This window comes from Solanum dulcamara, chromosome 5, assembly GCF_947179165.1.
Source record: "Solanum dulcamara chromosome 5, daSolDulc1.2, whole genome shotgun sequence".
NCBI classification, from domain to species: domain Eukaryota; kingdom Viridiplantae; phylum Streptophyta; class Magnoliopsida; order Solanales; family Solanaceae; genus Solanum; species Solanum dulcamara.
In genome coordinates, this window is record NC_077241.1 from 19590916 (window position 1) to 19663004 (window position 72089).

Here is a 72089-nt window from a genome sequence, read left to right on the forward strand (position 1 = left end):
AAGGATGTAAGGCTAGTGTGCAACCACAATACCGGTTAAACTCCATCATGAAAAAGGTAGTGAATAAAGAGATAAATAAGTGACTAGATTCAGGCATAATTTACCCAATATCTGACAATAAGGGGGTAAGCCCAGTTCAGTGTGTACTAAAGAAAAGGGGAATGACTGTAGTGACTAATAAAAAGAATGAGTTAATCCTGATAAGAACATTAACTAGTTGGCATATATGCATGGACTACAGAAAGTTAAATGATTCCACAAGGAAAGATCACTATCCTGTACCTTTTATTCACCAAATGCTTGACAGGTTAGCAGGCCAAGAGTACTATTGTTTCTTGGATGGGTACTCGGGTTACAATCATATTACCATTGCACCAGAGGACCAGCAAAAGACAATGTTCACATGCCCGTATGGGACATATGCATTTAAGTGTATCCCATTTTATCTTTGCAATGCTCCTGCCACTTTTTAGAGGTGCATGATTTCTATATTTCACGATATGGTAGAAGAGTTTATAGAGATTTTTATGGATGAATTTACAATTTTTGGAGAGTCTTTTGATCTTTATTTACAAAATCTAGAGAAAGTACTAATAAGGTGTGAAGAAACAAATCTCGTCTTAAACTGGAAAAATGTCATTTGTTAGTAAAGGAGGGTATTGTCTTGGGGCACAAAGTTTCAAAAGATGGCTTAGAGATAGAAAAAAGCTAAAATTAAAGTGATTGAGAAGCTTCCACCGCTGGTTTCAGTAAAAGAATATCCGCAGTTTTCTAGGTCATGCCAGATTCTATCGGCGATTCATCAAAGATTTGTTAAAGATCGTCAGACCCATGTGCAGCTTGTTAGAAAAGGAGGTAAAATTTATTTTTGATGATAAATGTTTACAGGTCTTTGATATCTTAAAGAAGAAGTCGATTGAAACCCCCATACTAATAGCTCCTGACTGGGAGCTACTGTTTGTGCTGATGTGCAATGCAAGTGACACAGTAGTGGGAGTAGTTCTAGGACAAAGGAAAAAGAAAATTTTTTACTCCATCTATTATGCCAAAAAGACTCTTGACTCTACTCAGGCCAACTACACAATCACAGAAAAGGAAATGCTGGCATTAGTTTATGCGTTTGATAAATTTTGCTCTTACTTGGTAGGTAAAAACGTGATTGTCTATACTGACCATGCAGCCCTCAGGGACTTGTTCAACAAAAAGGATGCGAAACTTAGATTAATCAGATGGATCTTATTGCTTCAAGAATTTGATATTGAAATCAAAGATAGGAGGGGATATGAAAATTAAATAGCAGACAACCTATCAAGATTAGAGGATTCATCCCATATAGGTGAGCAAAAGTCGATAAAGGACGAGTTTCTAGATGAGAAACTGTTGGCAATAGAGGTACAAGACCTCCCATGGTATGTAGATATTGTGAACTACATTGTGAGTGGAGTATTCCCCCCCGAAGCAGACTCCTAACAAAAGAAGAGGCTAATGTGTGAAGCAAAGTTTTATGTATGGAATGAACTATATTTTTTCAAAAAAGGTGTTGATTAGATGATAAGAAGATATGTGTCTGAGTCTGAAGTTTAACAAATTCTACATAATTGCCATCCGTCTGCTTACGGTGGACATCATGGAGGCGAACAAACAGCCCATAAGGTATTGTAGTTAGGTTTCTTTTGGCCTAATTTATTTAAAGATGCTGCAGGATTTCTGAAGAGTTATGATCAATGCCAAAGGTTGAGCACAATATCAAAAAGACACAAATGCCACTGAATAACATCCTAGAGGTACAGATCTTTGATGTGTAGGGAATTGACTTCATGGTTCCTTCCCATCGTCATATGGAAATTGGTATATACTTGTGGAAATTGATTATGTTTCCAAATGGGTCGAGGCCATTTCATTGCCAACCAATGACTCTAAAGTGGTAAGTTGCTTCCTCAAGAAGCATATTTTCACAAGGTTTGGCACTACAAGGGCTATCATCAGCGATGGAGGTAAGCATTTCATAAATCAAATGATAAAGAATTTGCTAGCTAAATTTGGTGTCAGGCACAAGGTCTCCACGGCATATCACTCCCAAACTAGTAGATAGGTTGACGTATCAAATTGCAAGGTGAAGCAAATCCTTTAAAAAACCATAAATGTTACAAGAAAAGACTGGGCTATCAAACTAGATGAAGCGCTCTAGGCCTACCAGATTGCATACAAAACACCAATTGGCACTTCACCGTACCATATGGTGTTTGGAAAAGCATGTCACCTGCTGGTAGAACTGGAGCACCAAGCATATTGGTCCATCAAAAAGTTGAACCTAGATCAAGAATTGGTAGGTCGAAAGTGTATGGATCAGCTCCATGAATTGGAGGAATTCAGACTCTACGCTTATGAAAATGCAAAGCTGTATAAAGAGAAGACGAAACAATGGCATAACAAGCATATAGTCGCTTGAACATTTGAGCCAGGTCAAAAAGTCTTGCTTTTTAACTCGCGTTTGCGTCTTTTTCCAAGTAAGCTTCGATCAAAATAGAGTGGACCATTTGAGGTAGTGTGAATGTAGGCACATGGATCCATGGAACTATGTAATCGCGCCAAATCGACCACATTTGTAGTGAATGGCCAGCGTGTTAAGCACTATTTTGGGAAAGATGTCAATCGTGAGAAAGAAAGAATTGAGCTCGAGAATGAATGAAGCTATAACTGAGTGGGCCGCGATTTTAAATTAGGCGCTACGCGGGAGGCAACCCGTGAGGCAGTGTAAAATGTTTTTAATTAGAAATTATAATGGATTTTTTTGGGGTTTGCTAAAATTTTATTTTGTTTCAGTGTATAAGTTAGTTTATAAAATAAAAAAAATAAAAAAGAGAATTTGGACAAGTCTTGCACAGTGAATATTTTTGGTGAAAATAAGTTCCAAGTAAGGTCCGCATCGTGGACCTAGCTTATTTCAGTACAAACTGTAGTTTGGAATTTTTGCATGCTAAATAGTAAGGTCTGTGACAAGTCCGCATCACGGACCTGGAATATTTTTTTAATCTTTCTTTTAAAAAGATGGGTTTAACCTAATTTTAATGGGTGTACCCGACTAAATTAGTTTTAAACACCGAAAATGACCCTTCCAACTTTATTTTTTCTTCAAATCAAACTATTTTTCTCTCTTCTACTCTCATCAACTCCTCTTTTCTAAGGCAAATCCGTGACGCACTCATCAAATTCAAGTAATTTTTTTTAAAACTACTTCACACCAATAAGGTATATGTTCTTGAACTACTTTTAGGATATAAATGGTCGAAATTTACATAAGTAAGTTCTTGAGCCTTAAGTTTTGACTCAATATAATTGATTTTCATTGCTCTTAGATTGAAATGCTTATGGGTGCGTAAAATTACTAAGAAATTGCTTGTTGTGATTAATTGATTATGGATTAAGTTCTTGAAATCTAACCCTACTTTTGATGATTAGAAGAAATTGGATGTTGTGATTGTTATGGATAATGTGTGTTGAATTCTTGAGTAAACATGCATAAAGTAATGTGTTGAAGTTGGTTTGATTTGTGAAAATAGTATGGGGTGAAGTTTCTATTGTTCCAAATCTAGGGTTGAAAACATGCTTGTAGTAGTGGTGATAATGTATGTAAATTTCTGCTTGAACTTGAATGCAATGTTGTGTTAATCTTGAGTTTACCTAGTGAGTTCAGTGTAGGGTGATGTAGTAGTGTTCTTAAATTTTGGGTTGAAATGGCTTGTGGTATTGAATCATGTATGTTTCTTTGTGAGGGATATGCTAAATTACTGGAGGCTACTTTGAATTCGTGTAGTATTGGATTCACCATATTGATTATTTGAAGTAAGGGTTGGTTTGTTAGCATGTATGTGCATAGTATTCAAATGAAGGGAATTCTAAGTAGCTTCATATCACTTGCGTGCTAATGAAATACTTAAGTATGGGTAACGGGCCTGAAGTGCGAATGCACATTTAGGTTCTTATATGTTGTTTTTGGGTGGCTTATTTACAGCAAAACTTTCAACTAGATGAAGGCCAGGAAAGCAACCAGCAGGCCTTAGAAGCAGGAAAAGAGAGAGAGGGAACCCTCTATACTACCTGCCCCACCCATGCTTTGAGTCTAATCTCGTCAATTTGGCTTAAAAGCGGTACATCCAATAGAAAAATATTGGTACAAGCGACACACTGAGTCTCGCTATCTCTCCGATATGCCAATTGATAAAGAAAAATTAGCCAGAGACTACCTCCAAATCATGTGGAGAATAGAGAAACTGAATATTCATTTCTTGTTCGTTATCTCAAAGTCGTATGATTTGCACATGGTATGGGAATTCTATGAAAATTATCAACCTGATCAGCACACTCATTACATCACAGTCCGAGGGGTTGATGTTCCTCTATCTCCAATGACCATAAATGAGATATTGGGAACTCTGGAGCTGCCTACCACCGCCTTGAAAGTTTTGAATATTCAACCACCATGCAGGGATGTCCGACATACATTATGTAGGCCCAGATCAATAGCAAAGTAGGTATGTCATGGGCTTCGAGACTACTACAGCAAATTCCCATACTCTTATCTTAACAAAGAAGCACGTGTGTGGGTGAAAATTATCATATAAAGCCTTATTCCAGGCCTCCAGTACACCAATTTAACGAGGGACAGAGTGTGCTTGGTCTATGCCCTTATGAAAGGGATAGAAGTGAATGTTGGTGCTGTTATCAAATCTACTATCTAGAAGTACAGAGTCCATCGAGGTAGGGGTTTTGCATTCGGAGGCCCCATCACGGCGATATGCCAAAGGGCTGAGGTCCCCAAGGAATAACATGATTATATGGCACCCCTTCCCTCGGATTCTTATGATGTCACAAACATTAAAGGTCTAGACTACACTCATAGACCAGTCCTCACTACCCAGGAGCGCATGAGGCACGATGATATGATCACAGCCCGCATGTTTGTCTTAGAGATACTTCGACATCGCACTGGAGGGCGAGCTTCAACTAAAAAAAAACTCCATGAGGTAGAGAGAAAATATCCACTGAACGATCATTTTATGGCTATCCTAGGACGGGGACCTGATTTTTATGAGCCTAATGAAGATCATATCCCAATGGATGAGGATAGGAGGAGGATCGACTCAGACGTAGAGTCAAATTTGGAGGCCACATAGTTTGACCCTTTGACAGTGAGAGATCTGGTTGCTGGTGGGGTGTTGGATGTGTAGACAAGGAAGTCTACTACCTTGTGCTCCTGAGGACAGTGCCCAATACTAAGTGTGGGGTGGAGTCTGTTTAATGAAACCATATCTGTTTATTTTTGTTAAGTTTGATGTTTTGTTTTATTTGTATTGCTAATTGTGGTTACTTTTGTTAGATTTATGTTGTGATTTATCTAGATTGGTACTTGTTTATTTTTTTCAGAATTGATATTTTGGTTTATCTTAAATGTTGATGTCGTTTAAAAAAAATTATCACTTGGCATTTGTTTTCGGTTCTTTGTCCATGGATAGTCCCTTTGAACCGTATATAAAAAAAATCTTTTTAGATATTTGTAATGTATATAAAGTGTTTTGCCAAACTATCAGATTGCATAGGTAGCAGATGAAATGATTGAAAAACATGAAAAAATGCACTAAACTAAACCAAGTCCACATCGCGAACTTCAGTGCGCCTACTTTAACTTCGCATTTTTGATGCTATAAATAGCACCTTTAAATGCTTTATTAAAAATAAGATCAGATTTTCGGATTTTGGGTTGAAGACAACGAAAGAAGATCTACTTTTGGTGATATTTTCTTCTTTCCTTTCATTTGAATTCAAATTTTTATGTTATTAATGATTCATCTAATTATGTTACAAACTATAAGTGGCTAAATCCCCTTGTTCTTGGGTTGTAGCCACAAGATGAAGGTTTAAATCTTGTTTGCTTTGGTTGAAAATGAGTTTTTGTATGTGGTTACTCTTATATTCTTGTTTTGATTGTTTTAATACTTGATCACTATTAGAACAAATTTATCATCCACTCGGCACTTGAAAGACGAAAATAGGATAGAACACTAGAATATAGGGAGCATGTTTTTTCTAAAATTGTCTAGAATAATTCGTGTATAGAATGACTGTGACGCATATCTATACACCATATTTGGTTACTAAATCAAATGATAAGATTAATGTATTTTTGTTGGTTCATGCTTATCCCCGCTCAACGATGTAGTTAAGTTGTCAACAAGAGTAGGCAATTAGAGGTCAGAAGATCATAATTATAAAATCAACCCTATAAATCAGTAATCAAAAACCCATTGAATACCAAAGTAAAGGAGGTTAGACTAGAAATCTGTGAGTGCTACAACCCTGGGACTCTTCTTTAAATTGATAAAAATTCCCTAATATCGTTAAATCAGTTTCTCATATCATTTTTGGTATAATTATTTTGTAGATATAAATAAACTCAAATCTTTGAAAACATACATGAATAATTTGATTCATTGAAAAGCTAACTAACGCCTAATTAAATTTTCCTGTGGGTTTGATATTCGGCTCTTAAAAAGGGTCACTATATTACTTTTAAGACCGCGTACACTTGCGTGTGCATTTGGACGCAATAAAGGGCCTCGGCGAAGTCATTAAAACTTTAATCTTTTGTCCATCAACCTTTATACCATCGCTAGTAATAACATGACTAAGAAAAGCTATAGAGGTTAGCTAAAATTCACATTTAGAGAATTTATCATATAACTTGTAGTCCTAAAGAATCTATAATATATCTCACAAGTGGTCCACATGCTCAATTTCCGACCATTCATATATCAGGATGTCATCAATAAATACAATCACAAATTCATCCAAAAATGGTTTGAAGACCCGATTCATAAGATCCATAAAGATTTCCAGGGCATTTGTAAGCCCGAGACATGATAAGGAATTCAAAAAGGCCATACCTCATCCTAAATGTTGTTTTTGGGATATCAACATCTCTGACTCACAGCTAATGGTAATTGGATCTCAAGTCGATCATAGAAAAGCATTTGGCACCCTGTAACTAGTCGAACAAGTCATCAATCCTTGGAAGAGGATATTTATTCTTGATAGGGACTTTATTTACCTGCATGTAGTCAATACATATTCGTAAGGAGCCATCTTTATTTCGAACAAAGAGCACTAGATAACCCCATGGGTATGTAATTGGCCTAATAAAGCCTTTATCAAGAAAGCCTTATAATTGTTCCTTCAATTCCATTAGGTCCGTAAGAACTATTCTATAAGGAGAAATAGATATTGGTTTCGTATTAGTAAGCAAATCTATAGAGAAATCAATTTCCCTTTCAGGGGGAATTCTTGGAAGCTCGTTAGGGAACACCACCAAGAATTCATTCACAATAGGACCGGATGAAAAGTCACTGGCTCCTTATCTATATCCCTGACATGAACCAAATGGTATATACAACCTTGAGCAATAAACTTTAATCCTAAGGTATGAAATAAACTTATCCTTGGGTGTGGTTATAGTCCCTTTCCATTCAAGGACTGGCTCACCTAGAAAATGAAATCAGACCAGCTTAGCACGACAATCAATATTAGCATAACAAGCTGCCAACCAACCCATACCCATAATGACATCAGAGTCTAGCATAATAAATTCAACTAAATTAGCAGAGGTTGAATGGTCATTAATTAACATCGTATAACCTCAATAGGCATGACTAACTACAACAAAGTCACCCATCAATGTAGACACCTCAACTGACTGTGGCAAAAACTAAAATCTCATGTCAAGCTTACCATCAATAAATGGAGTAATATATGAAAATGTAGAGTGGGGATCTATCAATGCATAAATAGCATGAGAATGCATCGTTAATATACTTATGACAATATTTGAGGATGCCTCTGAATCTTGTCAGCCTGTGAGTGCATAAAAGATGCCTTGTCCACCACTAGAACCTAAGGTGTCTCTCCACCTCTCTACCTACCATGACCTTGAGTATATTGTGGTCCTGGCTAGAGGCACCGACTAAGGGTGAAGAGTTTTCGTGGATCTTGAAGGCTAAGATGATGTGCCTCTACTCAACCCTGGGTACAAGATAATAAAATCTCATGTCTACCCACAATGATAACATGCACAAGAACCTTGTCTACAATGCCAAGTATGTGACTTACCACACTATGAGATGGAGGAGGGACCGGCTTTGCACAACAATCAATATTAGCATAACAACCTGCCAACTAATCCATACCCAAAATGATATCGAAGTCTAACATAATCAATTCAACTAGATTATTAGAGGTTGGATGTTATTAATTTACATCATACAACCTCAATAGGCATGACTAGCTACAACAGAGTCGTCCACTTGTGTAGATACCGCAACTGACTGTGGTAAAAACTCAAATCTCATATCAAGCTTACGAACAACGAATGGAGTAATATATAAAAATGTAGAGTCGGGTTTTATCAATGCATAAATAGCATGAGAATGCATCATCAATAAACATGTGATAACATCTGGGGATGCCTCTAAATCCTATCGAACTATGAGTGCATAAAAGTGGTTCTAGCCACCACTATAACCTGAGGTGTCTCCTCCACCTCTCCCTCTAACACGACCCTAAGTAGACTGTGGTCCTGGTTGGGGGCGCAGACTAAGGGTAAGTGGTTTTCATGTATCCTGAAGGCTGAGCTGACATAGATTTGCTCAACCCGAGCATCGGCTAATAAAATGATTTATCTGCCTATAATGATAACATGCACCTAAATCCTATCTACAATCCAGTGTGCGGCTTACCACACTGTGCATATGGAGGAGGGACCATCTTTGCACGACAATCAATATTAGCATAAAAATCTACCAACTAATATATACCCATAATGACATCGAGGTCTAGCATAATCAATTCAACTAAATCAGTGAAGGTTGAAACGTCATTAATTAACATCGTATAACCTCGATAGGCATGACTAGCTATAATAGAGTTGCCCATCGGCGTAGACACTTCAATTGACTATGGAAAAAACTCAAATGTCATGTCAAGCTTACCAGCAATAAATAGAGTAATATATGAAAATATAGAGCAGGGATCTATCAATGTATAAACAGCATGAGAAGGTATCGTCAATATACCTTTGACAATATTTTGGGATGCCTCTAAATCTTGTTGGTCTATGAATGCATAAAAGTGGTTTTCGTCACCGCTAGAAACTGAGGTATCTCCTCCACCTCTACCCCTACTACCTCCCTAAGTAGACTATAGTGTTTGTCGGAGGGTCTTGTCGGGGGGTCTTACTAAGGGTGAATAGGTTGTCGTAGATCCTGAAGGCTGAGCTACTCAACCTTAGGCACCATCTAATAAAATGTCTTGTCTTCCCACAATTATAACATACACCTGAACCCTGTCTACAGTGTCTGATGTGAGGCTTACCACACTGTGTACATCGAGGAGTCGGTTATCTCATCTATGCGGGATGCTTCTATTGACGGCTCTCAGGCTGGCTTAAGCTTTGTCCTATTCCTGAATAACTATAACTATTAAATCATTGACCTTGTATCTGTGATTGGACACTACCTACTGGCAAAGGTGAATATCGATGGAGTGGGGGCCTAAAATCTCCTCATGGCTCGATATATGACCTTATAGGGTAGCCTTTTTACTCTGCTCCCTGTACGTGTGGGTATCATGAATCTGGTAAGAAAGATCCTCTCTAGTTTGAGTGAAATCTTGTATGCGAGATTTATCTATATCATTCGGTAGGGATGCTACCCTACAATCTCTAATCAAATGATCCCTCAAGACATCCATATAATGATGAACTTTGTCCATCATGGTACATATGATATGTGATGTATACCTCTCCAATATTTAAACTTATGGCTATAATCCCTCACACCCATATCCCCCTACCTCAAGCTGATAAACTGTTCAGGATGGGCCTTCCGAACCTTCCATGGCAAATAATAGGCTAGAAAGGCCTCAGATAAATGATCGCACTCTGTTGGCAAAGAAGCAGGTCCTTTGGATCTCTCCCATCCTCATACTATAGGACGGATACATCATGTAGCAGAAAAGAAGCCAACTCCACAGCTTCAATGATTGAGGCATGCATCACCTCAATATTATATACATATGGTCTATAAAGTAGATAGGATCCTCAATGGAACTAGATCCCATAAATAATGGAGGGGTCAAGTGAAGAAACTCTCGTACCTTTGAGCTTTCTGTCCGATCTCTATGAGCATCTTCTCCCGACTCTAGCTATAACTCATGAATAGAAACCATCCTACTCAGCAACTAAACTGCCTCTCTCATCCCCTTCTCCCTAATCTCTGGTATGGGAACAATAGGTACTGGAGGTCATGTGTCCTTAGCTTCCTCAGTTACTAATAGAACTGGTGAGACTTGGGGTACTGTATATCCTGAGGCATCAACACGTGTTGTGGAAGTTGGTACTAGAGATACATGCCTCTAAGGGAAATCTATCCCTCTGACCCGGTGGGGGAATGACTGGTACCTTTCTTCCAATCTATACATATCTCTCAATGTTCCATCTCACGAGTGTATGTACCCTATTAGATAAGAAACACAAAGCATGATTTAGATTTCATATGTTCTTATAAGTTCACTCTTATAGCACAATCTATCGATTGGAAAAAACATAACCAATCCTAAATTCCTCAAAGCCTCCTAACTAAATGTGGTGCTCAAGACACCCATAAGCAAGACTCTACTAGACACGGCTTGTGGACTCCCTGAGATACGACCTGCTTTGATACTAAGTTTGTTATTCCTTAAAATAGAGGAGGTGCGACAGGCACTTGATACTGTATTCCATCAAGTCATCCATTGAATCATACTAGCAAACTAAACTGTGGGTCCAAAATATTGGCCAGCACAACATTTAAAATAATAAGCCTGGACCGTTAAGGTTATGACCTGAATAGCAATAAGTCATACAAATAAAGGAAGACAAGCCAAAATAATAAAGTACTAGCTAGCCGATGAGGCCTCAACTGATGGCATACATACATAGACACATATATACATGATAAGCCTATGGGATAGAGAATGAAAGTTATAGAAAGAAAACCAAAATAATGCGTCCACAATAGCCTCTAAGAGTTTTATAAGCATTGTCGGGACAAGGACCCGAATATACCCAAACTATAAAAGAAAAATAAATACCCTCTGATAGCCTAAGGAAAAGATGAAGCTTACCAAGTCACAACTGAACCCCGAATCCTAGCGGAGTTGTCGATCAACATCCCTGTCTAGACCTACTCATCGAAACAAAGAAAAGCAGGGTCCCTAGGCAACGGGATGCTAGTATGAATAAAAATATACTGCTATGTAAGGTAGAAAGTAGAATCATAAAAGAGTTGTTGAAACAAATACTCAAATAACCTCCATGGACGATATATGACATCCTAGTAATCAAATATGCATGGTATGCTTGTGTAATCATATGTCATGAATACATATATATAGATGTAAATACATGAAATATCCAACCAAGTGCTAGTGATGGCGGCGGTCTATTCTGGTAGCTAATCGACATCATATTTGCCAACATGTGTTCATCTGTACAATATCCATAGTCATCCATGAAATAGGCCTCCTTTCCTCCAATTATAGCTCGTAGTACATACATAACATGTCATGTATGATATAAAAATTAAATGCACATAGTAGGCCATAACAAGAACTTAGCCAGTCTTGGGTCATTAGTGCTCTTATTTTCATAATCTCATAGTCACTTCCGTATAACATGCAAAAACCTCATGGAACCTCATGTGTTTTCCAAATAAACTTGAAAACTTAACACGACTTTTAGAAAGATAACTTAAACCTAAAGATGTTCATAAAAAGATTAAGGTGTTTCACGTAGTTCTTACACTTGATTCCTTAATAATTTGTAAAAGAAAGTATTTCAAAAATCAAGTGTTTTAGTAGTTTAAATATACAAGTTATATTTGAGAGTTTTGGAAATTGATGTGTTGCTTTAAAGTTTTCAAAATACACTTTAGCGAGGAAGGAAGATTGGTTGTAAGTACTAAATGTCTTTCATAATCGTTTAATGTACACCACCCAAAGAAGAATAAGAATTCGTATATATGGACGTATGGTCAAGGAAGCTGACAAAATGACATATAGATGTTGAATACTCTATTTATCCGAAAGAGTGAAATATCAACATAATAGCATCATAAAAATACCTTCAGTAGCAATACCAATGCCTTTCATAGAATATTTTTCTAGCAATAGAATGGTAAAATATCTCATTTAACGTTTTAGGAATTTCCAAGCATTAGTGCTAAAAGGAAGGAAAGAGCTTAGCCTAAACATACCTTTCCAACGTACGTCTAAATACCCATAATTTCTTCGAAAAAGGTTGTTCCTTATGTCCTAAGATTCACAAACAATATATATATGCAGCTTATATGCACCAATAACCAGTTTATAATTGAGCTTAAATAGACAGATTTTCCATAAGATCCTAACTTTAAGAAACATCCGTAGAACTTCGTAAAATGATCGAAAAAGAGTTTCGATATGATTACCTTAGTAAAACAAGTATAAATATTGAAGCAATATCAAGAACTACAAAGTTCTATCTTTTAAAACTAGCTCCAAACGCAGTTAATAGAAGAGGAAAATGATTGCCACACATAGAAATCGCATATTTAGGTACAAGGGCAGACTTTAATGATAGAAATCACAAACAACGCACCTTAATCACTCAAAAACACCATTAGAACCCTCTCTTAAGATTGCTCAATGTTTATGAGCTGAAAAAAGAATTTTTTTATGGCTTAAAACGTCAAAATGTCGAATTAAACCAATTTTTGACCCGACTCGATATTAGCCCAGATAGTCTACGATAAAACAATCATAACTTTTTACACTGATGCCGATTTGGCAGGTGGTTTTTTTGCGTTGCAAACCATACTCATAGAAATTCTATTTGATAGTTTGTCGCCCCCATAACTCCTTATATATTGGGAGAAATGATATGAGACGTTCGACCCAAAGTTTAGAAAAATTTAGTAGAGAAACTTACAAAAACATTTGCCAAGCTTTATTTTTCAACTTGCTTGATTTCAAAACTTAACATACAAACATTGTGATCTTATAATACCTCAGAGAACATTATTCTTTGTATATTAGGCACCCTTAGTCTTATTCCGAAGGTACAAATTAATTTAAGCCTTTCGAACAGGCATGGTGTTAAACGAGCAATTTCTTTAATCCTGAACCTTTGTTTAAGGGATTCTTTTGACTAAAACTTTAGATTAGTTCCTTGATGTTACCATACATTTGCAGTCTTATTCTTCCAATGTATTATACCAAGTCATATACACCTTATATGACCATGACATGCTACGTATAATATGCAAGAAAAAAATGGGGTTTCACAAGTACTTGGGAAGCTGAAGCCGATATGATGTCCAATTCCCCCATCTCTTTTCCTCCACTTCAGTTTTAGCTTGAGGTATTAGTTTCTCATGTTTACTCTTTTGAATTTATGTGTTTCTTCTATTCTAATGTTTCCATATGCATGCACATTTAAATTTAAAAGTTCATGTTTTAGCTTAGGGTCAATTACCTCTTGTCTTTATCCATGTTGATATGTTTTACATTCATGTTGGGTTGTTAGATCTCTTCCCTACTCTTTTCATTCTTGGTTGATTCCCATTCGAGGATGAATGTTCCTAAGGGGGAGATATTAACACATCAGAAGTGTAAAGTTTGAAAATGGGAAATATCAAATCTGGTGCAAGAGTTGTAGCTTTTTGATTTCCACAAGGACATTTATGGACCATATAAGGTTCCACAATCCATGGAAGCTACCCATGTAAAGGATTAAATAGTTGTGAATTTGGTATTAGGATTTACAGATGGTTGTATGGTCTATATAAAGGCTCACAAATCGTAGAAGGGTTCACGGTCTGTGGATAGCTCCCTTAAAAGGGTTCCGTCAGTTATTTTTCAGGGATATTTCAGTCTTGTACCACTCTTTTGTTTCCTTATCTATGTTGTTTTGGGCATTTTTGGAAGTGTATAATTGATCCCTAATACTCGTAACCACCCCGTTCCCTCTCATTCACTAAAAAATAAATTTCTTCTCTCTCAAATTTCTCTCCCAATGCTAGAACAAGATCTCAAGCTTCAAGTCTCCTTCTTCAATTTTGATTTGGATTTCATTCATGGTATGTGAAAAATTCATCAAGGAGTTTCTCTTCACCTATTGTTCCCATAGAAACCTTAATTCTCCATTTATAATTCTACTCAATTTCTAGGGTTTCGTGATTTTCTTATGGTTTTAAGTTTTTTCTTCATTATTGATCTTATTATGCATGATTTGATCATAATTCAATGTTTTCAATGATATTTGCATGAATCCATGCTATATGAATATTTTGATTATGAACTCAAGCTTTAAGATTATGCATGCATTATGAATTGAAGAAATTATAATTTAAGGATGCTTTCGAATAAAGTATCAACATGTTTTTACGAAATCAGGTTGCTTTTGATTGAAGTATTCTTATTATGAAAGATCATTATGATTTAGCTACTTCCTAAAGACATTGCAATCTCTAAGTCATTTGGATATCTATTTGGAGGCACTAGAAGAAATCTAAAAATGACATAAATAATAATGATAAGATTGGCATGAGTGTTGTTTTACTATGAAAAAATTATCATGATTTAGATGCTTTTGATTATGTCTCTAATGAATATGTTATGAAATCATAATATTTTTTAAAGGAGCTATTCTTATGATTTTGAGTCTTCATGAATGATTTGGTATTACTAGATTTTTACCACTTCAAGGATAATCAATATGATATGACTATATATGTTTTTTCATTGGAAGTTTACTTATCACCGAGTTGGATTAGTGGCGATTACTCAAGTTTCAAAACTATGTGCCCCGTAGATTGTCCCAAATGGACATTAGCTAGTGGATTCATCTAAGCTCATGATTATAGTCTTTACCTTGGCAAGTAGGACACTCTCTTTTCAGTGTGGGAGTAGTACATTGAACTCCATGTTATAGCTCACATGATTTATGTCGGTTAACAGTATCTCCCACAAAAGAATTTGATTTCCTCAAATAACTTATGTTTCATGACTTCTACTTAAATGATTTTCAGAATATTGCATTAACCTTGTTTATAATTTATGAACTCAACTTATCAGATTTCGATATGTTTTAATTGGTTATGTATTATCATATTTTTAGACTTATCATGTTCATGTTATGATTATGCATGTTCTCCATACTCAGTATATTTCATAGTACTAACCGCATACTTTTGCTTATATTGTCTCATAATATAGGTTCTGAAGTACATCCTCTGGGCGGCAATTAGTATTGGATCCTATCATCTTTCTTAGTGTTTGGTGAGTCCTTATGTTTTGAGGACATGCCTCTTATGACTATTCCTTCAGATTTTACTTTACCTTCAATTTTAGATTTTAGAGTTAGCTAGGGACATGTCCTAGCAACTCATCTATGTTAGTAGAGGCTTTCAGACTACGAGTTAGATTTTTGCATATGTGTCTTCATATTTTTTCTATTATGAAATGAGTACTTCCGTTTTTCAGTTATGTATGTTATCTTTATGCCATGTGGTTTAACTTAGGGTTTCTTGAGACTCTAGGTACCATATCATGTCTAAGGGTAATCTTAGGTCGTGACAAACTTGGTATTTAGAGCATAAGGCTCACGTGTCTTAGGATGTCTGAAAGCCGTGTAAGTCGCTTCTTGTTCGTGGGTGTGAAGGGTGCCACATTTATGAACGAGAGGCTACGAGACGTTTAAGAAATACTTCACTTCTTTCATACTCTAAGTCGTGCAATAGAGTTGAACTCTATAAGGTTTTCTTCTAACTCATGTTCTATGCGTTTTTAGAATCATGCCTCTAAGAAGAGCTTCGTTGAAAAGGAATCTGAATGTGAATGAGGAGCAAGAAGCTATGGTCGATCCTTTGGTCGAGCAACTCTCACACGCTGAATTTAGGACTACTTTCCAAGTGTTGGCCCAAGCTATGATGGCACAACCCAATCGTGAGGTTGTACCTCTTCGTGAATTCAAATGTGGGTACGACAGCGACAAGGATCAAGACTTCACAAGGAATGAATCCTCCGGAATTCCATGATTCTAAAGTGGATGAAGATCCATAAGAGTTTGTTGAAGGGATTCAAAAAATTGTGGATATCATGGGTGTGACTCCAGTTGAAAAGGAGGACTTGGCCGCTTACCAATTGAAAGGGGTTTCTAAAGTGTCGTTTACTCAATGGAAGAAAGAGAGTACATTGGATGTGGGTCCTTTGGATTGGAACAAGTTCAAAGGTGCTTTTCTAGAGCGATTTTTTCCTCTTGAGATGAGAAAGGCAAAGATGCAAGAGTGCATTAACTTGAAGCGAGGGAACATGAGTGTGAAAGAACATACTTTCAAGTTCACTCAATTGTCAAAGTATGCTCCAACAATGGTAGCTCATTCTAGAGCTTGGATGAGCAAGTTTATTTTCGGTGTTCTGAAAATGGTTGTCAAAGAATGTAGAAACTCCATGTTGATTAAGGAAATGGATATTTCGACATTGATGACTCATGATCAACAAATTGAAAAGGAAAAAGCTAGGGAGACAGAGAAATTTTTATATATTAAATTTAAAATAGTAAATATGAAAAAAAATTATCTTGAATCTATGGATAAATTTTATTTAAAAGAAATACAAAATATATAAAATAGATTTAAAAAAATTAGTTCCATAATTAAAAAAAATAAAAAGAAAGAAACATCGAAAGAAGGAGAGAAAAGGAATGAAAGTGAAAAAGAACGTAAGAAAAATAGAAAGACAAAAAAAGGAAAAGATAAAAAAAAGGTGAAAACGAGAGAAAAGAAAAAAAGAACAAATGTAACTTTTTTAGTTTCATATAGTTATTAAAATACAAGCTTCTTTTATTTTGTTAGGTTTGAAGGAGAATTTTGTCCAAAAAATTTTCATTAAATAAATGAAGGCTATTTTTGTAAGACTTTTCTTAAGGAGGGGCATAATATCAAGATCAATCCTTATGAGGATCATTTGTGAACTTAACCCTATATTGATTTGGGAATGAAATGATCGTTTGGTTATATGGGACTTAGATAATCCTTCCTTCATGAGCTAATGTTTGGAAGAACTGGCCAGCAACCAGATAATTAAATTAATATAAGTCTAACCGAAAAGGCATTGGTACATTGCATAGTCTTCTCCTTTTTTTGGCTTTTTTTTCTTCAGACAGACCCGATATGCTAAGAAGATATATTATTTTAAAGTAATATGATATGTAAGATTTACAGATCTCTGTGAAACCTTCCTTGTAGTTAACTTTTTTCCTCATTAGGTCACTCTATTGCTCTCCCCTGCCTTGGGTTCCACAAGTACTTGCTTCTCCACGGATGCGCTTCTGCAGATGCTCCAAGCTAGCCACTCGCTGCATTGAAGATGTTCTGCCAATCTTGTTGGCCTCGATTGCTTCTGTTGCAGAGTTCTGATGTACATTTCCTATAGGAGGGATATCTAACATACCATTTTGCATTCTAGAATCATGGTTGGGCATATGGCCATTTTCAGGGGCTGGATAGTAGTGATGTTTCAGGTCATCATGTTCAGGAACAGCAGTGTCTGCTGATGAGTCGAAAGGACTACCAGTGAAAGATGGCATCATTATTGTCGATATCTCAGACATAGCTTGGAATAGAGGATTCAACCCAGTAACTCTTTTAACAGTTTCTTCAGCCATCTTCACCTGCATACATGAAGGAATGTTTTATGGGTTTCTAACCACAAGACTTCAATGAGGAAAGAGTGGAACAGAACGATGATAGCACAAATAACTAAAATTCTTTCTCCCCAAATAAAATCCTAACACGTGAGATCTATCTACTACATGTTCTCTTATTTACTAGCAGGAAAAGAGAAACTAACAGAGGGATGGAGGATTCTTCGGAACCACTTTTCTATATCAGCTAGGTTTCCCAAAGTACGCCAGTAATACAAGATAAGCTTGTGTCCAAGTGTTATTGAAGTACAGCCAGGTAGACTTGATTAAGAAGCACATTAGGCATTTCAATATCTAGAAACGAGGAATGACAAACAAAGAGGAGCAGCAAAAATGTAACAGGAATTTTGAATTCGTTTAACTTCTGATCAATTGATAAATTTAACCACACCATGAAGATATCCTTGTCTACTATATTAACCTCACTTTGCTCCAACACAAACAAAAATAATTTTGTTGAACCTCCTCTCTCCAAACACTGGAAGTAGCCTTACCTTTGCTCTCAATGTCTCAACATCTGCTTTTAATACTCGATTGTCAACTGCTGCATCATTGTATTTCTGGCTTATGTCAGTCAAGCGTTTCAATAAAGAGGAGTTTTCTACTCTTACTTGAGAGACCTACCATGAACAAATTTTCATTAAACAAATAGTTGAAAGTAAATATTAACTGAAAGCATGACCCAGAAACATACCTGCGTCTCTAGTTCTGTCAGATGGGCCTGTTTTCTTCTTCTCGAGCGTCTAGCTGATTCTCTATTGGATAGCATTCTGTCAATGAATTGGTACAAAATATTAGGATAATAACCAGTTAAACTCGCAAAAATTGTAACATACCAACAATAAGCTTAATCTCTTGGATGCCCAATGAATTTGTTACCACCGACAAGATTTTAGCTATCATAATATTGCCAAACAAAATCAAGTTCAATCAACTTATATTCAGGACTCCACCTCTAACCATATCATATTATGAGGATTTCAATATTCATTCTGCATAAAACAGACTAGTAATCTTGTCATAAATGACACCTTCATCATTGAAGCTCTTTCCTTCAGAAGCAAATCAGAAAGATCCATTTGTCCAGAGGAAGCAGCAATTTGTAGTTTGATTCTGTGTTCTCTGAAATGGCTAAAACCAGTCCTTCAATACAAGAACATCCTCATTGAACTTTGAGAGTTTAGGCCTTTGGCAAGGCCAAAATATCTCTGTATCCCTTTTACTCGAGGTCTTCCACTTGAACTGTAGACTCAGGTACTTACAGACCCGGTGCGTGGTTTTTCTTGTTTTAATATACAATAACTGAGGATGCAATGATGAGGACAATTTACCAATCAGAAAAATAGTAAAGGACAATGGGACAATGTTACCACAACATCTGAGATGCAATGACAAGGACAACTTGCCTAGCAGAAAAATGTAAAGGTAAATGTAACAACACCGCAATATCTTTCCTTCATACTTATTCACTATATAAAGTAATTCACTGGTAATAACATGTCTTAAATTGAAGTTATTGCAAGTGTATCATGGAGAATCTATTCACACGGTAACATCATGCTCTTCAATGCCTCATAAATTAACTATTTTTTTGAACAGATAAGTAGTGATTATACTGATAGAAAAAATATCTAGCTCTAAGTTGGTGCTAGTGCTTACAAAATCAGGACTCCTACACAGAACGAAAAGAGGGATTCTTACAATACAAGTTCCGATACACAACTTCAACAACTCTAGTCTCCAACAATTAATATTTTGGAGATGGTGAAATAATTGGTCACTAAAAATATTAATTAGAAAGCTCAAAAAGTATTGGCATTGACCAAAATATATAAATCACTTGTCAGGTATGGAAAGAACACAATTAGCCAAGAGGAGAAATCAAAAGATTTTGGATAATTTTGATTACTTAGTGCTATAATAAGACAAAGTCACTCAATGTACTTGACAATATTATAAATTTATACATATATAGCGTATCGACATTTAATATATAGAAAGTTAGGAAAATAAGTCAAATCTCCCGATCAAGAGGTTGAGGTCTGAACTCCAGCGGAGCATATGCGTCAAGACGCGTTATAGCTACAACATTGCACGGGTCAATATGCATAATCATAATGCCTATCGTTACAGTTAGGATATCTAATCTCATTCTCTCCCCTAGCATTAGCTTATCAGTGTCAGCCCAGTAGAGACTGTAGAGTGCTTTCATTGTTAGTGTTCTTTCCGATCTATGGCATTTCACTACTCCACTGGGAAGTCCCTCTACCCCTACCGTACTCCAGCTTGGTAGTTTCCACCACCTGTCAAGGGTTGACCCCTGGGAATTGACAGTGAACTTAAAAATCTACCTACATACGCTTTACACTCAATCATTCCAAAAAACGTTTGCATCCTTTGTATTCCCGCAACTACTGGCACAGAGTTAGCCGATGCTTATTTCCAAATATCGTCATTGCTTCTTCTCTGGGAAAAGAAGTTCACAGCCCATGGACCCTCTACCTTCACACAGCATTGCTCCGTCAGGCTTTTGTCTATTGCGGAAAATTCCCCACTATTGTCTCCCGTAGGAGTCTGGGCTGTCCGAACAAATGAGTGCCTATAGCAGCATCGAGTGATCTCTCTCTGACACTGATACCCTAGGGATTACATATTGTGCCAACTTTCTTTGCTGCCTTACCCTACAACAAGATACTTTCTGGCACTAGTTGAATTACTTGAAACCCTAAGAAAAGGTCTGTTTGTCTCTCACTTTACTTTACTGGTAAAGCAAAAATTTCTCTCCAATATAAAACATAAAATGGATTTTCTTCATAAATATAAATATATCATGTAGTCACATTCTTAAATATTTTATACAATACTGAAGCACCAAAAGGATTTTCTAAATTTGTTATATTTACCTAGGTAGTATGGAAGTACTAATCAGAAAGTTGGATAGATGTTGTTCCCTTAAAATTTAATACTAAATTATTAGAGACTATTAACCGGTAGAATACTAGAAAAAAAGAGTTGGCTACGGCAAGGAGAAACTCTAAAGCGAAGTTGCAAACTGTATTACCTCCTCACACGTTTCACATCAGTTGGATCCGTTGATTGAGTTGTTTCTGCTTCTCCTTCAGCTTCATCATCATCTGATTGCTCCCCGGATGAACCGCTTGTTGTTGACCTTACCTGGATACCAGGTTTCTTCTGCACTGCAGGCAAGGGAGGTATTCCAATTGGCTCACCAGCATCCTTATCTTGAACTTTTGCCAATTCTTGCCCAGATCCTAACAAAAAAAAAAGGAAAGAGGAGAATGAAATACAACCTCGTTCAACATAAATCATACAGTTACATGTATCGTCTCTTTCCCTGGAATTAAATGGATATCTACGTTCATTAATCATCTTATTTATTTTCTGCGCATAACATGCTTTGGTGCTGAATGAGATGCTTGTATTCTTAGATAAAGAACCCTAGAATTGGACTTCTGGTCCTTAAATTATTGAAAAGTTCGAATTTTGATTTTGTTATATTTAATTAAGTATATTTGAATATTAATTAATTTTGATATGTGTTTTTGGTCCCTCCCTCCTCTGATAGACTTCACAGATCTCGGGTTCTTAATGGATGAACCATAATTTGAGGAAAATATAATTGTTTGGCTCATTTTCCTTTATATTTAGAGGAAAATAAGTTTAACAACTTTATATGTACAATATAAGAAAATAACACTCACTCAGCATAACATATAATAATCTATTAATAGAGGAATCAAAAGCATTTTTTCAATAAGTTGAACTTAATTATGCCTACCAAAATAAGAGAGCATCAAAAATGAGGACCTCAAAGGCACAATATTTCCTAAGAACTAGGTCATATGAACTCATTAGTTAAGCACAATGCGGAACAGAAAAACAGAACAAAGGAGAGGAGAAATCAAGTTGGGCATAGAGTTTGTGAATCAACTAATAAGGTGGAAATGAAGAGCAACTAACTAAAAACCTGCCATTTGCAGTTAACACCTCCCATAAACATGGGTAGTCAAAGCCCCTACCGCACCGGTATCATATGAGGAGCAAGACTAAGGCAACCAGGGTTGCAATAGCACCAGTGAAGGTAACATATGAGGATAATGACACCTTTTGGAAGAGATTAACATCCACTTGTCTATTAAACACCAAAAGCACATGTAAAAAAGGGCTGACATTGCTAAGTGTTAACATCAACTAGTCAAGTAAATCGATTTTCACTTAGGCCAACTGGCTAAGATAACAGATGGACTTAGGCTTCATTTGTTAGCACTTAATGGAGGTATAAACTGAATGGTTCAGACCTTAGGTCATTAACTGCATTTATTTACATTAAGAATTAAATTTTTATTTTGTCTGAATAGGTCATAACCATTGAGATCTTGAACAAAGTCATAATATCCTTAAGAGATATTTGTGTGTGGATAATCTTCACACCTCCGTCCACAACAATCACCATCACTAGTAACCACCTCTGTCACCACCATCACCACCACCACTACCACTATCAACTACCACCACCGTCACCAACCACCCACACCACCACCAGCAACCTCTTCCCTCACAACCACCACTGGCAGCCACTACTATCAGTATCTACCACACCTATCACCTCCATCATTATAATTAAAATTCACAAAAACCACCACCATTATCATCACAGCCGCCACTTTTGCCACCACTACCACCACTGTGGCTAATCCCTACTTCCAACCACTTCCACCATCACAACTAGCAGTGCCACCTGCTACCATTAACACCATCGTCAACCACTCCCACCTTCGCCACCACTATTAGCCACAACCACCACTGCGGGCAATCCTTACAATCAATCACCTCCACCATCACAACTAGCAATGCCAACTACCATCAACCACCACATTCTTCAGCCACCACCAAAACTGAGAACTGCTAAAATCATCCAACTCCACCATAATAACAACCACTACTATCACGCCAATCACTATAAAACCAGTCACCTCTCTCATCACAACTACCACCACTATACAGAACATCCCTTCCATCACTAGCAAACATAAATGTTTCTTTTTTTCAATCAAATAATGATTTTATTTTATTAAATTTATAGGTTTTTGTAATATTTAATTACTTTTTATTTGTATGCTTGAAAATAAAGAAATTATGCACGTTCAGATATTGAAAACCAAACAGTCTTAATCATTCAGTGTTCGAATATAGAAACAACATCTTAATCATTTAGATTCAGGCATCTTAATTTTAATGAAACAAATGAAATCTTGGCCAGATAACAAAACACTCATATGCTATGAATTGCACGGGATTCCAAATGAATCTTGAGGGTCCTTTCGGTGAATTTTGTTTTTTGTGAAGTTGTTGTCTTCTGTCACAGATCATCTCCTTCGCGTTCGCGCTTTCCTATCTGCGTTCGCGGAGGGTTAGCTTGATGACCTCCGCGTTCGCAGAGGGTTGGCCGCGTTTGTGAAGAAGTGGAGTCTGGCAACCTTCGCATTCGCGGAGGATTGTCCGCGTTTGTGGAAGGTTTGGGGGTTTGTCTCCGCGTTCGTGGAGATAAGAGTCATGTTCACAGAGAAGAAATTAAGGCCTGAGCAGTAGACATTTCCCAAAGACAGGAAATAGGTCATTTTTACCATATTTGAGTTTTGGGGGCTTGATAGAGGCGATTTCTTGAGGGTTTTTAGAGGCAAATCAATTAGGTAAGTTTTTTTTTTGAGAAATAGTATTGTTGTATTCTTCAGCATTAGGAATGTTGGCCACCATCAAAAACATGTTACAGGGTAGTGAGATTCAAATATAAACTTTACAAAGTACCTAGGAAATCAACCAACTCCTCTACTTCCTCTATATAGTTCTGTTTACACCAAAAAAATAAGGTTTCCAAGCAATTCCAGTTCACTTCATGAATGGACCTGATCTTGTCTTCAAAGCACCTTCCATTTCTCTCCTTCCAAATTGTCCACCATATGCATGAGGTATTATCCTCCACCATTTTTTCTGACTCTTGCTTCCACCTCTTCTAATCCAACAGCTCATCAAATCAACTGTATGCTCTGGCATTGTCCATATTGTATTTGTGAGACTGAAAAACAGATTCCACACTTGAGTAGTGAACTTATAGTGTAGGAACAGGTGATTATTTGTCTCTCCTGTTTCATTTAACAAAAAACACCTAGTCACCATTACTCTCCCCTTCTTTTGTAGTACTTCATGAGTAAGGCATGCCTTCTTAACTAATAACCAAGTGAAGCATCTCACCTTGGTAGGAGCTATATTCTTCCATACATTCTTCCATATCCTTAGCTCTTCCTCCTACATAACACTATTCTCCCTTTTGTACAAATTTTTAACAAGGAAACTTCCTTCCGTAGTATGCCTCCACCTTAGCTTATCAGGTTCCATTGTGGTTCCAGCAAAAGTTTCCACTTCATTTAGAAAACTAGCCACCCTTTCCATTTCCCAATCATTTAGGTGTCTTCTAAAATTGAGATTCCAACCATGGTTAGACAAACATTCAGCAACATTTATCTCTGGATTCCTGCATAACATCATGAGATCTGGGAATCTGTCCGGGAGTGGAGCTTCACCTAGCCAATTGTCCTTCCGAAACCTAGTTTTGAGGCCATTCCCCACCCTAATACTAGAGTTCTCCCCCAACTTTGGCCATAATGCTCTGATTGCCCTCCAAACACCCACACCATATGTAGTATTTACCTCATTTGAGCATCCAGAGTTGGTTTGCCCATACTTATGGATAATTGCTTGCTTTAAAGGATAGGACTCTTCTTCACAAAATCTCCAAAGCCACCTCATCAAAAGGCTATTGTTTTGGGTCTTCAAATTCCTTATTCCTAGTCCTCCTAGGCCTTTGCTAGATTGAGTCACTTCCTATTTTACCAGATTATAACCTCCCTCCTCATTTATTCCCTTTCCACGAAAAATCCCTTCTTATTCTGTTCAGTTTTTCCACAACGCTGTCCGGGATGAGAAACAAAGGCATCACATAGGTGGGAAAGGAATCCAACACTGAATTAATCAGTGTGACCCTTCCCCCTAAAGATAAGTACTGTGACTTCCATTGGGCTAGTCTCCTTTCAAACTTCTCTATAATTCTATCCCATATCTCTACCTCTTTGTACTTCCTACCTAAAGGCATGCCTAAGTACTCGGTGGGCAGATTATCCACACCATATTGCTTTGATAGGAAAAATATTGCTTTTCCTCCAATTCACCTTTAGACCAAAGATGGCTTCAAAAACCACCAGCATGACTCTAATATAGCTAACATGCTCCACTACAGCTTCACAAAAAATGATAGTGTCATCTGCATATAGTAGATGACCTATCTCTAGGTCACCATCCCCAATTCTGAAACCCCTCAACCAGTTGTTATGAATTGCCACTCTCATCATGCTGCTAAGTCCTTCCATTGCAAGTATGAACAGGAAAGTAGATAAAGGATCCCCTTGTCTGAGTTCTCTTTCAGAGGGAAAAAACCCAGCAGATTCTCCATTCACTAAAATAGAGAACCTAATAGTTTTAATACAAAAACTAATCCACTTCAGACATCTTTCCCCAAATCCCATATGTTTCAAGACATTCAGTAGATAGCCCCAAATCACATGGTTATAGGCCTTTTCAATATCTAATTTGCACATCAAGCTAGCTACCTCACCCCTGATCCTTGTATCTATACATTCATTGGCTATTAAGGCAGCATCCATAATCTATCTTCCTTTCACAAAAGCCATTTGATGTTTGTTGACTAGTATGTTCGCTACTTTCTTCAGTCTTTCAACTAGTACTTTTGCAATTATTTTGTACACTCCTGAAACCAAACTAATGGGCCTAAAGCCCCTTAGTTCCACTACTCCTGCTCTTTTAGGGATAAGGGTTATGTATGTAGCATCCAAACTTCTTTCAAATGCTTGGTTCTCATGGAAATGATGCATTGTACCCATGATGTCACACTTAACAACCTCCCGGAACATCCGAAAGAAATTCATATTGAAACCATCTGGGCCAGGTGCCTTATCAATTGCACATGACTTGATGCTCTCCCATACTTCCTCATCAAAGTTCCTCTGTAGCCACATCTGATCTTCTAATGAAATGATTTTTGCACCATGTATATTGAGATCAGGTCTCCACTCTTCAGTTTCTTTATACAACTTCTGGTAGTAGCTTTGAATGGCACTCTTGATTGCTTCCGGCTCAGTGACGACTTGACCTTCTACCTCTAATAAGTCGACGGAGTTGTATCTTTTGTGGGAATTAGCCATCCGATGGAAGAACTTTGTGTTCTTATCTCCACTTTTCAACCACTGTACTCTTGACCTCTGTCTCCAAGCTATTTCTTCCTTTTTTGCCACGTCCTCGAACTCCATGGTTAAATGTGTCTTCTGAACTAACTCATCTTCGGTAAGCTTTCTTTGTTCCTGTATGGTTTCCAAAGCACCCAATTGCTGCAATATTTCTTCTTTCCTCGCCCCTGTTGCTTCTGCTCCATTGTATTAACTCCTTTTTAAGAAGCTTTAACTTATTAGCTAAAATGTAGGAGGGTCTTCCACTGTTGGAAACGAGCTCCACCAATCTTTGACTTTGTCTTTAAAGCCCTCCACTTCTAGCCACCAATTTTCAAATTTAAAATAAGATTTTTTGAGATTACATCCCCACAATTGAGGAGGATTGGATTGTGATCAGATCCTATCCTTGGGAGTAAAGTCTGTCTGACCTGAAGAAAAACAACCTCCCAATCTGCTGAATACAGAAACCTATCAATCCTAGAAGCACTGCTATCATTTTCTCCCCTCCTCCATGTGGATGATCCTCCAAATAAAGGAGGATCTACCAATTCCAGATTATTTATGCATTCAGAGAACTCTTCCATTGCCCCTGAGATTCTACGACAATTTGTTCTCTATGTCACAAACCTCGTGACATTGAAATCCCCATACACCACCCACGGTCCCTCACAAATGTTTCTGCTAACTCCTAAAGAGCTCCAAAATTCTCTTTTATTCACTATGTTACAGTCAGCATATACTACACTAAGATACCAAGTTAGATCCTGGTTTATACCAGTGAAGTTACAGTCAGCATATACTACACTAAGATACCAAGTTAGATCCTGGTTTATACCAGTGAAGTTACATGTAATCAATTGGCCCGTAACTTTCACCAATTCCCCCTCCCATTCCCTTTTGTCCAACATAATCAAGACCCCTCCCCTGCTACCCCTTGCCTCCAGATGCTCTTCCCCCACCCATCTATTAGCCCATAATTCTTTAAACAAATTCTTCACATCTCCCTCCAACTTAGTCTCTATGAGGACATAAATATTTGCTTGCCATTGATGCACAAACTGCTTCACCAATTTCCTCTTATCTACCCTTTTCAAACCCCTTACATTCCATGAGATAATCTTGGTTCTCATTGATCACTGATTGATGGTCTCCTCCCCTTCCTCAGCTCAATTCTTGGCTCCCCATTCTTAAATTTGACATCAAAAATTAGATTCCTAACTTCTTTAGGAACCAGTTGGTTGTCACTGTTACCCACTAAAGAGGCCCCCCTTCTTTGGTCAAGCTTTCTAAATAGCTCCTTTGCATCCTTTCCAAACCATCGAACATGGCCCTAAACTATTTGCTCACCTTAATGATGTTTTCTTGCACCCAAATCGTGGCATCAGACCCAACTTCCTTTATACATTCACTTGAGTAGGATTGAATTGGTGTTGGCTCCTCCAGTGTAATAATTTAATTCTGCAAATCTTCCACTATATTCTCTCCATTCTCTTCTTCTTCAGCCCTGTTAAAATCCGAGTTCAAGTTTTCTAAATTTTTTACCACCTTCTTCGCCTCCCTCATCTGCATTTGCTTATCCAAGTTCCTTGTATTAGCAAACTCTCTCCTCTTGTCTCCGTAGCTGAAGCTGGAAAAAAATTTCTCCTCTTCAATGTTCCCCGGAGATGTGTTAAGTCTTTCTGTGAAAGGCTCAGCCACCAAAGGAGTTTGAATACTTATTCCTTTGGGCCTACTTAAACTTGGGTCCATTCCTTTTAAATAAGAGAATGACCCAAGCTCATTTAAGTGAGAATGCCCACCAGCTGTCTTCCCAAGTTCATTTAAGTGAGAATGCTCACCAGCTGTCTTCCCAAGTTCATTTAAATGAGAATGCCCACCGTGTGTCTTCCCTGGCCCATAAATTTTAAAATTGTTGCCACTTGCCACAAGTGCATCCCTTGTAACCCATGTGTAAAATCCCCTCCCCTCCTCAAAATTTGTTAGGTTCTCCACAACAATATCTTTCCCCCTTCTTTGATTTTTTCCTGCCATCTCAGACATTTGACTTTTGTCCTATTGCTATTTACGTGCGACGAGATGTCACACATCTGTTGTTTGGTAACCCTAACTTTTTTGTACCTTGTCGACGCTTCGCACCACACCGAAAACCTATAGCTTCACTCGCCATCTTCAACATCAATGTATGCCGGAATATTTTTCGATGGGCCCTTAACTCTGATTCTAGCCCACCTTAGATGATTATTAAGCTCTGTCTCCTCCATTTCCAACCAGCCGTTGCATTTGTCACCTCTCTCTTTTATCACCCTTATGGGCTAGAGATGTACTGGTAGTCCAAGGACTCTGATCCAGCACCATTGAAATCTGGTATTAAGTGGGTAAGCCCCTGCAAAAGGCGACCACTCGAGATTGAGTCTTTTCCCTTGCTTCTTCCATTCACCCCTCAATATATGTTTTGCATCTTTTTCATTCTAAAATTCGAATAGGATTTGGATACGATTCATATCAAAGACTTGGATGTTGTGAACCTTAATCCAAGTCTGATGTACCCATTTTTGTACGTCATTTCGGGTAGGAATTTCGTCACATTCTGGGAAACTTCCACTAAACACCTTAAAAGCAGATTCTCAGAATGTGACGGCCTTGCTCCTCTAGCCTCCTCCTCCCTCTTCCCTTTAATATCTCCCTGAGATCACCTACGTTTGCGCAGAGCTTGTTTAAAGCTCCTTTCTTCTCTTGTCCTTCCGGTATTCAATGCTTCCTGACTAGATAAACCCATATTAACAAAGCTTTCCATTTTGAATGCCACAGTTGACCAACCCACATTAAAAGCATTTTCTAGCATAATAATTATTGCTCTGGATTCCCCTATGACAACAATAACTTAAATATAACGGCCAAACTTATTAAATTTCATAGAATAGAACAAGTATGTCACTGTATCTCAACATTTCCAAGTGTTGTACATCCTGCCCTTGAGGTTGGATGCCTCTCTGAATCTCCGTGACACCCACACAATGGCCTTTCTACTTAAAGACATTCTTCTGATATGTAGCCTTAAGCTCTCAACCCATTCATACTAGAGCTCCCTTGAGTAATGTCGAAGCCCCCCCCCCCCCACTAGATCTAAAGTAAATACGATTGTCCATGAATGACAAAAGGCTTTGAGGAAAGAAGAAAAACAATGTTAACAGTCCAGTAGTCAAATACCACCGGAATGTGGTGACATTAAGGGTGTTCCGGTGATCAAAAGGACCACCGAAGGGGGATGAGAGGGGGTGATAGTCTCAAATCTAAAAATCTTGGGAGCAGTGCCTGGAAGCATTTTCTAATATTTTTGTCTATAATCTTCATTAATCATCGATTATAACTTGATTTTGGCCTTTAATTTATGATTTTGAACCCTAAATTTTGGAGAAGTCAAGTTTTTTCCTAAATTGATGATTATGAGTTGATTATAACTCCGATTTTAAAATAGTTTTCATTAATGGATTCCTCATGTCTTGGAGAACGTTTTCATACAAAAATTTCCAAATTTACCCCTTCATTTTCGTAATTGAGTTGTCGGATCGATTTCGGCCCGATTTTCAAAACTAATGATTTGAGTGTCGTTGTGCTCATATTCTTATTGGGATTTCATATTTGACTAGATTTGGTTGATTCGGAGAGCCGACATAAAAGAAAGGCCCAAGTTTCAAAGTAGTTATGGTTGAAATTGAGGCAAGTGAATTTCTAAACCTTCATTTAAGCTTGTAGAATCTCGTATTCCTTGTTATGTGTGCTGGGGAGTAATGAAAATTGGTTCAGGTTATTTGATTATTGTGATTGATCTTAATAACGAAGAGGGGTAATAAAATGGCAATTTGATGATTTATATTGATGTGAACGACGTGATGCTAACATTGATATATTGTGGATGTGTGAAATGATTATATTAATATGAAATGTGAATTGTTATTGATATCATCATATTATCGTGGCTTGTATGAACATTGCTTATTTGCATTGGTTCTGATATACTGTGATGGAATTGAAATGATGATGATGCCAAAAGGAAATGGTTCTGGCAATGCTGAAGGGAAATGGTTCCGGCGATTGATAATTATGCGAAAGGGAAATGGTTCCAGCGATTGATGTTTATGCTGAAAGAAAATGGTTCTGGCGGATATATGGACAATGTGAGTGCCCCATGGGTTCCGGCCTGCTAGTCTGCGGATGTGTATCATTAGGATAGACATGTATTACTATACGTGACATTTCATTGCATTGCACATCACATCTTGTCATTTGTGAACTGTGTTTACCCCTTGTGTTCCCGTGATTTATACTATTGATTTGATGTGATTTGACTGAGACTTGTGAGCTGTTACTGTTTGTGATATATATGATATTAGAACTGCTAGATTGGGTTGATTTTGACGCAAGTTGTAATCTGAGGTTTGGTTGGGTATCGTGTTGTTTGGTACTCACTTCTTGCTTCTACACTTGTATAGGTTGTGAGACCGGACCTGCGTGACTTCTACCCTTTCCTACCATATTCGAGGCTACTAGTTTGAGTGTTGAGGTAACTGTTGCATCCATCCATTGGACACTTCTTACTCTTTTATTATGTTTTAGTCCTATTCTGGAGATAAAAACATTGTGATTGTATTTCCTTTGTTATTTTTGTAAAGTATTAGTGGCTTGTACACGTGACAACCAGTCTTGGAGGATTTTTTTTGAGATTATCTACCTGTTTTTGATTAAGTTAAACCTTGTTTATTTCATTTACTTCCGCATTTTACTTTCAGCTGGGTTGTAGACTGGCTCGTCTCCGTAAGTTAATACGAGTGATATCACATCCGGATTCGGATCGTGACACCATAGGCATATGTTCCCTTCAATACTAGATTGTTGACAAATCATTTGAGGTAAGTCAAGCAAGAACTTGTAATGCAAGAAACTCACGTTCAGCAAACACAAAAGATCATGAAAAACATTTAGAATGTGCAAAAGAGTGGGCCAAACCAGATTTTCTTTCTCCTTGTTATCTATAAGCATTTCTACTATGTTTGGTTGCATTTACTGTTAATTGAAATTTGTGTTATAATGGTGCACAATGCCTAGTCAGTCACTATTATACCTCTTACATGTTCTATGAACTTTAAAGTTCAAATTTGAATTGTCATTAATGCCCAAATGATGGGGATGGATCAACCAGCATTCAGGAAAGCACTCATTTCACTGCTTTAAGCATTGAAGCAAGGCGATGCAAGGCCAGCCCAATTCTAAAAGCTGAGGTGAGGTCGACCGATAGAGCACCCTCTTCGTGGAGTAAAGTGCTGAAGCAAGGGAGGTGAGATGCAAGCATAAACGGTCGCTTCATGTTGAAGAATTTTTAAAAGGTTGATTTTAAATGAAAAAAGAGTTCGACTTCAGTTAAACTCCTATTCGCGACTTCTGCTGCCTTCGCAACTTCTTCTCTACTAGGGTTTTCAGCCTTCGGGAAATTTTTCTTCTTCATTCTTCTTCTTTCTTCTTACGTCTGGCGCTGCTAGCTCTAGGGTTTTAATTTCTTCTTTCTATGTGTCGGGCCCTTCCCCGGACCCTACGCATAGTGAGAGCTTTAGTGTACCGGGCTGCCCCTTTTTTCTTTTTCTCTTTTTTTCAGTTCTTCTCTATTTCTAGTTCTGCAATTCAGCTCTGTATTTATTCACTTCTGCTCTTCTTATTTACTAATACATAATGCAAGTTAATATCTCAAAAGGTCACTTAACTTTGAGAATTTATTTAATAAAGTCACTAAACTTTATTTTGTATCAATAAAATCACTAAACTTAGACATTTATATCAATAAAATCACTCAACTTAAACATTTTATCAATAAAATCACTCAACTAAATCTATCATTAAATTAAATTTGACATGACAAATAATTGTGTTTTTAAAAAAGTATTATCACAAGCTATATATTACAAGCTCCAAATCCCATAAATAAGAAAACTTTGAACTACATAAGAAAAAGACAATGATATGATATCCCTTCAAAAGTTTGTCTTTCCATGTAGTATTCAGAAAGCTAGTATTTAATAAATAGGTTACTTTCTAGCCAAACAATAGTTGTTTTAATTATTAGGATTAACTTCTAAACAATGATAATATAAATAAAACACATATATTCTTGGAATATGATTCATTTGCAGACAAATCTCCTTAATTTCAAAATCATACGTTCGGGTAAACTAGTATATTGAAAAAGAATAACCAAAAGTCATCTAAAAATAACTATAACTATGGTAAAAAAAAATATGGAATTACTGACCTGAAAATAGGCAAATTACCTGATATAAAAAGTTAAGTTCTCTACCTGTTATCGGTGTATTATAAGTTAAATTGTTTGTGTTGTTCTAGCCAGCTACTTCTGTTATTTTGTCAAAATAACCTTGGAAATAGCCAATTTTTCAAAAGTATATTTTGAAAAATTTATTGAGATATTAGACCAAGCATTAAAAAGTAAATAGGTATTTTCAAATTAACATTAATTAATAGAGCATTAGTTGCAGTGAATAGAGCTGGTATAGTTATTAGCTTGAGCAAAATCGAGAATTTTTTGACGCTTTTATTTGAATTTTTAAGTTACGAATTTGATTTTACTTATTTGTGGAGTCTATATTTACATGACATAAACTGGGTCGAACTCATCGCACCAGGCTGTGTGGTTTGTGAGCTATTGCATAGGAGCAGGGGTTTTATCCTGTGCGCACCTAAAGGGTAGCGGCTGCGGGTTTTCCTTGTCATCAAAAAAATATATATTTACATGACATAAAAAGAATTATTTTGCAATGTAAATTTTTCTGTTAATGATAAATTTAGTGAGTGATTTTATTGATACAAAGGCCTAAATTGAGTGATTTGTTGATACAAAACAAAGTTTAATGACTTTGTTAGATAAATTTTTAAAGTTGAGTGACTTTTTGAGATATTAACTCATAGTAATGCTCTATTGTTGTTTTCTGTTCAGTTCTACTATGTTTTTTTGTTCAACTTTTGTTTTGTTTTCTTCTTAAATATATTATTGATTTTTTTCCTATATCTCAACCGTGATTAAAATGTCTCGGTGTGACCTGGCTTGGAGATATGGTAAATGAGCTACTAAGACCAATAGGAGCAAAGTTACATGTATTTTTTGTGATAATATATTGGATGGCGAAATTTTATGACACAAACATCTTATCGGTACTTATACACGCCGCACACTATAAAAAAAATGCTCGGAAATAGTGAGGGAAGAAATAAGAAAGTATGTTGAGGAAAGAAAGGAGCTAAAACGTTAAATGTTACCTCGACCAAATGTGATTAATCTTGACGATGACGAAATGGAAGAAGGCGAAGCTGTTAATTTGTCACTTCCTTCAAAATCACAAAAATAGTCACATAATGCAACAGACTCTTCAAGTTATTTATGGATCAACGGGTAGGAAAGGTCCTTTAGATTGTTACTTTCCATAAAATCCAGGAGATCATGTAGGGAATAACGGTAAAAAAATTGAATGATGTTGCCAAGGAGCTTTTGAGGGATTGTGCAGTTGTGGCCATGGTGGTTGTGCGATGCAGGACCCACCTTCAATTGTGTCAATTATACAGACACTTTTGGAGACTTCATTGAGGTTGAAGGGAAATGTGGTCCAAGAATTAAGCCTCCCACGTATAATGTAGTTAGTGTCAGTTATCTAACTAAAGAAGTGGATAACCATTAAAATAGAGTATCTCCTTATGGCAATCCTTTGTATATTTTAATTTATGATTTTTAGCTGGTATTTAAGGGAGGTGATAAGTTTCATATACTAATATCTTCCTTAGTTAACCAAGCTAGGGTCATAGATCATCTGGATTTCTCTTCCACCAATTCCATTATATTCAGCTTCTACTATTGTTTGAGTGCTCGTTAATTATTATAATTGTGTGTAACCCGGCGTTATAACTTTGGAACACCAAATCTACACCAAACAAGCTTAAAACCATACCGCAGATTATTCATACTTGTTGGAGTGCAAGAACAAATGATAAGGAGATCCTAGAAAGTTTCACAAAAGTGCTTTCTGTTACACAAGTTAAAACACCCTCATCTGCAAGTCATCTTGTGTTAAGCACTCTTCTCGGTAGCAATTCATCCAAAAACAAGAAGCCTTAGCTGGAGCTTTTGTTTTCTAGATCAGGTATCATGGTCACTTCTCTTCAGTTTCTTCTCCTCTAACTAGCACTATGTAGTAAGAGTGACCATCAATCTTCCATCATTTCTTGCTTTCTTATCTGGTTCAGCAATAATTTTCCATAGAAAACTAACAAATCAAAAGAATTTAGTAACTCTTCATATTTCCACGTGAAAATTCTTCCTTAATTGCATTGCCCACTTTTGTCCCTGAACTATGCAATTGTAGCTTCATTGGTCACACCAACGAAGAAATTTCCCTGCCAAAATCTGATAGTTCTTCCATTCCTCACTTTTTCCACTTAATTAGGTTATGAAGACATCCCTGCAACTGCTGAGCGTCACATAAGAAGCAGTAATGTATTTGGTGCTCCATTGACCTTCCATCTCATATTTTGTCCGTTTACCGGCTTAAGAAGCAGTTGTTGTTGTTTTTTAATTGGACGCCTCTTCTCAGTTTGTTTAATTGCTTTCAAATTTCTAGGCATTTGTATCATACCACAATCCTCTCTACAGGAAGAAGATAGTCTCTAGTGTGCCATTTATTTGGAATATCTTGTTGTGTTGATGCAAGTCTTGATCCATGTTAATCATACTTCCTCCAACCCCAATCTTTTTTTGAGAATGGACCTCAAACCCCATAGTTTTCATTGTATTCCATAGGAAATACCAACTTACATGGTCATAATATCTCTCCCGGTTCAATTTGCAAATCATTCCTCCCCCCCCTTCAACCTGCATGAATCCAAGCACTCATTTGCAACTAAAACATTTATTATTTGTTTCCTGGCATGAAGGCATTTTCTGTAATTGGTATTACCTTCCCCATCGGTTTCTTGTATCTTTCATGTAGAACTTCTCCAAGATAGTGTACCAGCTACATACAAGGTTAATTTGTCTCAAAAACTTTCAAGTATTTGTATGACAATAACTGCATTCGAACTTTCTAGAATAGCCTTCCAAAAATAAGTGTTTGAATGTGGCCATCATATCTTGCTTCAAACTAATTTAGCACCTCTAAACAAAGGATACATTTTAACCTCTTGTATTACTTTTTATCGCCAACTATACATCCTCTAGGCCAAACCTCTATAACCATTCACTATCTTTTGTAGAGGTGGTACTATTTTCTCGAAACATCCATAGAATTTTCAGGATCTTCGTAGAGTTACAGCCTATTGATGTTGTTGCATCTTTGATTTCTCTTGTCACTTTCTGGAAAATTCGGTATTTACATCCTTCTTCCATGGCCATAAAAATCTTGACCTCCGTATACGATCTCCTAGTATTTTCTAGTTTTCCGATATCCTCAAAAAAAAAATGAGGAGATCGCTTTCTGGAAAATTCGGTATTTACATCCTTCTTCCATGGCCATAAACACCTTGACCTCCATATCCGATCTCCTAGTATTTTCTAGTTTTCCGAGCTCCTCAAAAAAATTGATTTCTCTTCAATTCTCAAAACATTAATATTCGTTCTTTAATATTATTCTGACATCCCACAATTTTTTGCCAAAATTACATCATGCTTGTCCTCAACATTGTAGGAGCTCCACCACTCTTTTAGTTGGACCACAAAACCTTCGACATTCAACCATATATTTTCCAATGTAAACCATGAATTTATCTTCATCTATCCAACCTACAACAATAGAGGGTCATCACAAGACTTCGGAAAGCTCCCTTTGCTTTAGCAATTTGAAAGAGTCATCCCATTCTGTTGAAACCAGAAGTTGGTCAAATCTATAATCAGATTGGTCCAATGTTCCTCTGAACCAAGTGAAATTACCTCCATGGTAGATTTAAAAATTCCATAATATTGGGTCTATAATTTTCTTGAATTTCAAAGTTCTCTGGTGATGTGAAGTAGATATGAAACCTGAGAATGTTAGCTTGCAGAAAAGAACAAGGCAGTGGCATCGCCATGATGTAATACACAAAAAAAAAAAAATTGTCCCATCCATGGAATTGCTGAAGTTATTGGTGTTAGCAGAAAACGTGTTCATATGACTCATATGTGAGCAACTGTAACCATCACCAGCAATTAAAACCAAAACACTCATATCAAACAGCAAAAGACTATCTTACAAACATTTTGTAGCTCTTTGGACATCCACCATGTTTTTTTAAGTGATATATGGTTACTCCTAAATATCTATAGACTGCATAGTGTGAGACATAACACCAACACTAGAAATATCATGCCTAGTATAGTCACTAGCTTGCAGTGACACCAGCATCTGAAAACCAACTTGATTCATAAATGAAAAGGAAAAACCAATGGGAAAAGGTATATTTGGTTTAATTGGTATGACTAACCTTTGGGAGGAACCTGAGATCCAGAGAGTGATGCATTAGCTGCCAGTGATCCTTTTTCGGGTGGCAAAGAAGCGGAATCTTGAGATTTTACATAGCTTGCCTAAGGATAAAATTGCAATTCACGGTTTGATTAATCCTAAATGTGGACAAAACCCAAAAATAAGAACAAAAGAAAAAGAAAGGAATTCCCTTGCAGTTTCCAAATCACTTAGGGATTGCGTCCAATGATTGAATTAAATTACTAAAAGAAAAAGGATTTCATTAGCTTGCAGGTTTCCAAATCACTTTGCCGTTCCGCTCAATGATTCAATTTTAGCAGTTGAAAGGAAGCGAACATATCGAATTAAAATCAATAAGAAATATAACATACACGATTCAAAGCGAAGGCGGCACATGCCAAATCCAGGCGTCTTTTGAGGAAAGCCTGGTACTCATCGGAATCAATCGTAATATTCGGAGGAGGTTCAGAGCCAAACGATGCTGTATTAGACATAGGCTTCGATTGATCGGCAATTAAATTATGATTAAGCTTCTGATCCTTGATCTGCTGCGAAGAAGACGAGGAAGTAGTGTCAGCGGCTGCGGCCTCCTGAAGGAAACGCTGAAAAGCCCACTCCGACGAGCTCCTGTTCATCATTTTAGAGGACGAAATGGTGGATGAATCCAAGTCATGAGATAACCGCATCTGTGGCGGCGATGACCATAACTGGTCGGCAATGTCGTCCACGGAAAACACAGTATCCATTCTCTCTCTCCCTTAGTTAGAGAGAGATGAGACTTTCAGACGTAGAGTTGAATTGCTGAATCTGAGTTGTGATTCTGATTGGTACCCTCTATGCTGCATACCATGTATCCTCTACCTGTACTCTCTAGTAAAACGGGACACATTTTCATTTTCGGGAAAGGCCATTTTTACCCTATATTTTGTGGGTTCTTTTGGAAAGTCACCTAATTATTGATCTAATAATTATATAATCTGTTTATTTGTTCTAATGTAATTAAGTATATTATTTGATTACATAAGTATAATTATAATATTATATTAAAATTTATATTGAACAATAAAGATCTTTATAAATGATATTAAATTAAATATTTAAGATATACATTGTCTTTTTAAAATATATTAATTAATAAACTTATGTTCTTAACTAATATTATAAAAAGATTAATTTATATTTTTTAAATTAGTATAGTTTAATTAAATTAATCATAAAAACTAAAAGTACAAGATTTTTATGAACATCAAGAAATGCATGTTTGACTAAAAGATTAATATTATAAATATAATGTCATTAAATTATTAAAATATTTGACAAAAAATAATTTATCAAGTCTAACTAAAAAATAAAAAGATGGCTTGCAATGTGAAATATCAAGTAAATACTACTAAAACAAATGAAATCGAAAATATAACATAAGTTCTAAATTCAAAACAAAAAATTTAACATAATATTTTTATGTCAAATTTCAATATAACGTACATAAATATGATTTAATAAAAAAGAAAAACGTAAGTCTATAACTGTCACGATCCAAGCTAGACCCTAGACGTGACACAGCGACTAGAATATTGAAGGATTTCAACCAAGCCTCATAGCATATATAGCATGACATAAACAATATGAAATCGAGGGTAGACATAAATGCAGAAAATAGTCTCATCATAGAAATCTTGAAATAAAGAGAATTCAAACATAATGGTCAACATGAATGAAACATACTTCTATAGTCTAGACATGTCTTTACTAAACTTTACACGGGGCATAAAACAAGCCCTAGCTCACCAAAATATAATAAAATACGTAAGTCTTGAACATAAAAGAAATGACATGACGGATTCGCCCTCGAAACATGAGGACTCACCAAAATAGCTCACTATGAGAAAATGTCCAAACTAGCCACGTGGAGGAACGGGAGCTCGTGACCTATATTATGAGACAATATAGGCAAAAATATGTGTTAGCACATTGAATGTACCAAGTTTGTAAGAAATATGCATACCATCAGACAAAGGGACATAATAAACATGATAAGCATGAACATAAGATGTATGACCAAAATACCTTGAAAAGTGTGAAATAAATCATGTAAATATGTAATAAGGTTAATGCATCATAAAACATCATTTAAGAGCTTTGTAAGAAAACATAATTATTTTGTGGGATATGGACTGTAATCGATGCTAAGACCATGTGATCTATAATATAAAATCTTGTATAACTCCTACAACGAAAAATGAGAGGCTACTTGCCAAGGTAAACTTCGTATCATTCATATCATGTGTTATATGTGAGCTAAGTCATTTAAGATAACTTACGGGGACAACGTAGTTAGGGATTAGAGATTCCTACTAGAGACTCCCTTACTGAGCTTCCACCTCAAAGTCCTCTCGGTGCTAAGTCAAATCTCAACGGAATAGATAAAGTCATTAACATTAGGAAAGGCAAACATATACCTATCCACATTCATAAAATAACATGAGAGTAGCTTTTTAAATCATGATTTCATAACATTGTTCTATCAACGCTTTCCTTTATAAGCATCTAAATCATGATTTCATTCATATTGTGAGAAAATCTTTCACAATTTATTTGTATATTCTTAAAAACATATTTGAAACATCATTCATAACTATCGTAAAACATTCATAAAACCTTCATAAAGTTCATGATCATAATTCATAGTTCCTTAATGAAAATCTTTGACATAATACATGAGTCCATGTAAAATCAATTGGAAATCATGTATTAAAGTAAAATCATGGACAATTGAATGAAATAACATCAATTGAATCAATATGGAAAAGACCCATGGAGAATTGACATGAAACCATTTAGAATTGAGTGAAATTGAATTGGAGACTTGAGTTCTTTTGAGATACAATGGATGAATAGAATCTATTGGTAAATTCTCACATGCCTAGATATCAAGGCCCTACAAGCAAAGAGAATTGAAGAACTTGAACTTTGAAACCCTAGCCTTGAATTCAAGAGGAAACCTTAAAAGAGAACTTGATTCCTCAGATGAATTTTTAGTGAATGAGAGGGAATGGGGAGTGTTTGAAGAGTTTGGGTGATTATAGATCGTCCAAATTTTCCAAAATGACGTAGTTTAGGAGTTATACAAAAGGGAAAAGTCTAAAATACCCTTTCATAAAAATTGTTGAAGTGGCCTACAGATGGTATCTACAGTTCGTAGGACCTTCTACGGCTCGTCAATGCCTCTCGTAGAACCCAAGTACATAACTACCAACATTCTTACGATACATTCCCTACGAATCGTAGGTACTCTTAAGAATCGTAAAACCCTTATAGACTGAAACGCATGAATTCGAAGGAGTAAATGTGAAGGAACTTAATAGCTCAAGTTTGAATGGAGGGAAAGAGATGAGGATAACGAGACATCATATCGGCTTGGCCTCCCATGTAGCATCTTCAACTAGTAGGTTCCTCTAAAGAACTTTCACAGATGCAACTTCTTTATTTTCTTAACTTTTAGACTTGAGGATCTAAAATCTCAATCGGAACCTCTTCATAAGATAGACTCTCTTTTACACCAACGTTGTCCAATGGCACAATAGAGGAAGGATCACCAACACACTTCTGCAATAACAAGACATGAAATACTAAATGCACCAATGCCAACTCCGAAGGTAAATCCAACTCATAAGCTACCTTACCATAGCACCTCAAAATCTGATATGGTCCTACATAATAGGGACTAAGCTTCTCTTTCTTACCAAAACCAATCACACCCTTGGTAGGTAATATTTTCAAGTAAACCCAATCATCAACCTCAAATTTAAGATCTCTTCTCCTTACATCCGAATAAGACTTTTATCGTCTTTGGCCAGTCTTCAATTTCCCTCTAATGACTCTAACCTTTTCCATAGCTTCACAAACCAACTTGGGCCCTATCAAAGCAACCTCACCAACCTCGAACCATCAAATAGGAGATCTACACCTCCTACCATATAAGGCCTCAAAAGGAGACATTTGGATACCCAATGATAACTGTTGTTAAATAAACTCTATCAATGGAAAATGGTCATCCTAATTACCCTTGAAGTCGATTACACAACCCCTCAACATATCCTTCAAAGTCTGAATAGTCTGTTCGGCTTGACCATCAGTCTAAGCGTGAAAAATTATACTAAGCTTGACTTGAGTACTAAAGCCCTTTTGGAAAGACCTCCAAAACTAAGATGTAAATTGAATACCTCAGTCTGAAATGATAGATAACAGAACCCCATGAAGCTTGACCAACTCTCGAATGTAAAGCCTATCATAATATTATAGGAACTCTTTATGGATGAATGATTCTGTTATCACGAAGAACAATCGTTAGAAGGAAAACTTAGGGAGTTCAACTCTATCAAACGACATAAGAATGATAAAATAAGTGAAGTATCCTAAATGCCTCAGCTTTCTATTAATATATATGGTGCACATCACACCCATGAATAAGACTCTACTTGACACAGCATATCAAACACCTTAGGACTCTTGAACCTTATGCTCTGACACCAATTTTGTCATGACCCAAGCTAGACCCTACACGTGACACAATGATAAGAATTCTGAAGGACTCCAACCAAGACTCTTAGCCTACATAGCATGAAATAAATAATACGAAATCAAGAGTAGACATAAATGTGGAAAATAGTCTCAACATAGAAATCTAGAAATAAAGAGAATTCAAACATAATGGTCAACATAAATGAAACATAGTTCTATAGTTTAGACATACCTTTACTAAACTTTAGACAGGGCATAAGACAAGCCCTACCTCACCAAAATATAATAAAGTACATATATCTTGAACATAAAAGAAATGACATGACGGGTTTGCCCTCAAAACATAAGGATTCACCAAAATAGCTAAATATGAGAAGATGTCCAAACTAGCCACGTAGAAGAACGGTAGCATCGTGACCCATATTATGAGACAATATAGGCAAATGTATACATTAGTACATGAAATGTACTAAGTATGTGATACAAAGGGACATAATTAGCATGGCAAGGATGAAGATGAGATGCATGACCAAAATATCTTGAAAAACATGAAAACAAGGTCAGTTCATCATAAAACATTATTTAATACTTTGTAAGAAAACATAATCATTTAGTCTGATATGGACTGTAACCAACACTAAGACCATGTGAGTTATAACATGAAATCCGGTGTAACTCCTACACCAAAAAATAAAAAGCTACTTGCTAAAGTAGACTCCGTATCATTCATATCATGTGCTATATCTAGATCCACTAGCTAAGTCATTTAAGACAACATGCGGGGCAATGTGGTTAGGTACTAGAAATTGCTACTAGAGATTCCCTTACCAAACCTCCACCTCAAAGTCCTCTCGGTGCTAAGTCAAATCCCATCAGAATAGATAAATTCATTAACATTAGGAAAGGTAACACATGCACCAATTCACATTCATAAAATAGCATAAGAGTAGCTTCTTAAATCATGATTTCATAACGTTGTTCATATAGACACTTACCTTTCTAAGTATCTAAATCATGATTTCTTTCATATTGTGAGAAAACCTTTCACAATTCATTTATACATACTTGTAAACATATTTGAAACATCATTCATTGCTTTCGTAAAACATTCATATAACCTTCATAAGGTTCATGATCATAATTCATTATTCATTATTGAAAATCTTTAACATAATGCATGTGTTTATGTGAAATTAATTAAAAATCATGTATTAAAATAAAATCATGCATGATCAAGTGAAATAACATCAATTGAATCAATATGGAAAAGACTCATGGAGAATTGTCATGAAACCCTTTAGAATTAAGTGAAATTGAATTGAAGACTTGAGTTCTTTTGGGACCCAATGAATGAAGGAAATCCATTGGTGAATTCCCACATAACTGGATATTATGGCCCTACAAGCAAAGAGAATTGAAGAGCTTGAACATTGAAACCCTAGTATTGAATTTGAGAGAAAACCTTGAAAGAGAACTTGATGCCTTTAGATGAATTTTTGGTGAATGAGAGGGAATGGTAAGTGTTTGAAGGGTTTGGATAGTTATAGGTTGTCCAAATTTCTCCAAAACAGCGCAGTGTAGGAGTTAAACAAAGGGAAAAAGTTCAAAATACCCTTTCTTAAAAACTGTCGAAGTGGCCTACGGATGGGACCTACGATCCGTAGGTCCTTCTACGACTCAAAGCCTCTTGTAGATACCAAGTACAATACTAACCCACTTTACTACGAATCATTTCCTACAGGTCATAGGTACTCTTACAAATCATAGACCTTTTGTAGAACTTAGGTAACCAAAACAGTAGCTACTAAAAATTGCACATTGACTCTACGGTTCAAGTCTACGAAATGTCACAAGTTCTATGGGTCGTAGACCCTCCTCGTCAAAAGGTTCTATACTTAGTAAATTTTCCAACCTTGAGGGCCTTTCTACGGTCCCTTCCTATGGACCGTAAAACCTTATACGGTCCATAGATCAACTCATCCTGCGAACTTTCCAAAATCCCAAAAACTCTGTCTCTAAACTCCTTCTGTAGGTCCGTAGGACTTCCTACGGTCTGTAGGACCCCCTCATCAAATGAGTTAACACGTGGTGAATTTTTCAATACATCGGGGCTGTTCTACGAAGCCTGCCTACGGTCCATAGGGTTTCCTATGACCTAGAGCTCGTGGAAAGCTGCAAATCCATTTTTGCAACATTTTTTCTTTGTTTTGTCTTTCCAACTTTCGGATTCTTACAATAACCTTATTCAACAATGAATTCTACTTTAATTTAAAATTAGAATACTAATAAATTTATGCTAATGAAAAAAATAAACATAGAATTAAAAAATAGGCGATACAAAAAATTGCATGGAATCACATGAAATAAAGGTTGAGAATGTGAAAGAAATAAAATATAAAAAATAAAAAAATATATTTTTAGAAAATATTGAAATAATTAAAAAAATAAGAATTTAAAATAATAGAAATAAAAAATATAAATAGAAATAAATGAAAGAAATTAAAAGACAATCAACTTGTAATTACACCATGTAATTACCAGCAATTCACAGCCTCTTCTGAGAATTGGAGAGTATAATCATCCTCTGTCAATTACACCCAATTACCTGTTGACCAAGTAATTACATGGTCAATCAAACATGTCAGATAGTGTAATTACACAAAATCCATTTACTAGAGTGGCTTTCCAAACATGCCCTTTCTAGGAAAAAACTCATACTTACCCGGTGTCTTTAACCTTTTCTTTAAGATTTGAAGAGTGTATATACTATTAACTAGTTTTAGGTACGTGTATATCGTGTTAATCAATGAAATATTTATGTAAAAAAATAGATTTTTGAAAAATAATAGTTAATATTAAAAGAAATGCAAAAATTTATATAAATAATATTATTATATTGACTAGTAGCTTTTTAGACTTGGACATTAGTGACTGTTAATTGATTTTTGTCACTTTTTTATCAATAAAACGGACCTTGGGTCCATAAAATTATTTTAAAAAAATAAAATATATTGACATAGTAGCTAAATTAATATCTTTAATTAATTTGAAGAATGATGAATTTTATTAAATTAGTTTAGTAATAAATAGCATATAAAAATTATTTTTAATTATCGTGTAAGAAGTTATTAGATATCTTTTAATAATTCTAATTTATGTAAAAATGGTTCCATTTTTGGAGGACAAAATATAACATTAGATCATAATTTTGCAAGATTCTAAAATAAATATTTCAAAAATAGTTAATGACAATTTATTTAGAATATATTTTGTCTTTCACCGTTTCATCCCATGTGTTTAGGTTTGCATTTTACCTAATTTGATAATTAATGTTATACTATAACCAATTTTTTCTCTACTATTTTTTTCACCATTAATACTCTTTGTATGGAAATGAAAATTGTGTCAACTTGAAAAAATATTTTTTACTCGTGTGTTGAATTCCTAAAAGAATTGAGTTGAGTTATTTCTAAAACTAACTTGTCATAAATATTTTTAAAAATTGTTCAAATTCTTAATATTAGCTTATCTAAAGTATAAAATGTTTAACTACGATCATATATTTTCAATAAAAATATTATTTTCAAAAACAGTAAAATACGATAAACATTTTAGTTTGAATTTTGTATTTTTCAGAATTCTAGTGTTATCGACATTTGACACCCCTTTTTTTCTTTTTTCTTATATTCTGAAATAGTTCTTGATTATTTTTCTAGCTATTGAGTCTAGTTACAAATGTAAATTCGAAAAATCCATGAAGGAAAGCAAATATCATTTCAATAGGAATACTAAAATCTTTACCATAAAGGAGAGAAATAATTTTATATCCTGAAATATTATTTCAAGTGTTATGCAAAAAGATATCTACTTTATCATGGTACCAATCTGCCTCTAAAATATTTTAGTTGATTTTAAAGTTCTAAATATTAGCAAATTTATCAAATGACTATTTTGCCTGGTGTGAACTGATTTTTAAAGGGTAAAAAAAATATGATAGTTTACTAAGGTTCTTCATGCTTTTTAATATAGTAATTTTACGGTATGTGTTTTGCACGTGGATATCGAGTTGTGTATGTAATGACCCTAGCGGTCTTTCATGTTTATTTCAAATTTATTTCGTGTTTTTTTTCCCTTCCATAGATTTTGTGCAGTGTTTCTAATGTATTAGAATGGGTGGCATGCTTCCCGAGGTGGTCGAAAGAGTATTGTCTGACTTTCTCCATTTTTGGGGCTTTTATGTTGAAAGAGTTGACTTTGGTCAACATTTGAAGAATTTGACATCATTTGAGATTCCTTATCAGTTCCATCGACTCTGAAAGGCCCATTTTGGGTTAGGTAGCATGGTTGATTTGGATTCCGAAGCTTTCAACGCGAGTTTGAGCCATTAGGCAAGAAGTTGAGAAAGTTTGACAAATAATTGACTTCGGTTAACATTCTTGATAAACGGGCTCAAATGAGTTTTTCGTCAGTGCTGTTAGCTTTGAAGCATTGAGTTTGTATAAAATGACCTTTAGTTCAGTTCCCAAGGTGATCGCGATGATTTTGTGGTGTTTTGTAGGCTATTGGTTTTGGTTGCTTTGTGTAAGTGTTGAGTTAGGTCATCTTATCAAGACGATCTTTGTTGGTTGTTTTGTCGATTCTATTGAGTCTGGAATGTCGATTTTGATGGGGGTAGCATAATTCATTTGTGTGCACAGGGTTTCAAATGAATTTCGAGCCTCTATGGGGGCATTTTTCAACTTCAAGTTGAGTAATACAGCTGATGCTGGTACACCTAATATTTATTCATCGCATTCGTGTGTTTGGAGCCGCGTTCGTGAAGACTAGTGGAATAGTTTTCTTGATCGCGAGCTTGCAGTGTGATCGCAAAAACCAACTTCTTTGGTCAACACGATCGCGAGCCTTGACCATAACACTCGCGATATAGGGTCAGTGGACTCGATTAATTCTTATGAATTGCAATCTCTTTCCTATGGATCCCGTGATCACGATAAGTAATTGTGTGACATTTATATTCAGTTTATGAATTTCATCATGCATATTTCTCAAGACCAACTCCATTGTTGCTATTTGGAGCTCAATTTTGGAGGAAAATCAGTGGGTATTGTTGAGAATTGTGTGGATCACGTGGGAGCATGTTGGGAGTCATTAATTTTCCATTTAGCTTGTAAGTTCCCTCGATTTTCTGCTTTTAGTTCCATTTCGATGTGTTCTTGAGATTTCTTTGGTGTGCCTGTTTTGAGCTCGTAGGTGCTCGAATTGTGCCCATTTTTGATGCACACATTTCTTGAGCTAGTTGAGACCTTATGACAAAATCAATTTTATGATTCCATGCACGAGTCCTACGGTCCTATTTTTACCTGATTTTTGGGTTCAGATCTTTTTATAGAAATTTGGTTATCAATTCGCTCATGTTGACTTCTATGTCACTAATTTGATAGGGTGATACCATTCGGAGGCTGCTCAGAAAGGAAAAGCTCATGAATAGACGTTTAAGTGCGGTTTCGACCTTGAGGTAGGTTATGGTTTCCCTCCTTTAGACTGACCTTAGTTAGATTCTATATAAAATAAGTCGCATGATCATTAGGGAGGTTGTAAAATGTGAATTTCAGGCTTGTGTGATCCTTAGTCGCATTTTGGCCATTTTTGGGTAATTAGACTAGTACTTTAGTCGTAAAGCCTTAGACTAGGATTAGCCTTAGTCTTGATTGACGATGTATGATCCTTAGAATGTTTCTAGGTTGTTCGATATTTTAGTGTGAATGTGTGCTTTTTTCGATCATTTATGAGCTTTTAATTGATTAGTATCATGTTTATGGCTCTGAGGCCTTGGACTGGCTGGAGTTTCAGGTTTGTACGACTGTACTGTGATGGATGTCTATCCTGTGGTTGTGTGGTGCGATTATATTGTAAATGAATTGATTGTGTTTGGTGTACATTCATATGTACGACTGCATTTGGCATGCTTTGAACTAGAAAGGAGAGAAGTGGGTAATTGAGGCACTAAAACAATTTGTATCACAATTTTTACTTGATTTGGGCTTCGAGGGAGCGTGTTACTGATTTTACTCGATGAAACTTGAACTTTTGAAAGGAAGTATATCATTTTTTGAGGTTCTTGTTCCAAAGAGCTATTTACTTTAAACTCATCGATTTTACTTTTGAGGCCCCAATATTTTGAGGACAAATACTGATTTTATAAGAATTTTAGACAAAAAGAGCCTTAGTTTTTACTAATAAGCTCGAGGAGGTACTCCGAAGAGGCCCGATAAATTATTTTGAGTTTAATTTCTTGTATTTCATCAGTTTTAAAGTTTAAGAGATCATTTCGAGCGGCTTAAGAAATTTTATCGGGCTTCTACTTTTATGCATTGGCCATACGTGCATTGCATCATCTTGCATTATGTGTATGATTGTGATATACTTATTTTGGATGTCAAATGCTTATTATTTTATCATCTTCACTGTCAGTGATGGTTGATATATCTATTCAACTGCTGAATCATAGTGTTAGCACTATAGTACCTTTTTTATTTATATAGTTTATATCTAAACTCGATCGGCATATGTTGCCTACGAAATACGTCGTGTTTTGGTACCCATGATATACTTCTACATCTTTTTTTGATGCAACGCCTAGTAGGGTTCACCTTTACTGAGTTCAGATCTTCTATGGCTGTCGCTGATTTAGATTGTGGTGAGCTCTTGACATTTGAAGACTTGCTGTTTTTCTCCTGTCTTTTGATTAGATAGGTCTGATGTATAGAGTCATTTATGTACGGAGACACTTTTATTCTGGTGATACCATGTCCGGAGTTTGATTCTTATGTAAGTTTTGTCTTTCTTGATTACTTTTAGGCCCTTTCTGTATATTTTGTATCGTTTATACATCTATGCTATAGGCCCCTCTTTGTATTATTATTGCTTCCACATAGTTTTATCTTTTGGTATATTTATCGCTTGTCGTTGGGTTTGACTTACCTACTGGGGGTTTATGGTAGGTGCCAGCATGTCTCAATTTTGGACCGTGACAGTGTAGCATGATTTATTTACTTTATTGAATAACATTTCTACCTATTGAGATAAATAATCAAAATATAATTAGATGCATTTGATTTTTTTCTTGCTTTAATTTTGTCTGGTACAAATATGTAATGATGTGTCTCACCTAATTACACTATTTAACGTAATGTATCTCACCTAATACTTTCTACAAATGATATTCTTGTGTATGACAATTTTTGTTTGCTTTGTAAGTGTGATTGGATAATATTTAAACATATAAGATGAACACTCAAACTTCGATTAGACGCATAATTTTATTTTACTTATTCTGACTTTATTTAAATCAATAACTTATAAAAAAATTCATATGCATATGAAATGTGGGTGGATGGAAGAAGGCTGGGAGAGAATCACTACATTAAAATCATATTTTGGTTACATCAACATTTAATGTAAATCATATATATGAAATTAAAATACCAACATATGCAAATGTGTTGAAGATATACTATAAATTATGTTCAAAGTTAGTAGTGCACCTCTCCAAAATATTGAAATATTACAAAATAACTTGGATATAAATAGTGCTAGAGAGAGAGCCCAAATAATATTAGATGCATTAGAAGGGGAAAGAGAACGAAATAGAAATACAAAAGTCGATATATTAATGTTTATAATGTTGTCACAATCCAAACGCTTAGATCATGATGTCACCTACTAACATCCCACCAGTAGATAAGCCTAACCCATATCTCGGAATCAAAAGCAACGAGCTATCACATGGAAGAGAAATATATGGAATGCAAGGAACAAGATATCAAATAAAAGAAAGAGATAGAATTCATATATACATAACATACATCCTCATGACTTGGTATCAACATGCATTCGAGCTACTAATTTAAAATAGGAGTACAAAGTAAATGCAAATATACATAATAGTCTTTGAATACAAAGTAAAGAATAATTCAGCCAAAAACAGAAGGACAAGGATACCTCCGTACGTCAGAAGCTCACCCAAGTCTCTAATCCATATCTATCCCGCACGATGTGCGCGTCAATGGTGAAAACATGTACTATGATCTGTAGGATGCAGAAGTATAATATGAGTACCAAAAAATGGTAATCAGTATGCATAGGCCGAATGAGCACCAAATACAATGCAATTATGAATAATGGGTAAATAAGAAGCATATGTTACAGGCAACTAAAAAAGATGAATTGCGGTAAAAGTAAACAAAGGAAAAAGAATAGGATAAAAGAAACAAGTGACGGAAGCAAAGGAACGTGCCTGGAGGTGCTAGTCCAACAACCTAACCATAACAAGATCCTATTACAGAAGTCCACTAATCAAAGGTATAGTTGCGGAAATCACCGCTACTCATCATAACAACCCAAAAGGTTAATCCAATCCAATCCAATCAAATAGGAAAACATTGATATAGAAGCGACTCTTGGCTTATCATATAATAACTATCAAAATGCTACAAGATACAAAATTATATTCAAACAATAGCCTAGCCAGACCACAATAAGCCCGGAAGGTACAAAGAAACAAACTGTCACGATCTAAGCCTAGGGCCTAGATGCGACACAATGGATGTAGCACCGGAGGTACCTCACCCAAACCTCTTAGAATTCATTGAGCATTTCATCAGTAATGATAAACAACAACCAGCGGAAACATAAGGGATAATCAGGACTAAGGGGTTTCACATTCAATAAGAATCAAAGGCAACATATCATCCTTTACTATGTCCAACAACACCTTCTACATTAGCACTTGGCGGAGGCTAGATCACCCTCAAGATTATGTCAAAATACCAAAATGTAACTCAAATTTCTAAACATAACATAAGCTAGATAGGTTAGGAGTGTTGTTCCCGGAAAATGGGAACTCACCAAAAGAGGTAGCCCTCAATGATCAACTTAGCCATGGGGAAGAGAGTATAGAGCAACACGGGTTCCTACATGGTAATATTATGTAGGCAAAAGTATGTGTTAGTACTTTGAATATACTAAGTATGAGAGCATGCTATAATGAAGAACATCAATTCATATATATAAGAAATATGCAATAATGAATGTATGCATGAGAAACATCATATGGAACCTTAAAATATTCATTTTGTGGGAAAGTGACCTTAATTGACATTTAAGACCATGCGATCTATTGCATGGAATCCAACATAATCCCCTACATTGGAACGGAGAGACTACTTGCCGGGTAGAACTTCATCAACTTTAAACATTCTTTAACTTTAATGGCTAATCGTGGATCCACTAGCCTAGAATAGCCGACAAAGGCCCCTATGTTGGTGCATAGTTAATACAACATGAGACTTTACTTAAGGACCCCTTAGGTCGAGTCCCCATCTACATGATACATTCGGTGATAGGTCAATCCCACGAAATACGTTTAAACATCATAATAGCATAAGCATAATATAACTTTAACATTTAAATCATCAATCGGAGGAATAGCTCGTTAAAAACCTTTAATTTTATTCAATGCGAGAATTGTCCTTTCACTTGAAACCTTGCTTTCGCTAAGAAGCCTTTTTATAAATGAATCATTTCATAAAGACTCCCTTTTATATATATTTACTTCATAACATTTATTTGGAGTCAAACTTTATTTCAACTTTACTTTAGTCATGAGGAAAACTAGGTGAGTTCTCTTCATAAAACCTTCAATTGCATTTCAGAAAGTTCTTGCATGCATGAGAATAATGGAATACATCAATTTAGAATATCTCAAAATAACCCACCATTGAAAACTAAAACCTTTTTCAAGCCTTCATATAGGCACTTTAAAAAATTATTCTATTCATGCAATTAAGAGGCAAAACACATCAACATAGGTGAATAAACTCAAAATACATCATAATTTATTCATTTAAAGTCATCATACAGAAGACCAATAAGATTCATCATTTAATTTGAAATACCAAAATTGAAAATTCATTTGGGAGCCATGGGAGGAAGAACCCATGGATGAAAAGCTCACATACCTTGAGGGAAACAAAATCCCAAAGAAAACTTGAGGGAGAAAGGAGACTTGAATGCCTTGAATTCAAAACCCTAGCCTTGACTTGAGGTTCTTGGGAGAGCTTGAGAAGAAAGGAGTTGAGTATTTGGAGTCTAAGTATAGAGAATAAGGGTATTAGAGGTTTAAGGGTCTTTAGATAGAAGGATTCAACCTTCAAAGAGACACCATTTAGCATTAAAACATAGGAAAAGACTAAAATATCCCTTTTAAAAACAAACTGGCTGAAAGGGACTTCACAGGGACCCTTCACGACCCATGGTGCTCATCATGGTCTGTGGTGGGGTCTCGTGAGAAGGGACCTAGAAGAATTATGAAAAGGGCCTACAGGGTAGTCTCTAAAGTTTCACCACAGGACCTTTTCACGGTCCGTGAAGAGCACGATGAGCCGTGAAAGTTGGCCATCGTGCAGGTTCTACAGGTGGACTTGCAGGGTGTCCCCATGAGGACACACCACGATCCGTGAAGGGCTCCACGATTTGTGGACCTTGCCTTTGGAAAATTTCTGAGGGTCTTGGGAAGTGGTCATCATGGAGGGCTTCATGGCCCGTGGTTCTCACCACGGTCCATGGTTTTCTTTTGAGGTTCGTCCCCTGCAGTGTAAGTCTCTTAATCTCTACCATGGTTGCTCACCACGGTCTGTGATATACTGGCATCTAGGGTCTGACCCGATTGCTCACCACGGTCCGTGGTATATACCACGACCCATGGTGGCCTCTATGGTCAGCCCCTGGATGCTAGTTTTTGCAAATTTCTAAAATTTCATCCTTTGTTCCTTGGTTTTGGACCTTTCACATTTTCGGGGTCTTACAATATCTCCCACTTTAGAATATTCATTCTCGAATAAAAATCATTAGTATATATGGGAACATGGCACGAGGACTAGCAACCCAACGTATATATACAGTGAAACTTGAAATGCACCAAACATGAAATCTTTAAATTTAAGCATAAACCATAACTTAAAAATTCAACTTCATGAATATGCATGCATATGAACACATAGGAAAACTAAAACATTAGAGCCTTAAATACTTGAGCATGAATGACTTAGTACCTTAGGATTGAGTAGAATAAAAGAGATGAGGGTAACATTTCATCATATCCACTTCTGTTTCCCATGTAGCACTTTAACTTGTTGATTTCTCCAAAGGACTTTAACGGATGCAACTTCCTTGTTCCTTAATCTCTTGAATTGCCGGTCTAAAATTTCAACCGGAACCTCTTTATAGGTCAAATTTTCCTTAATGTTCACTATTTCCAAGGGCATTATGGAACTTGGATCTCCCACACATTTCCTCTACATAGACACATGGAACACCGGATGAACCATGACCATTTTTGAAGGTAATTCCTACTCATAGGCAACCTTGACAACCCGCCTTAAGATTCTATAAGGCCCTACATACCTAGGGCTCAAGTTTTCTTTCTTACCAAACCAAACTACACCCTTCATGGGTGATCTTCAAATACACCCAATCATCCACATTGAACTCAAGATCCCTTCTCCTAGTATCAGAATAGGACTTTTGACGACTTTGAGCCGTCTTCAACCTTTCTCTACTGGCCTTCACCTTCTCTAAAGCATCAAGTACCAAATTGGGCCTAACAAGGCCATCTCACCTACCTCGAACCAACCAATCGGAGATCTACATCATCTTCCATACAAAGCCTTAAACAGCGCCATATCGATACGTGAGTGGTAGCTATTATTATAGGAAAATTTGATGAGCGGTATATAATTAACCCAATTCCCCTTGAACTCCAACACACAAGCTCTTAGCATATCCTCTAGTGTTTGAATTGTCCTTTTGGCTTGCTCATCGATTTGAGGATGGAATGTGGTGCTTAACTTAACCTTAGTGCCGAGGCCCTTTTGAAATAATCTCTAAAAGTGAGAGGTGAATTGGGTACCACAATCCAAAATAATGCACAACAGTACACCATGGAACCTTACCAACCCTCGGATATACAACTTCATAGTCTTCGGCATTATACTTAGTCATTCTATCAATAATTACCCAAATTATATCATGACGCCTCCAGGTAAGAGGCAAACCCACTACAAAATCCATATTTATATCTTCCCATTTCCAAGTAGGGATTTCAATATCTTGGGCTAGGCCACCCGACCTTTGATGTTCGACCTTCACTTGTTGGCAATTCGGACATTCGAGCACAAACCTTGCTATGTCCTTTTTAATGCCACCCCACCAATACAACTCTTTTAAGTCTCAATACATTTTTGTCAAACCGGGATAAATGGACTATGAAGAATTATGAGCCTTCATCAAGATCAAACTCCTTAAGTCATCCACATCCAGAATAGATACCCGACCTTGGTAGTATAATACCCCATCTCCCCCTTATGAAAAGACCTCTACCTTCTTTTCCTTCACCAACCTATTTAATTCGACAAATGTCAGGTTAAGGTCTTATTTTGACTTGACATTCCCCATCAAAGAGGATTCGGACCCATTTTGAACAACCATACCACCATCAACGGTACCCCACAATCTCACTCCTATTCTAGCCAATTGGTGAACATCTTTCACCAACTCTCTCTTCCCTTCATCCATATGAGCCACACTTCCTATGGACACTCTACTAAGTACATTGGCAACCATATTGGCTTTACGCAGATGATAATGCACACTCATGTCATAGTTATTGAGGAGCTCTAGGCACCTCCTTTGCTTTAGATTGAGGTCCTTTTGGGTGAACACATATTAAAGACTTTTGTGATCGGTATACACATCCATATGCACCCCATTAAGGTAATGACACCAAATCTTCAAAGTAAAAATAATGGCCGCCAACTCAAATCATGAGTAGGTTAGTTACGTTCATGGATCTTCAATTATCTAGAAGTATAGGCTATGACCATATCATTTTACATCAAGACACAACCAAAACCAATCTTTGAAGCATCACAATAAACCACAAACCCTTCTAATCCTTCCAGTAGAGTTAAAATAGGAGCAGAGGTTAGTCGATCTTTCAAGGTTTGGAAACTCCTTTCACACTCATCCGTTTATATGAATTTTGCTTTCTTTTGGGTCAATTTCGTCATATGGGATGAGATGGAATAAAACCCTTCGACAAACCTTCTATAATACCCTACTAGACCCAAGAAACTCCTAATGTCTGAAGGAGACAATGGTCTAGGCCAATTCTTGACCACCTCTGTTTTCTTATGATCAACCTTGATCCCATCACTTGATACTATGTGACTAAGAAACGCCACCTCCTTCAACCAAAATTCATATTTGCTAAACTTTACAAATAATTACCTATCCCTTAATGTTTGAAGCACAACCCTCAAGTGATTCTTATGTTCTTCCTAACCTCGAGAGTAGATCAAAACCTCATTAATAAAGGCCACAATAAAAGTATCAAGGTAGGGTTTGAGCACCGTATTCATTAGGTCCATGAACACCGCCGCCGCATTAGTCAACCCGAAACTCATCACCACAAACTCAAAGTGACCATACCTTATTCAAAAAGCCATTTTGAGAATGTTGCACTCCTTTACCCTTAGTTGGTGATAATCGGACCGAAGGTTGATCTTGGAGAAATGACTCGCCCCTTGTAATTTATCAAACAAGTCATCTATTCTAGAGATGGAGTACTTGTTCTTAATGGTAACCTTATTCAATTGCCGGTAGTCTATACACATTCGAAGCGACCCATCTTTCTTCAGCACAAATAACAAGGGAGCACCCCATAGAAAGATGCTTGGCCTTATAAAATACTTCTCTAATAAGTGCTTTAATTCTTCCTTCAACTTTTTCAATTCCACTAGGGCCATTCGTTAAGAAGGAGTAGAGATAGGTTGGGTATTAATGAGGAGATTGATACCAAAATTGACTTTCCTTTTGAGGGAGACACTGGAAAGGTCATCGGGAAAGACATCAGGAAACTCATTGACTACGGGAACTAACTCAAGAGGAGGACTTGCGGAGTCGACATCCCTAATCCTCACAATGTGGTAGATACAATCCTTAGCAATCAATTTTTGCTCCTTAAGATAAGAAATGAACTTACCCTTTATCACTGAATCACTACCCTCCGATTCAAGAGTAGACTCATTTGGAAATTGATACTTGAATCTACGTGTCCTACAATCTATGGAAGCATAAGATGCATGTAACCAATCCATCCCAAGTAAAACATCGAAATCTACCATGTTAAGCTCTATTAGATCACAAGGGACAACTTTATGTAAGATGGACATGGGGTAACCCTTATAGACTTTCCTAGCCACAACCGACTCACCCACGGGAGTAGACACCAAATAAGACTCTACTAATATTTTGAGTAGTATATCAAACCTATTAGCTAAGAATAGAGAAACAAAGGACAAGTTTGCACCCAGATCCAATAATGCATATACATCAAAAGTAAAGATCTTTAACATTTCGGTAACAATATTTGGTGTTTCCTCAACCTCTTGCCTCCTATTTGGTTGGTGCGTTGGCCATATCCTTGAGCTTATTGTCTATAAGAAACCTGGACTTGAGGCCTACCACCACCACCAACTCTACAATCCCGAGCATGATGACCTAATTTGCCACATTTGAAGCATGCATTTGAGCCTGCCAAGCACTCCCCTTTGTGGGTCCTACCATACTTCTTTCATGGGGGGGAAAGCTTGGGCACCAATATTATTTCTTGGGACCATTGGATTAGGACCCTTATGCTTGTTGAATATGGGAGGAGAAGTACTAGTGGAACATTATTCCACAAACCGTTGCCCATCTTGGCCTTCGCCATTGTTACCATAACCGCACCTTTGAGGGTTGAACCCTCCATGATCCAATCTATCATTTTTAAACCCTCTAGACCTCTCCCTTCGCTTCTCTTCTTCGATTTGTTCGGCATAAGTCATTAATTGGGAGATTTCCATCTTCTTGACCAACATGGTCATTTTGCACTCCTTGGACACCAAACTTAAGACACTGGAAATAAACTTGCTCATCTTTGCAAGGGTTGGAGACCATAAAGGGAGCATACTTGGTTAATTTCGTGAATTTAAGGGCATACTCCCTCATATTCATACTCCCTTGATGGAGGTTGATGAACTCTTAAATTTTGGCCTATCTTAGATCCAATGGGAAGAAGTGGTCTTAAAAGGAACCATTGAACTCTTTCCATCCTATCGGCCCTATTTATTCATCCTTCTCAATAACCCATTGTTGTACCAAACTCGAGCCACACCTTTGAGTTGATAGGCCATTAGCTCGGCTTTCTCATTTGGCGACATACCCATAATAGCCACAATCTGGTACACCTCATCGATGAACTCCATAGGGTCCCCATCTAGTTTAGAACCATCAAACTCAGGCAGTTCATCCTTTGGAAATCTTGAATCCTAGAGGCCGGATTTTGCACTTGAGGAGGAGGTACACCTTGATGCCTTTGGTTGACTATGGCTTGAGCCAACAATGTAATGACATTTAGAAACTCGGCTTGGGTTACCCCTTCCTCATGATGTAGGACATTGGGAACTAGAGGATCTTTATCCTCATCGTCAACCCTTGCTCTTAGAGGTGCTCTTCCATGAAGCATGATCTAAAGAACACAAAACTGATCGTTAGTTAGATGAAGGCTTAGGACACTCTAAGGCACGACATGAATTTGAAAGAAGTAGTGAAAACATTCCTAAACGTCCCATAGTCTTCTATTCATAGTTGTGGCGTGCTTCACAACCATAAACACGACCCTATTTGATGTGGTATGTTAGAATTCGAGGATTATTTCAAACCTCATGCTCTGATACCAAGTTTTTTATGATCGAAGCCAAAGGTCTAGACACAACACGGTGGATGAAGCACCCAGAGGTACCTCACCCAAGCCTCTTAGCATTTATTGAGTATTTTATCGATAATGATAAACAACAACCAGCGGAAACATAAGGGATAATTGGGACTAAGGGGTTTCACATTCAATAAGAATCAAAGTCAAATGTCTAAACATAACTTAAGCGAGATAGGTTAGGAGTGTTGTTCCTAGAATATGGGAACTAACCAAAAGTGGTAACCTTCAATGATCAACTTAGCCACGAGGAGGAGAGTGTGGAGAAACACCAGTTTCTACATGATGATATCATGTAGGCAAAAATATGCGTTAGTACTTTGAATGTACTAAGTATGAGAGCATGCTATAATGAATAATATCAAGTCATATATATACACAATATGCAATAATGAATGTATGCATGAGAAACATTATATGGAACCTTAAAACATTCATTTTATGGGAAAGTGACCTTAATCGGCATTTAAGACCATGCTAGCTATTACATGGAATCCAACATAACCCCCTATGTTGGCACAGGGAGACTACTTCCCGGGTAGAACTCTATCAACTTTAAACATTCTTTAACTTTAACTTTAATGGCTAATTGTGGATCTACTAGCCTAGAATAGGCGACAAGGGCCCCTATGTTGGTGTATAGTTAATGCAACATGAGACTTTACTTAAGGTCTCCTTAGGTCGAGTCCCTATCTACATGCTACATTCGATGCTAGGTCAATCCAACGAAATACGTTTAAATATTATAATAGCAGAAGCATAATATAACTTTAACATTTAAATCATCAATCGGAGGAATAACTTGTTAAAAACTTTTCATTTGATTTAATGCGAGAATTTTTCTTTCACATTGAAACCTTGCTTTCGCTAAGAAGCCTTTCATAAATCAATAATTTCATAATGACACCCTTTCATATACATTTACTTCATAACATTCATTTGGATTCAAACTTCATTTCAACTTTACTTTAGTCTTGAGGAAAACTAGGTGGGTTCTCTTTATAAAACCTTCAAATGCAGTTTAGAAAGTTCTTGCATGCATGAGAATAATGGAATACATCAATTTAGAATATCTCAAAACAACCCACCATTGAAAACTAAAACCTCTTTCAAGCCTTCATATAGGCACTTTAGCAAATCATTCTATTCATGCAATTGAGAGTCAAAATACATCAACATAGGTAAATAAACTCAAAATACATCATAATATATACATATAAAGTCATCATACAAAAGCCCAAGAAGATTCATCATTGGATTTGAAATATCAAAATTGGAAATTCATTTGGGCTCCATGGGTGGTAGAACCCATGGATAAAAAGCTCACATACCTTGAGGGAAATAAAATCCCAGAGAAACCTTGAGGGAGAAAAGAGACTTGAATGCCTTGAATTCAAAACCCTAGCCTTGCCTCGAGGTTCTCGGGAGATCTTGAGAAGAGAGGAATTGAGTATTTAGAATCTAAGTATAGAGAATAAGGGTTTTAGATGTTTAAGGATCTTTAAATAGAAGGTTTCAGCCTTCATAATGACACCATTTAAAACATAAGAAAAGACTAAAATGTCCCTTTTGAAATAACTTGTCAGAAGGGACTTCATGGGGACCCTTCAAGGCCTATGGTGCTCACCGCGGTCTGTGGTGGGGTCCCGTGATAAGGGACTTAGAAGAATTTGGACAAGCTCACCACAGGACCTCTTCATGGTCTGTGAAGAGCACACGACGGGCCGTGAAATGTGGCCGTGCTGTAGGTTCTTTAGGTGGACTTGTAGGGTGTCCACCACAAGGACACACCACAATCTGTGGAGGACTCTTTGATCTGTTGCGGTCGTCCGTAGACCTTGCCTTTGGAAAATTTCTGAGGGTCTTATGAGGGGTCACCACAGAGGGCTTCACGGTCTGTGGTTCTCACCACAATCTGTGTTCCTCTTTCGTGGTTCGTCCCTTGCAGTTTGAGTCTCTGAATCTCTACCACAGTTGCACACTACGGTCCGTGATATATACCATGGCCCGTGGTGGCCTCCGTGGTTAGCTCCCAACTGTCAGTTTCTAAAATTTTCTTCTATGTTCCTTGGTTTTGGACCTTTCACCTTTTTGGGGTCTTACACAAACATAACCTAACTGCCCCTATAATACTGATAGGTGCAAACAACAACCAATTATAATGGTGATAGGTGATGCATATGAATGTAGGCTATGGAATAGAAATTAATAGTACTAATAGTACCAATGTCATGACCCAAGCTAGTCCCTAGATGAGACATGGCGATCGGAATCCCGAGGGATTCCAACCAAGCCTCTTAGCATAAATTTCATATATAAAGTAAATGAAGACATCAATGAAATAATAAGCAGGAGATAAGTCTCATAGTGAAATCTCGAATAGAGAGAAACCCAAAGCAATATCTTCGAATAATCATAGCTACATACTCAGGATCATCTAAACTTGCCATTACTACTATTGGATGGGGCTTAGGACAAGTCCCTATCTCACTAAAACAAAAGAATAAAAGCCAAGGAATATAGGAGAAGTCATAATATCACATCCTCGAAATATGACTCTCACCAACAAAGGAAAAGTAGTAACAATTCTAGCCACGAGCGGGAGGATGAGCGTGGTGATCATTGGATCCTACATTATGATATAATGTAGGTATAAAGTATGCGTTAGTACATGGAATGAACTAAGTATGTGAGAATTATGCATGAACAATAATAATTGGACATAATCAATATAAACATGGGATACATGACCTATATCATAAAAAATTAGTAAAACATGAAAATATTTGAAACATAATAATCATGTGGTCAATGCATCATAAACATCATATAATAAAATATAATTCAGTTGAGGGATATAACGTTCAACCAACATATAAGACCATACGAGCTATAACATGAAATCCAATGTAACTCCCACATCGAGAAGAGATAGACTACTTGCCAAGGTAGAGGCCGTGAGAACATCTTTAACTTGAGCTATTTGTGGATCCAATCACTAGGCCATAAAGGCTAACCTACGGGGTCAACATAGTTAGGGAGTAGTGATTCTTACTAGAGTTCCCTTGGGTCACTACTTGAGCTTCCGGACTAAACCCCATCTCAAAGTCCTCTCGATGATTAGTCAGTATCCCAACGAAATTCATAAATCATATTCATTAATATCATTAGGAAAGACAATAATAAATACCAATCCACATCATAAGATAATCATAAGAGTAGCTCATTAACATGATGATTTATACAAAAAAATCTTTCGTCTTTATGAATCCGTGAGTCGGTGAGAAAACCTTTCACCTCCCTAACATGAGTGCGTGAAAAAACCTTTCACATTCTTTATACTTTCTTGAGAACATGCTTGAAATCATAATTCTTCATCATATTATTCATAACTTCTTCATCAATTCATGATCATAACTTCATAATTTCATAATTGAAAATAGCACAATGCATAGGCCCATGAAAACTCAATCGAAAACATGCAATTTAACTTGAAATTTGCATGTATAGTCTATTGGAATTAAGTAATAGTATAATTAAATCGACCTAATGCAATTTGATAAAAATCCTAGAATAATTGAATTGAAATTTATATAGAATTTGGGAGAAATTCTTGGGACTCCATGGATGGAAAAGATCCAATTCCCCTCTTACTATTTTGAAAAGCAGAATAAAAGATGAATTCACACATAACTTGTTTAAATCAAGCTTAAAATCTGGAAAAAGATACTTGAATCTTGGTGCCTTGGCCTTGTTGAAATTGATCCTTGGGAGAGTATTTTAGAAATAGAAATATTGTAATGAGTGATCAAAGTGGGAATGAGGGGATTTCAAAGAATTTGGATAGTTATAATCTTTAGGAATAGGCTTTAAATGATGTAGTCTAGGGATTAAATGAGTTAGAAAGGTCAAAATACCCTTGTAAAATGACTGACGGATCACTATTGGTGAGGTTGGTCATTCTCGTCGACCCAATTTTGCAAGTCACCGACCTCTTTGTCACCTCGCCTAATCTTCCCAAATTTTGAAAGAAAAATCTTTGAATAACTTGGCAAGCTTGTCTCAGCTCGCCGACCATATCTGTGAGTTGCTGATACTGCTTCTCTCTTGATCCTGCCATTTTCCCCGACAAGTTTGTTGTTTCCTTGCAAACTTCTCTAAATTTATTGGCGAGGGGTAGTGGCTTGCCGAATTCTAACCCTCCTCCTTCTCACCCACTCATCCCTAATTTCTAAGTAAATTTTTACTTGTTGACGAGCATGTTTTCCATTTGTCCAGTCGACAAGTCTTATTTGGTGAGCTTCAGACCAAAATTTTCCATGATTTTCCTTTTAAGTTAAAATTCCAACTTTTAACTTTCGGGGCCTCACAATATCTCCCCTTGGGGAACATTCACCCCTGAATGAGAACTTAGCTTGCATGAAATGAGCAGGAAGAGAAACATAGAAGCCTAACATGAATGCTACAACATATTTAAGATACATAAACCATGAGAATTTCATGTTTAACATAAATCATAGCTTAAAATCAACTTTATGAGCATACATGCATATGAAAACATGAAAATGACTTAGACACTTGATTTTGAAGGAGTGACCATAAAAAAACATAATACCTCAACTAGGAATGGATGGAAAGAAATGAGGTTATTTTGAAATCAAATTGGATTCGACCTTCCATGTATCACTTTCAACTTCTTGGTTTCTCCACAACACCTTAACAGATGCAACTTCTTTGTTTCTCAACTTTCGAACTTGCCGGTCTAGAATCTCATCCGGAATCTTCTCATAGGATAAACTTTCCTTCACACCTACACCATTAAAAGGCTAAATTGAGTGAGGATCACCAATATATTTCTTCAATAGTGACACCTGAAATACCGGGTGACCATGCCAACTCCAAAGGTAAATCCAATTCATAAGCCACCTTTCCAAACTGCCTCAAGATTTGATAAGGGCGTACATACCGGGACTAAGCTTTTCCTTCTCTCCAAAATGCATTACACCCTTCATGGGTGATATTTTCAAGTAATCTCAATTGTTGACCTCAAACTCAAGTTTCCTTCCCCTTACATCCGAATAGGACTTTTGTCGACTTTGAGGAGTCTTTAATTTTTTTCCTATGAGTCTAACTCTTTCCATAGCCTAATGTACCAACTCGGGTCCTACCAAGAAAACTTCACCAACTTTAAATCAACCAATAGGAGACCTACGTCTCCTACCATATAAGGCCTCAAACGAAGCCATTTGAATACTTGAATGGTAGCTATTGTTGTATGCAAATTCGATTAATGACAAATAATCAACTCAATTACCCTTGAAATCAATTAAATAATCTCTCAACATGTATTCCAATGTTTGAATGGTACGCTCGGCTTGACCATCAGTTTGCGGGTGAAAAGCCATGCTAAGATTAGCTTGAGTACCAAGACCCTTTTAGAAAGACCTCCAAAGCTGAGATGTAAATTGAGTACCTCGATATGAAGATGATAGATAATGGAATACCATGAAGCTTAACCAACTCATGAATATAAAGTCTAGCATAATCCTTGGTTGAATAGAAAGTCTTAATCGGAAGAAAATATGCCGACTTAGTCATTCGGTCAACCACCAACCAAATTGAATTATGTTGCCTACGGGTATGAGGAAAACCCGTAATAAAGTCCAAATTCAAAACTTCCCACTTCCAAGTAGGAATATCAATGTATTGAGCTAAACCTCCCTGTTTTTGATGCTCAACCTTCACTTGATGATAATTAAGACACTTGGCCACAAACTCCGCTATATCCTTTTTCATGCGATTACACCAATTCACTTTCCTCAAATCTTAATACATCTTTGTGGAACTCAAATGAATAGAATACCGCAAACTATGAGCCTCAAACAATATTGTTTCCCTCAAGCCATCAATATCAGGATCACACAATCATCCTTGATATCTAAGAACCCCATCTCCCCCCTTGGGAGAAAGCCTAAATATTTGTTTGGGCAACCGCTTTCTTCAACTCAACCAAAGTAGAATCACAATCTTGCTTTTCCATCACATCCGCCAATAGGGGCGATTCAGAACCATTTTGAACACCACCACCACCTTTCTCTGAGTCAACCAAGTGAACACCCAAGCAAGCTAGTCTTTGAGTATCACAAACTAACTCCTTCTTTTTATCGTCAATATGGGAAAAACTATTCATGGACAACCTACTAAGAGCATCAACAACCACATTTGCTTTACTCGGATGTTATAACACACTCATATCATAATCTTTCAACAACTCAAGCCATTTCCTTTGTCGAAGGTTCAAGTCCTTTTGGTTGAACACATATTGAAAACTCTTGTAGTTAGTGAACACATCAACATGGACACCATAAAGATAGTGTCTACAAATCTTTCAAGTAAACACAACTGCCACTAACTCAAAATCATGGGTTAGATAGTTCCTTTTATGCACCTTTAGTTGCCTAGAAGCATAAAGTATCATCTTACCATTTTACATCAAAACACAACCAAGACTAACCTTTAAAGCATCACATACACAACAAACCCAACGGATCCTTCCAGTAGATTTAAAATTGAAGCAAAAGTAAGTCTATCTTTCAACTCTTGGAAGATTTTCTCACATGCCTCAAACCATTAGAATTTCACCTTGTTTTTAGTCAAAGTAGTTAAGAGAGATGCAATGGAAGATAATCCTTCCTAAAACCTTCTATAATATCTGGTTAAGCCCAAGAAAATTTAAATATTGGAAGAAGACAAAGGTCTAGGCCAATGTTATCTTCTTTGATTTTCTTTGGATCCACCATAATACCTTCAATGGAGACAATACGGCCAAGGAAAGCAACCTACCTCAATCAAAATTCACACTTGCTAGACTTAACAAATAATTAACAGTCTTTGAGAATTTGTAAGATAATCCTTAAATGATCAGCATGCTCCTCCTCACTCCGAGAATAAATTAATATATCATCAATGATCACAATAATGAACATATTCAAATATTGCTTGAACACATGTTCATCAAATCTATAAAAGCTGCAAGAGCATTCGTTAGTCTAAAAAATATAACCAATAATTCATAGGGACCATACCGAGTTCCAAAAGCTGTTTTCAGAATGTCACATTACCTTACTTGAAATTGATGATAACTCTATTGAAGATCTTCGGAAAGCAACTTGCACCTTAAAGTTTATTGAATAAGTCATCAATCCTTGGAATGAGATACTTATTCTTAATTGTGATCTTGTTCAATTATCGGTAGTCGATACACATACTAAGAGAACCACCCTTTTTACTAATAAAGAGAATCGAAGCACCCATGGATAGATATCGGTCTAATGAATACCTTATTCAATAAGTCTTTGAATCGGTCCTTTAACTCCTTAAGTTTTGTCAGGGACATACTATAAGAAGGAATAGAAATAGGTTGGGTATTAGGAAGAAAATCAATACCGAAGTCTATCTCCCTTTCAGGAGGGATACTTAGGAGGTCATCAAGAAAAACTTTTGAAAACTCATTAACAACCGAAACTAACTTAAGAGTAAGAGCTTCAAAATTTGTATCTCTAACCCATATTAGATGATGATACAACCTTTGAAAATCATTTTCCGATCTGGCATGAAATGAATTGACCTTTAAACACAAAATTACTACCCTTCCATTCTAGGACAGATTCATTTGAAAGCAGAAACTTGACTCTACGGGTTCTACAACATATAGACGCATAACACACATGAAGTCAATCCATGCCAAGGATAATATCAAAATCGGTCATACCAAGATCTATAAGATCAACTGAGATGATTTTATGAAAAATCGAAACTGGATAATTTCTATAGACTCTTTTAGCCATAACTTAATCACCAACTGAAGTATAGACTAGAAAAGCTCTAATAAGATCTCGGGACTAATAATAAATTTCATAGCAAGGCAAAGAGTAAAAAATAATAGAGTATCACCTAGATCTAACAATGAATAAATATCAAACTCAAAGACTTTTAACATATCAATAACACATCGGGAGACTCCTCTAAATCCTGCCTAGTCTGAAGAGCATAGAATTAGTTTTGGCACTGGTTGCCACCATAACCCATAGTAGTACCCTGGTAAACCTGATGACCTATAGCTTGAGTCTGAGCATGGGGTCGGGTACCACCTCTACAATCCTTTATATGATGACCCATCTTACCATCTATAACATGCACTCGATCCCGCCAATCATTCTCCTTTATGGTTCGTTCCATATTTCATACATGCGGGGATGACTTGACCACTTAGAGCTCCTTCTTGAACCTTAGGGTTAAACATCCTATCTTTGTCAAACTTTGGAGTTAGAGTGTTGGAAGCATTTTGACTCGAATAATTTTTGGAAAATTAAGGACGACCACCATTTCCGAATCTAGAGTTTGTAAATTCAACACCATCGATTCTTACCCTTTTAGAATTCCTTGACTTCTCCCTAAGATTTTTATCCTCAATTTGTTGGATGAGTCATGAGCCTTGAGATATCTATTTCCCTAATTAGTAGCAGTTTTGCACTTTTTGGACACCAAGTCTGAAACACACGAGATGAACTAGATCATACGGGCTATAGGGTTGGATACCACGAATAGGGTATACTTTGACAATTGGGTGAATTTGAAGGGATATTCCTTCACACTCATGCTACCCTGTATCAAGTTGATAAACTCTTGAATATTAGCCTTCCTTAGCTCAAGGGGAAAGAAACGGTCAAGAAACACCTTCTTGAACTCTTCCTAAGCAATAAGATTTGCTTCTCTAGCTCGCTCAACTTTCCATTGATGAAACCAAATTCTAGCAACCCCTTTCAATTGACAAGGGCCAACTCTGCCATCTCCATTAGGCTTACCTCCATAATCTCCACAATATTATGAATGCTTTCAACAAATTCTTATGGATCCTCGTCCACTTTTGACTTGTGAAACTCCGATGGACTCATCCTCATAAAACCATGAACCCTTGTTGCCGCTGTACCCATATTTGGTTTCACAGAAGCAACAACCTCTCTGTTTACCTGAGCCACCATGGCTTGAGAAAGTACTTGGAAAGAGGCTTGGAACTCTGTATGAGAAACTTGTTCATTCAAAGGGTCATTGGGAGCTTGTTGCTCCTCCTAAACTTTATTCTCATGGGAATTCTTCATGGATGCATATTTTTATAATCGCAAAGAGAAAGCATTATTGGGAAAAGCCTTAGAGTTCAACTCTATCGCACGACATAAGAATGATGAAATAAGTGAAGCTTCCTAAATGCCTAATAGCCTCCTATTCATAGATGTGGAGCGCTTCACACCAATGAACAAGACTCTACTTGATGTGGCATGTTAGACTCCCTAGAACACCTTAAACCTTGTGCTCTGATACCAAGTTTGTTATGACCCACACTAGGCCCTAGGTGTGATAGGCGATTGAAATTCTGAGGGACTTCAGCTAAGCCTATTAGCATACATTGCATAGATAAGGTAAATGTAGACATCAATGAAACAATAAGCGGGAGATAAGTCTCATAGTGAAATCTCAAATAGGGAGAAACCCAAAGCAAAATATCGGAATAATCGGAGCTATACACTCATGATCGTTTTAACATGCCTCTACCTCTATTAGACGGGGCTTAGGAAAAATCCATAGCTCACCAAAACAAAAGAATAAAAACTAGGGAACATAGGAGAAGTCATAATAAAACATCATCAAAATATGAGGACTCACCAAAAAGGGAAAAGTAGTAACAATTCTAGCCACGAGCAGGAAGGTGAGAGTGGTAATTGTTGAATCCTATATTATGATACAATATAGGTTATAGTATGCGTTAGTACATGGAATGCACTAAGTATGTGAGAAGTATGCATAAACAATAATAATCGGACATAATCAATATGAACATGAGATGAATGACCAATATCTAAAACATGAAAATATTTGAAACATAATAATCATGTGGTCAATGCATCATAAACATCATGAGACCTCATAATAAAATATAATTTAGTTGAGGTATATAAACTTTAACTGACATATAAGACTATGTGAGCTATAACACAGAATACAATATAACTCCACATCGATAAGAGAGAGGGTAATTGCCAAGGAAGAGTCCATCAGAATATTTTTAACTTGAGCTATTTGTGGATCCACTAGCTATGCCATAAAGTCTAACTTACAAGGTCAATGTTGTTAGGGACTAGAGGTTCTTACTAGAGTTCTCTTGGGTCACTACTTGAGTTTCCAGACTGAACCCCACCTCAAAGTCCTCTCAATGCTTAGTCAATATCCCAATAAAATTCATAAATCATATTCATTAACATCATTAGAAAAGGCAATAATAAATACCAATCCACATCATAACATAATCATAAGAGTAGCTCATTAACATGATGATTCATACAAGAAAACCTTTCATCTTTATGAATCTATGAGTCGGTGAGAAAACCTTTCACCTGTTTAACATGAGTGTATGAGAAAACCTTTCACAATCATTATACTTGCTTGAGAACATGCTTGAAATCATAATTCATCATTAGATTATTCATAACTCCTTTATCAATAGATGATCATAACTTCATAATTTCATAATTGAAAATAGAAAAATGCATAGGCCATGAAAATTCAATTGAAAACATGTAGTTTAACTTGAAACATGCATGTATAGACAATTGGAATTAAGAAAAATCATAATTAAATTGACCCAGTGCAATTTGAGAAAAATCCTAGAATAATTAAATTAGATTTTATATTGAATTAGGGAGAAATTCTTGGGACTCCATGGATGGAAAAGATCCATAGATGAATTCCCACATACCTTGATTTAAATCAAGCTTAAAATCTGAAAAAGGAAACTTGAATCTTAGAGCCTTAGCCTTGTTGAAATTGATCCTTGGGAGAGTGTTTTAGAAAGATAAATATTGTAAATGAGTGATTGAAGTGGGAATGAGGGGATTTCAAAGGATTTGGGTTGTTATAGTGTTTAAGAATATGCTTTAAACGATGTAGTCTGGGAATTAAATGAGTCAGAAAGGGCAAAAATACCCTTTTAAAAAGACTGACGGATCACTACTAGCGAGGTTGGTCGTTCTCTCCAACCCAATTTGGTGAGTCACCGACCTCCTCATCACCTCGCCTAATCTTTCCAAACTCTAAGAGGAAAATCTCTAAATAACTTGGCAAGCTCATCCCACCTCACCGACCATATCGGTGAGTTGCCGTTACTGCTTCTCCCTCGCCGAATCTTTCTTCATTCTACAAATTTTTAGCAAGGTGATTAGCTCACAAAAACTGATTCAGTGAAACACCTTTCCTTCCTTTTTCCCTGCCAAGTCTGTTCTATCCCTGCCAAGTCTATTCTATCCCTGCCAACTTCTCAGAATTTATTGGCTAGGTGTAATGGCTCATCGAACCCATTCGGTGAGCCATCAACCCTCCTCCTTCTTGCCCATCCATCCTTGATTTTTGAGGAAATTTCTTAGAACTTATTGGTGAGCATGTTTTCCATTTGGCGAGTCGCCTAGTCTTGTTTGGCGAGCTTCAGACTAAAATTTCCCTATTTTCTCTTTTTAACTCAAAATTGCAACTTTAACTTCTGGGGCCCGGGGCTTTACAACCAAGTGTTACACAACCCAAGTCTACACACCTACCTACTAGCATGCTAAGTAGGACCCACACAGATGCCCCTCATTCTGTTCAATATGTCACATGGACAAATGAACCTATAAGGGACTCGGGAAGGTTTTATATGCTGTCAGGTCCTGATTGAAGACTTCCATAATCAATTCTCATAGAACTTATCCGCCATGGTATTGGAGATACATATGAGACCATCCAAGTAAATGGTAAGAAAAGGGGCAGCAATTTGTCCGACCTAACAATTAAGTAGTGAGAACATCCTTAGTATCTCTTTATTTCCAAAAATCCATTTGTCAAAGTTGTATAGGTGGTAAGTCTTCTGTTAAAATTAGTTTTAAAGAGTAAAAGTGTAAAATCAGAATTTCTCAAAAATGATAATAATAATCTAATGCATGAATTGAGATTGTACCATAAAACACGTGAAAACAAGTATCTATCCAATGCATGTTATCACCAATGTCCAAACAACAACAACTAAACAACCAGATGTGTATTACTAATACTACCATGCTCGCAGAGCATAGGAAACTAACCTGAAATCCAGGTGGTACTCGATCAAGGTTTCGATCCCAACAATATATCAACATAATCAATAATAACATTATAATATGATGACCATAACTCATGAAATGAGGAATTCATGAAGAATCAACAATTGAAAGGGTAACTCAAGAATCTCAAGATTATTCCGAAAGTGCTACTTAAGCAAAGGCTATGTACATCTAATGCCAACCTACAGTGATAACAATCATCTAAGGTTTCATGCACCAGCGAAGGGTACAAAATCGTAGTAATTACTACAAAGAGCAACCAAATTAACTAAAGGATCATTAGAATGCATTCTAAGGTACTTAGGTTACAAACTCTTCTTAGGACTCAAATATCAATTCTAAGGAGGATAAAAATACTAAACTACGTCATAAGCAAGGAACTACTAGCTCAAGATAAGGATTCCACAATCTAAGACTAGCTAGAGGCTTCTACAAAAATTAAGAAAATATAAATAAGAAAGGATTTCTAAGCCTACATATATAATCCTAATTCAAATGCAATCTTTACTAAGCATTATCTAATAGAGCACAATCTAAAGGAAAGTAGACTATAGCATACCTCAACGCCAATCACGCCTGCTCCAAAATCCAAGAAATTAAAGCTTTATGCTTTCGAAATGCCTTTGATCACTACCACTCTAACAAATAAGTTATCACAATGTCAATGCAGACATTGTGATACATATTTCACAATAATTTAAGATAGGACCAAACATGAGTCAAAATGTAAGGTCCCATGAATTTGAGGGTTGGAATGTGTCATAATAAGGTATAATAGAGGGAAAATAATTTTGGAGGATTTTTCGGACTCATATTTTGCAGGATAATTTTTTTCAAGAATTGGCCAAAATAGAAGACTTCGGGACCAAGGTGCGTCGCAGAGTTGTTCCCTGATAGAGCAAAATTGCCCGAGCTTAAGCTGAACTCAAATCTGGTCAAATTTGACCTAGCATAGGAAATTATACATAAAAAATATTTGACACATGCGTTTTATGTATAATTTGTGTTTTTGTGGTCACCTAGCTTGATCTACCTAATTTGGAAGAAAATGAACTGAAATAGAATATCTCCTCATTGCGGACTTGTTCCTGGATAGTTCAAATTTGTGTGAAAATTTCCAGATCTAAGAGAGGGAAAATTAGACATTCCTGAATATGTGTAGGTGAGTTTTAATGATTTATGAAGTTATTTTTCACCCTTCTCACTACCTAAAAACCTATAATTCATCCCTCCTCATTCCCAGATCACCTCGTAAAATATTTCCTCTCAACCTAAGGATTCAAGATCCCTATTGAAGATCAATCATTTAGATTTCTCCAAGCTTCTCAAGACTTCTCCAATTTCTCTTCAAGTTCTTCGCTAAGGTATATGGGTTTCTTTATCAATGGGTTCTTCCACCCATGGAGTTCCAAAATCCTTTCCAACTAATTCCTTTGATTTCAAGTATAAATTCATTATGGATACTTCTAATTTCTTCTTATTAGCATGAAACATGATTGAAATTATGGCTATTGACTCAAATTGCATGAAATTGATTACTACCTATGAATGACCTAATTTCCTATCTTGGGTTTATGAATCTTTAAATGAGTATTGTTCAACCCTTCTCAAATTTCTAGGTTATGGTTCAAATTATTGATACTATATTTAAATAAGCATTTATTACTACTCAATTGCATAAATTATTGAATTTTAAGTAATTTCCTATCTCAAGCTATTATGGATCTTTGAAATGAATGGGGGTTATTTGAAGTATGTTTTGAATTGACTTAATTGATAATGTTCATGCATGGTCCTTTTGAAAAGCATGTTTGAAAGATGAATTGAATAGAACCCACCTAGTTTTACTATGTTTCCAATGAATGTTTGTGAAAGCAATATCTATGATAAGAAAGTAAGTCTTATGAAATGAAAGGATGATGAAAAGATATGAATGAAGGATTCTTTATGTGATAAGAAAAATTCTCACATATTTGAATCAATAAAGGTTTTAATGAGCTATTCTACCGAATGTGATGTTTGAATTTTTAAGGTATATTTTATGACTATCTTAAAATATTAAACTATTCCGTGGTATTGACTTATAACTGAATGGGGCATTGAGGTAGGCTTCGGTAAGGGAATCCTAGTAGCACCCCTTTGTCTCATTAATATGTTCCAACATAGGATCCCTTGTAGGCTTACGCTAGTGGATCCACAATTAGCCCTTAAACTTGAAGTTAAAGAAATGTTTAACGTTGACAATGTTCAACCTGACAAGTAGTCTCCCCGTGCCAATGTAGGGGGTTATGTTGGATTTAATGTAATAGCTCGCATGGTCTTACATTTCGGTTATGCCTACAAAATGAACATTTTAAGGTTTCATATGATATTTCTCATTCATGCATTTACTTATGCATATTGCTTATAAATGTCTCGATGTTCTTTCTTATATAGCATGCTTATATACTTAGTACATTTAAAGTACTAACGCATACTTTTGCCTACATGATATCATCATGTGGGAACCAATGTCGCTCTACACTCTCCTCCCCCTGGTTAGATTATTCGTTGAAGGCTACCACTATTGGTGAGTTCTCATGGTTCGGGAATAATACCCTTTTTCCCTTCTAGCTTATGTTGTATTTAGACACTTGAGTTACATTTTGCATTTTGACTTAATCTTAAGGGTGAGCTAGAGACATGTCTTAGCCCTCGCCAAGTCTTAAATATCGAAGGTATTGTTGGATGTAGTTTATGATGTTATGTTAAATTTGACTCTTATTGAATGTGAAATCCCTTAGTTCCTATATACCTTTGTATTTCCACTTGATTTTTTTACCATTATCGATGAGATGCTCAATGAATGCTAACAGGTTTGGGTGA

General features: G+C 36.4%; 1 protein-coding gene across 1 annotated transcript; it reads right to left on the bottom strand.

Moving 5' to 3' along the window:
- Window positions 1–17189: 17189 nt before the first annotated feature.
- Window positions 17190–37524, bottom strand: LOC129889077 (light-inducible protein CPRF2-like). The gene is made up of 6 exons (XM_055964201.1): window positions 37022–37524; window positions 36652–36751; window positions 20892–21102; window positions 18525–18600; window positions 18325–18450; window positions 17190–17797 (listed from the first exon to the last, which is right to left on the bottom strand). Exons 1-6 carry the CDS (start codon window positions 37394–37396, stop codon window positions 17399–17401), a joined length of 1287 nt encoding a protein of 428 aa, XP_055820176.1. The 5' UTR covers window positions 37397–37524; the 3' UTR covers window positions 17190–17398.
- Between the last annotated feature and the right edge of the window lie 34565 nt (window positions 37525–72089).

Excerpts from the sequence above, each read along its gene's own strand:
- LOC129889077 (XM_055964201.1), bottom strand. The coding sequence starts at position 37,396 with ATGGATACTGTGTTTTCCGTGGACGACATTGCCGACCAGTTATGGTCA. Across the intron at positions 36,752-37,021 it reads CCGCCTTCGCTTTGAATCGT|GCAAGCTATGTAAAATCTCA; the intron begins GTATGTTATATT and ends TTTTATCCTTAG. Across the intron at positions 18,601-20,891 it reads GATGTGAAACGTGTGAGGAG|AATGCTATCCAATAGAGAAT; the intron begins GTAATACAGTTT and ends ATTCATTGACAG.